Source organism: Esox lucius, chromosome 1 (assembly GCF_011004845.1).
Source record: "Esox lucius isolate fEsoLuc1 chromosome 1, fEsoLuc1.pri, whole genome shotgun sequence".
Lineage (NCBI taxonomy): Eukaryota > Metazoa > Chordata > Actinopteri > Esociformes > Esocidae > Esox > Esox lucius.
In genome coordinates this window covers 39,544,568-39,616,656 of record NC_047569.1, presented here as the reverse complement: position 1 = coordinate 39,616,656, position 72,089 = coordinate 39,544,568, and the positions used below count along the sequence as shown (strand labels likewise).

The 72,089-nt window shown below is 44.6% G+C and overlaps 2 protein-coding genes across 5 annotated transcripts; both read right to left on the bottom strand.

The window, feature by feature from the left end:
• Window positions 1-35,489: 35,489 nt before the first annotated feature.
• treh (trehalase (brush-border membrane glycoprotein)) lies at window positions 35,490-52,131 on the bottom strand. 2 transcript variants are annotated; one of them, XM_013135526.4, is made up of 16 exons: window positions 51,976-52,131; window positions 46,306-46,406; window positions 44,610-44,757; window positions 44,326-44,413; window positions 43,973-44,073; window positions 41,467-41,559; window positions 41,131-41,247; window positions 40,899-41,021; window positions 40,324-40,373; window positions 39,983-40,183; window positions 39,462-39,679; window positions 38,285-38,396; window positions 37,526-37,638; window positions 37,346-37,399; window positions 36,837-37,033; window positions 35,490-36,366 (listed from the first exon to the last, which is right to left on the bottom strand). In XM_013135526.4, exons 1-15 carry the CDS (start codon window positions 52,053-52,055, stop codon window positions 36,878-36,880), a joined length of 1,755 nt encoding a protein of 584 aa, XP_012990980.2. In that variant the 5' UTR covers window positions 52,056-52,131; the 3' UTR covers window positions 35,490-36,366; window positions 36,837-36,877. The 2 variants fall into 2 exon arrangements, with proteins under 2 accessions (XP_012990980.2, XP_012990982.2); XM_013135528.4 differs by having other exon boundaries at window positions 36,941-37,033.
• Window positions 52,132-54,533: 2,402 nt separating this feature from the next.
• On the bottom strand, window positions 54,534-68,222 carry ddx6 (DEAD (Asp-Glu-Ala-Asp) box helicase 6). Of its 3 annotated transcripts, none has more exons than XM_034294319.1 (13): window positions 68,103-68,222; window positions 66,626-67,287; window positions 66,475-66,538; window positions 64,979-65,083; window positions 64,336-64,465; window positions 62,282-62,428; window positions 61,763-61,857; window positions 61,545-61,667; window positions 60,909-61,037; window positions 60,313-60,429; window positions 57,681-57,846; window positions 56,935-57,120; window positions 54,534-56,745 (listed from the first exon to the last, which is right to left on the bottom strand). In XM_034294319.1, exons 2-12 carry the CDS (start codon window positions 66,853-66,855, stop codon window positions 56,945-56,947), a joined length of 1,482 nt encoding a protein of 493 aa, XP_034150210.1. In that variant the 5' UTR covers window positions 66,856-67,287; window positions 68,103-68,222; the 3' UTR covers window positions 54,534-56,745; window positions 56,935-56,944. The 3 variants fall into 3 exon arrangements, with proteins under 3 accessions (XP_034150210.1, XP_034150220.1, XP_034150218.1); XM_034294329.1 differs by having other exon boundaries at window positions 54,534-56,740; XM_034294327.1 differs by lacking the exon at window positions 68,103-68,222 and adding an exon at window positions 68,043-68,063.
• Between the last annotated feature and the right edge of the window lie 3,867 nt (window positions 68,223-72,089).

Sequence of the window (72,089 nt, the reverse complement as noted above, 5' to 3'; positions counted from 1 at the left end):
TGATTGACATCACTGCCGTGGGGTGGGATTAAACGATGGGATGTATTGAAAGGGGTTACACAGAGGAGGCGGATTTCGCGTGAAGTTAATTGGGAACATGCTGAATTTGAGTGACAGGCGATATTGTTCTGCCAGGCGCTAAGGGCCCGCAGTCGCCCTGGATTTTAGGTCGGCTGGAGGTTGGAGAGTGGATGGAACCCAGACACCCATGTTATCTTTTATGGGTCCAGCTCTGTGCTGTATGCGGAGCTGTGAGGGGCGAGGGGGCGAGGGGGCGAGGGACTGGAACACAGCAGGGCTCCGTGATGAAACAGAGAAAGAGAAACAGGGATCTGGAGCCTGCACGTAAAACAAGACAGAAAGAGACAGACACACAAAAAGAGAAAGAGAAACGGGGATCTGGAGCCTGCACGTAAAACAAGACAGAAAGAGACAGACACAAAAAGAGAAAGAGAAACAGGGATCTGGAGCCTGCACGTAAAACAAGACAGAAAGAGACAGACACACAAAAAGAGAAAGAGAAACAGGGATCTGGAGCCTGCACGTAAAACAAGACAGAAAGAGACAGACACACAAAAAGAGAAAGCGAGAGAAAGACTAAAAATTTATGTTTTAGTAGACAGCAGTTCCACTGCAGGCCTGACCATCCCTGTCTCTTCCACTCCACTGCAAAATACATCTATACAATGTTAATCATGCTACAAATTAACACATTATTTAGACTAGACTAATCATGCTACAAATTAACACATTATCTAGACTAGGCTGACCATGCTACAAATTAACACATTATCTAGACTAGGCTGACCATGCTACAAATTAACACATTATTTAGACTAGGCTGACCATGCTACAAATGTACACATTATATAGACTAGGCTGTCCATGCTACAAATTAACACATTATTTAGACTAGACTAATCATACTACAATTGAACACATTATCTAGACTAGACTAACCATCCTAGAAATTAACACATTATCTAGACAAGGTTGACCATGCTACAAACTGACACATTATCTAGACTAGGCTGACCATGTCACAAATTAACACATTATCCAACACCCTCAGTAAACATACTAAACATTAAGAATTCGGCTGTGGTCAAAAGTCCTCGCCCAAGCAACTTTTCCTTGGGGAATATCAGATTTATAGTCATTTGTAGCTATCTTATGTGCTGGTTCAATTCACAAAAGATGCCCCTTCGGCTTAAAGGGATGAGTGAACAATTTGGCTCACTTACAGGGTTGATATTACCTAGAATTCAAACTGTACTCGCTTGTCCAACACCAGTGTCAGATGGAAATACTGCATTTGTTGGAATGTGAAAAAAGTATAGCAGTGACAAACGGCCATTTGACAATCAGAGTTACTTACACTCCTAATGAGGTGCCTGTAAAACAGAGCTCCGAACTAGCCACATAAAAATATGTTTATAGATAATTTTTTATCAATTAATAAAATGCGAAGTGCGTGAACAGAATAAAAATCTAAATCAAACAATATTTGTTGACCACCCTTTGCCTTCAAAACAGTATAAATTCTTCGAGATAGACTTGCACAAAGTCAGGTTGAAACACAATCATTACCTGAAACAAACAGCTGTGTAGGAGGAATACAATTAGGTGAGGAACAGCCAAACTCAGTTAGATGACAGTAGATGCTGCTTTGAAGGGTGGTCATACAAAATATTAAATTGATTTAGATTTTTCTTTTGTTGATATTCAGTGTTGTTAGATTTTCACAGAAATAAAGTAAACTATAATGTTGTTTCATCGGTCACAAGCATCGGTCACACAGGATGTTCTGAACTTTTGTTGTGTTGTCTTGTGCTTATGTAACCAGGTTCTAATTAGCCTTCAACATTACTTGCAAAAAAAAATACCTCAAGGTCTGGGATCACCACTTTAATAATTTTTAGTAATGTCCTGGTTCAAGGTTTAAGATAAGATAAATATCAAATGCACTGACATTAGATAATTTGTCTTTGGCTGTAAATGATTATTATTGACTTCACCAGAGAATGAAAACCCAAACACACAGTTGCTCTCATCAAGAAAATAATATGATTGAAAATGTTCAACAGTGCATATTACACTCCAATTTCAAAAAAATATATATGTTCTGGCCAGAACTACCTTTTAAGTTTTGCTGCAGCAATAGTCCCTTTAATTTAGTTGTGTACAACCCAGTACCTTTTTGAGCTCAGTCCAAAAAAAAAATATGTATCCTACACGATCCTAAAAAAAAAAATAATCCACAGGAGGGAAATACCTTACTGGCGAGGTAGTAGAAATGGAAATCCAAACTCAGGCCTGCAGTTCAGAATCCAGTCCGCCGTCCTTCAACGCTCTTTTCTTTTCCCGCCACGGCTATGTCAACAGAAAAGGTTTTCAGACACCAGCATCAAAAATCTATTTTTTCTTTCACAGCTTTTGGGGTGGGTTACACTTACATCGTTCTTAAAACAGAACCTGAGTGTTTTGAATTGCTACATCTTTTCTTCTGTTATTTTGTAGCAAATCATTTAGATGTAGCTGGGTTTTTTAATGCTCACATAATCTGTTTCCTCTCTGTTCGCCCTTCCCGATCATTAATCTGTAAGCATGTCAATAATGGATTTGATTACTCTATTTTTTTAACAACCTATTTTCTTCTTTGTTTTTGTATTGCCTGCCGCTAATTATTGCTTAGCAAAGTAAACTGTGCAATTACCTTTTTACGGTTTCTGTTAAATACAATGTATCACTTATGTCCGTTACTTATCTTTTAGCTAGATAGTAATCCACAAATGTTTCACTTGTTCAATATGTCTAATTACAGTACTAGTTACAGAACACAGGGTATGGGCTAGTCAACTAGTTACAGAACACAGGGTATGAACTATTCAACTAGTTACAGAACACAGGGTATGGACTTGTCAACTAGTTACAGAACACAGGGTATGAACTATTCAACTAGTTACAGAACACAGGGTATGGACTTGTCAACTAGTTACAGAACACAGGGTATGAACTAGTCAACTAGTTACAGAACACAGGGTATGAACTATTCAACTAGTTACAGAACACAGGGTATGGACTACTGGACTAGCTACAGAACACAGGGTATGGACTAGTCAACTAGCTACAGAACACAGGGTATGGACTAGTGAACTAGCTACAGAACACAGGGTATGGACTAGTGAACTAGCTACAGAACACAGGGTATGGACTAGTGAACTAGCTACAGAACACAGGGTATGGACTAGTCAACTAGCTACAGAACACAGGGTATGGACTAGTCAACTAGCTACAGAACACAAGGTATGGACTAGTCAACTAGCTACAGAACACGGTATGGACTAGTGAACTAGCTACAGAACACAGGGTATGGACTAGTCAACTAGCTACAGAACACAGGGTATGGACTAGTCAACTAGCTACAGAACACAGGGTATGGACTAGTCAACTAGGTACAGAACACAAGGTATGGACTAGTCAATTAGCTACAGAACACAGGGTATGGACTAGTCAACTAGCTACAGAACACAGGGTATGGACTAGTCAACTAGCTACAGAACACAGGGTATGGACTAGTCAATTAGCTACAGAACACAGGGTATGGACTAGTCAACTAGTTACAGAACACAGGGTATGGACTAGTCAACTAGCTACAGAACACAGGGTATGGACTAGTCAACTAGCTATAGAACACAAGGTATGGACTAGTCAACTAGCTACAGAACACAGGGTATGGACTAGTCAACTAGCTACAGAACACAGGGTATGGACTAGTCAACTAGCTACAGAACACAGGGTATGGACTAGTCAACTAGCTACAGAACACAAGGTATGGACTAGTCAACTAGCTACTGTTACCAGATGCCTCACAGCACAAATAATGGTTGTAAATAAATAAAAAATAAAGATAAGGACACAATGCCAATGAAGACAGCTATGTAAATAAAGGTTTACATAACTGGTGATTTACACAGTGGTGATTACAGTATTTTAAATATTTACACTGTATCGGCAGTTGCAATAGTATCAGTCTGAGCAATAATAAAAATGTAAGATGGGTCTGGTAGCAGTGACTGCCCCACAAACATCCTTGCCTTAAATCAGTCTGGATTACAGTATGTCGACACTTCTGGTACACGTTTATCACTCACATGCATTCCAGAATTGTCAAGATTTGGGGGGGTTTTCTGCAACAATGCATCCACCAACGTTTCCAACCAAATCATAGTAAAAAATAACAATCTGCTTTTCCAGTAGAAACCTGTGCCTCTAGTAGATACTGAACAAGTAGATTTCTGTTCTCTGACGCTAATGACTGAACAACTTCCAAAAGAACTTTGGCAAAAGAGTGCATGACACTTTATAACACCTAATTTCTTTCAAAACCATATTCACCTAATATGCATAACTAGCACTAATTAACCCAGGGACAGTATATTTTGTAAACTAGAGAGAACAAACAAACTTTATTGTCCATAATTCTATCCTAACTCATCTGATATGTTTGTTCAAATTTTCAAATGTCCAGTTCAGCTGTGGTTTGTCAATCCAGTTCAGCTGTGGTTTGTCAGTCCAGTCCAGCTGTGATTTGTCAATCTAGTTCAGCTGTGATTTGTCAATCCAGTTCAGCTGTGGTTTGTCAGTCTAGTCCAGCTGTGGTTTGTCAATCCAGTTCAGATGTTGTTTGTCAATTCAGTTCAGCTGTGGTTTGTCAATCCACTTCAGCTGTGGTTTGCCAATCCAGTTCAGCTGTGGTTTGTCAATCCAGTTCAGCTGTGGTTTGTCAATCCGGTTCAGCTGTGGTTTGTCAATCCAATTCAGCTGTGGTTTGTCAGTCCACTTCAGCTGTGGTTTGTCAATCCAGTGCAGTTGTCTAATGGATTGCAAATACAAACTGTCTCTGAGCTGTTATGGAAAATAGACGTGTTGACTTTGTCTGGAAATGAAAATGTTTCAGTCTATAAGTCACAGTTATAAACTTTAAATATTTGCCCTGTTTTATAATTCCTCCAGATCCTATCCTCGACAGACCTATTTGTCCTGACTCCTTACCCTGTATGAATATGTTACCCTTTCAGGGCCATTTATAAGAATTATCATCTTATTATCATATTCAGAAGGAAATAAATCCCCAAAATTATAGATATGTTCTCCTCCTCTCCACCTCTCATCTCTCCCACTCCCCTCTTGTCTCCTCTTGTCTCCTCTTATCTCCTCTTGTCTCCTCCTCTCCATCTATCCTCTCTTTTATCCTCCTCTCTTCTCAATCACTTCCCCTCTCCCCCTTTCCTCTCCTCCTTTCCTCCCTTCTCTCCTATTCCCTTCTCTCCTCTTTACAGTTGTGTTTTCCAGCCACTCTGATGAGGCCAGCGCTTCCCCTCGCCCCTGCTGCATTATTCATCAGCACAGATAGTGTTGGTAAATTATTTTATGTGGTGCGGGTAGATTCATCTTGGGGCGCAGGGCTCTGGCTAATGTGTTTATTATGCAAAAATAATGGCGGGAAATGGAGGCCAGGGGTGGCGAGTTAGGAGGAGTGTTTATACTTTATATTCATTGGAGGGAGCCCGTGTCAACGCTCTGTGGTCACATGGATGGCGGGCGTCTCTCGGAAGCATTAAACTTCCCTTGGGTTTTTATTTATTTTTATGGGATTTGGAAATTTTCACGAATCCCAACCAGCGCCCTCTTCCCTCTGCAGTGCACTTGTAATGGCCACAGCCCCCTGGGAAATAGTCTGCCATTTGGGACAAGAACCAAGTTGGGCCCTGATGTCCAACGTCGCTCCACTTTTATGGCTGTTGTTGAAAATAGCAGTCAACAAACATCACCTAGGAAGCTCCGTCAAGGTGACAGGAAGTGCCATTAGACAGGGCGAGGGGGATCGCGGTTGCCTTTTTAACAGCTATTTCCCTTGCTTAGCAGAGAGAAACCTGGACCTATCCACAGAATATCAGAGCCGTAATGGGCTGACGGTGGCACCAAGACAGGCTTCATTTGACATCAATTCGGGAGTAGTGTCTGGTGGAGGGGGAGGAGGGGGAGGGAAGATAAAAGGCAGAATGGGAGAGAGGAAATGAGGCAGGTAGAGAAGATCAGGAGGCAGAGGCAGACCAGTAGACTGAGAGGGAGGACAGACAGAAAGTGTTTCGACTGGTGAAGCTTTTTTGTATTTGACATGAATCCTTTACATGGTCTCAGGTTTGAGGCCGGGATGGGAAGGAAAGGAATGGAAGAACATTTACACGCCAGTTGTTAATAGTTAACTTTGAGCTTAGTATACTAGAAATACCATCTTACAACTTTACATCCTAAAACATTACAGTCCTACAACATTACAGTCCTACAACATTACAGTCCTACAACCTTACAGTTATACAACACTACCATCCTACAACATTACAGTCCTACAACATTTCTGTCTTATAGCATTACAGTCATACAACATTACAGTCCTACAACATTACTGTCTTATAGCATTACAGTCATACAACACTACCGTCCTACAACATTACTGTCTTATGACATTACAGTCATACAACACTACCGTCCTACAACATTACTGTCTTATAACATTACAGTCATAAAACATTACTGTCTTATAACAGTACAGTCCTATGTCACGGGTTGGATATTAATTGTGCATGTATTTTGATTATGTTTGTGACTTGATCTACTGTGATTTTGATTTGGATATTGTGTGTGGTTTAGTGTTGTGATTGGTGTTTTGGTTGTAGTGCTTTTGTGTTATTTTTCTATTCGTTAATTGGCTAACAACCCGTGAACTTCGACCTGTACAATGAGGCTATTGATTGGACTGTAGAATAAGAACAGGAAATAAAGACCGGACACCGAGAAGGAGAGGAGCAGAAGACTACCGGAGACAGCTTGAAGCGGTGGAAGAAATTACTACGCGAGACACAAGATCTACGAGCCAGAGGATCCACGCAGGATCCCGTATACCCATAAGGCTCGACGTGCGCACCCCGGGGAATGGGCTACTACTGCCTGTGACCCGGACAGAGTGTGAGTACGCTAACGTGGAGAGATTGTTGCGCTTTGTTGTTTGGGTATACGGAGAGCGGTTGTCCTGTATGTAGGGTCCTGGTCGTGGATGACAGACGTGGTATACTCCTCTGGAGTGACCGTTTTGAGCCTAGTTAATAGAACACCAGACTGGCACATTGTCTTCCTCTGTTTTCCGGTTTAGCCCTTTCCTGCCAGTTAGACGAAGGCCGAACTCCGGTGGAAAGAAGCTGATTGCTCGGCTGGTCGCCGGTGTACGCTGCATCTCAGGGACTGGGACATTTGCATAGATATGGTTTTTCATATATATATTTTATTGCTCGATGTTTTAAGTATTGTAATGTAATTTATTGTTAATGTAAATACCTATTGAAGTTGTGGTGAAATAAAATATTGATTAAAGTATAGCTTCGCCTTTGGAATACTTTATATACTGCTCCTCCCTCCAAACGAACCTGAGCATAGTTTGTAGTCTGATGAGAAGTTATTGTAACTTTTGGTTGAGTTCCTAGAGCTCTTGTTAATTCTAAGTGGCGTTGTCCATAGAAAAAATAGATTAGCCCAACCTGGTCACACCTACAACATTACTGTCTTATAACATTACAGTCATACAACACTACTGTCCTACAACATTACAGTCCAACAACATTACAGTTATACAACACTACCGTCCTACAACATTACTGTCTTATAACATTACAGTTATACAACACTACCGTCCTACAACATTACTGTCTTATAACATTACAGTCATACAACACTACTGTCCTACAACATTACAGTCCTACAACATTACAGTTATGCAACACTACCATCCTACAACATTACAGTCCTACAACATTACTGTCTTATAACATTTCAGTCATACAACATTACAGTCCAACAACATTACAGTCATACAACACCACCATACTACAACGTCACATAGAGTGGTCATGCCAGGACGGGGTGCAAAATGTCCACTGCATATTGAACGCTTCTGTTCCTCACTCAAAACTTCCTTCTCAACTTTTTTGGAAAGGAAAGAAAAGGTGCAGCGGTCTCTTAATTTTTTCCAGAGCTGTATATGGTATGTGCGCATGTGAAGCCGATCCTGTCATAGATTTACCTACAGGCTGACGTCTGACTGTGATAAAAGCATAAAAACGCAGCACTACCATCATACAACACTACAGTCCTACAACACTAGATTACAGTCCTATCCGACTACATTTTCCTTACCATGATTGTCGTAAGTTCAAGTTAAAGTCTGTGTGTGTGTGTGTGTCAGTGTGTGTCAGTATTTGTGTGTGTGTCTGTGTGGGTGTGTCAGTGTGTGTCAGTATTTGTGTGTCTGTGTGTGTGTCTGTGTGTGTGTCTGTGTGTGTCAGTATTTGTGTGTCTGTGTGTGTGTCTGTGTGTGTCAATATGTGTGTCTGTGTGTGTCAGTATTTGTGTGTCTGTGTGTGTCAGTATTTGTGTGTCAGTGTGTGTGTGTGTGTGTGTGTGTGTGTGTGTCAGTGTGTGTGTGTCAGTATTTGTGTGTCTATGTGTGTGTGTGGGTGTCAGTGTGTGTGTGTCAGTATTTGTGTGTCTATGTGTGTGTGTGGGTGTGTGTCTGTGTGGGTACAGAATGCACTGAATGGTTACCTCCAGGTCATTAATGCACCAACAAAAATAAATCATTAAAGTTAAATAAATAAAAGTTAAAAAAAAATGTGCTTCTGTTGTCTTTATAAATAATGAATTTATTTAATTTATTCAACATAGCACAACAATACACAAAATGGTGGAATTCTAGTGTCCCAAAAATATGGCTGATATTTTGAATTCAGTCGCAGCTTCTCCGTAGTTCCTTGGACTGCTGATAGTGGGACAGTCTGTGTCCTGATAACACATTCACACCGTTGTTCTGCGCCAAATCGCTTCTCTTCTCCCAGCCTCTCCTCAGCACCTCTCACAAATTGGGGTCAGGGGACTAAAGAGAATGTTCTCAAATGCAGACAAAGTCATGCTAAAATTATCTGAAGAAAGAAGCACAAATAAAAATATATATAAAAAACACCATGCCGTCTCTCTCTCCAAGGCTGCACAACAAGGCACAGAGGAGTCGGAATTAAATTGGATGTCAATAACAGAAAGAGAATAACTCCTCTCCCCAGCAACCAAATAAATAAATGATGTTTTCTTCTCAACTAAACATTGAAAGGAATTGCGTGTCTAACCGAAGTCTCTTGTACTTGATTTCAAAACAATACAAAGGGACTTCAATAAAAATGACATGTATCATTCACAGATAGATGAATACCAGCTGCTAAAGAACAAATTGTTTCAGGGCTACTTTCCCTTTATATGAAGCTTTTTGAAAACATATTTGCTTTTAGGAAACGGAATATCTATGCAGATGGCTGAAGAGACCAGCTTTGAATGCTGCCAGGTTTATGATAATTTCTTGTCCATCCTTTGGATGAATCCTGAATGTTGACAGGAAATTAGGGCAACAGAAAATTGGGCCGACGGAAAATAGTGAATATATTTACACAGTCTAAAAGAGATGGAACAGTGGGCTGTTTGGTTCCTCTGCTAGCCCCCTTTAAGCTGTAGACCAACACACCCTGATCACTGTCCTAAATACGAGACGCGCCTCCGGAGCTTATTTGATTTGTCTTATTTTGAATAAACCAAAATATTTTGTGGAGAAACGGAGTGGGAAGGGGCAGCCGGCGAACAGGCCTGTAGGTTTCTCAAAGACTCTCCCAAACGAAACCCGGTTCCCAAACGGAACCCGGTTCCCAAACGGAACCCTGTTCCCTACACGTCCACATCATGCAGGGAAAGGGGAGGGATTTGGGACATGGTGTTCTGAGCACTGCATTACACAATGTGGAAAGAGTTCATTACCGTGGGGATTTGGAGAAGGGCCTCAGTCAGGTGACTAACCATGGTTGGGGCCCTGGTAGTGGAGACGGGGGGCGCCAGTTTGTGCTGAGTGGTCACTGGGATGCCTGGGAACGCTTGTTAGCAGCTGGCGCGGCTGCTAATGTGACACGCGGCACAGATGGGCTTCACTGTCTCATTTCGTTTACAGCGTGGTTACAGGTGAATGAGGGGACTGCAGAGTGGACAACAGATCTGTGCTTTGCTCATTCGGCCTGAAGATATCGATTCAATAGAACTGATAAATTGACACGTCCTTTGTTTAATGTAATTTTTAATGTCGGAGCAACACAGGCAATTCTCTGTTCTGACCGAACATAATGGACAATCACGTTTTCTAACAGAATTCAATTCTCAGGTCTGACCGAACATAATGGACATCACGTTTTCTAACTGAATTGAATACAGCATTGGGTATTTTTATGTCAATTAGCATGCAACTGATTAAGATGTTATTGTTTTTGTCAAACTTTTTCCTACTTTGCAGTCCCATTGAAGCTGGAGGTGAATAAATTGTCTAGGTGTAGAATGTGAAGGTTATAATTTCAGAGGGTCAGAGTTTACATGAGGCAATGAGGCAACGCAGCCAGCCCCGTACGCAGCCGGAGCGAGACGCATCAGGGCGAGACAAAGCAGGGCGAGGCGCAGCAGGGCGAGGCGCAGCAGGGCGAGGCGCAGCAGGGCGAGACACAGCCGGAGCGAGACGCAGCAGGGCGAGGCGCAGCAGGGCGAGACGCAGCAGGGCGAGACGCAGCAGGGCGAGACAAAGCCGGAGCGAGACGCAGCAGGGCAAGGCGCAGCAGGGCGAGACACAGCAGGGCGAGACGCAGCAGGGCGAGACAAAGCAGGGCGAGACGCAGCAGGGCGAGACGCAGCAGGGCGAGACGCAGCAGGGCGAGGCGCAGCAGGGCGAGGCGCAGCAGGGCGAGACAAAGCAGGGCGAGGCGCAGCAGGACGAGACACAGCAGGGCGAGACGCAGCAGGGCGAGGCGCAGCAGGGCGAGGCGCAGCAGGGCGAGACAAAGCAGGGCGAGGCGCATCAGGGCGAGACAAAGCAGGGCGAGGCGCAGCAGGGCGAGGCGCAGCAGGGCGAGACAAAACAGGGCGAGGTGCAGCAGGGCGAGACAAAGCAGGGCGAGGCGCAGCAGGGCGAGGCGCAGCAGGGCGAGGTGCAGCAGGGCGAGGTGCAGCAGGGCGAGACAAAGCAGGGCGAGGTGCAGCAGGGCGAGGTGCAGCAGGGCGAGGCGCAGCAGGGCGAGGCGCAGCAGCAGGGCGAGATGCACTGTGTGTTGTGACACATTCCTCACGTAAACATCATTAACATTTTCTGTGACCGTCAGTTCTGATGCCCTCGTGCATCAATGAGCCTTGGGCGCACAGCACCCTATCACCAGTTTGTGGTTTGTCCCTCCTCGGAGTCACTGCTGACCAGCAGCCCAAAATGTCTTGCTGTTCCAGAGATGCTCTCAACCAGTCATTGGGCCATAACAATTTGGTCCTTGTCAAAATCCCTCAGGTCTTTACTCCTTTTTTTTCTCCTGCATCCAACACTCTTGACTATGAGAACTGGTTGTTTGCTTGCCATCTAATCTAGCCAGACCTTGACATTTGCCCCTGTTAGGAGATGATCAATGTTCTTCACTTTGCCTGTTAGTGGTCATAATGCTTGTCTCATATGTCTATATTTGTGGCCAAAGCATAAATGACCAAAACAATTAACTTCAAAAATCACCTGAATGTTGTACCTCACACAGACAGTTTAAGAAATGTCAGAGTAGCAGACATTCTGAGAAGGTTGTGTCGGACAGTCAGCAGTCTGGATGACCCTGTATTATGCCCACAACTTTCTGTTGTCAGGGGTATGCTCACAAAAGCAGCTTTTTATCATCCCAAATGAATGGGAATTGAAGGGGAATATCAATTATTATTAATTAATTTGATATTTATTTTAGACAATGGACAGAAGACCAGGAATAAGTCCTGGTGGATTATAGAGTGTTGTAATGGGTTTAGGGAGAAAGGGGTTGTATGACCACAGATCCATGAACTCTTACATGAACACTTACAGAGCTGTGTGTTTGCCAATCATAGTGTGTCTGGAGTAAAGAGTTTAAGGCCGGGTGTCTCTGTAAAGCACTTTGTGACAACTGCTGTTTTAAAAAGGGCTTCATAAATAAATTTGATTGATTGATTGAAGAGGAGGATGGAGTTAAAGAGGTTGGCAGAGGACAAGACCGGAGGCAAAGACAGAAAGTGATGTGACTGGCTTTTGGCCATATTTTAATGAGAGATCCTAATTAATCGACCCCCACCACCATGAAGAGGCCTAGAGAGATAGAAGGGAGAGAATCAAGGAGAATTTTCCCAGAAGGATACAAGCACCTTTTAAGACACGGATGCCTTGGTGGACTCCAATGCCCATCTCTGAGCCAGAAGATCAAACCGAATTCTCCTCCTCTGCTCTCTGCCCAACCTTCCATCAGAGCTCCTCTTCACACCATCGCTGCAGAAAAAACCATCGCTTCGCTAAAAAGCCTCAGTGAAAACCAGCTCAGGCTAACATGGCGCCGAAAAGGCTGTATGTCAAAATGACGCCCTGTGCCCTACATACTGCCCTGTTTCAAGGAATAAGATGCAATTTGGGATGAGGGCAAAGAGACATATGATCAGAGAGCAATGAGTAGATGAAGGAAACTGAAGCAGATTTATTCATATCTGGACATTATTATGAGTAACTGCAGATTCTGTTCCTTGGGAAGGAATTAGGGCCTTATCCATGTGCATTAGTAGCAGCTGGTTACTTTTGTCTTCATCACATTGTATATAATCCAGATTAATGCCTGTTCTAAAGGTCTCATTAATTATGGAAGGGGTAACCAACTAGCGATTTCAGGAGGTTCCAAAAGTGCTGTACTTGTCGGGGTTTGTTCAAGGTAGAACCCTTTCCGCAGAGGGTTCTATCTGGAAAACAGAAGGTCTTCCGGCCATCGTTCCTTCGTTTTTTCCTTCTCTCTCTTTACTTCTCCCTGTCCTCCTCTCTCATCCTCACTCTAATTGAGTTGCTGAAATGGCAAAGTGTAACATAATTTGATATTCATAATACATCACATGTATAAGTCCCACCATAATATGTATGAATTCACCCATGAGAATGCAGTCTGACTGCACTGCAGTTCCCTATAGGTCCTCCCCTCATCACCTGTAATTGGTTAATATCCTGAGGCCTAGCCTGTAGGGGGATGTGACAGAAAACTTGCTGTCAGGGGAGCACCACACCAGTCGTACTGTTATACCATTGTTCTCTTGCGGCAGTGTTATATTGACTGTGATCTCCTTTAGGAATGAGGTAAAAACTGCCACATTGATAATTAAATATTCTAGGGGTATAGAATAAATATCATAATTAAAATGTTTTAGTCTTAAAAGAGAGGAAGAGGAGGGACCATGTGCTGTTCATAAAATCTAATTTAATGCCATCCAAATCATTAAATATTTCTGTTCCCAATAAATGTGATCAACCCCTGGTTTTGTATTTCTCTATGTTTATTCCCTTGCTGCCAAGACTGCTGCGATTGATTCTGTATGTAAGTGTTAGACAACTCTTCAGAGTTACTTCTTTTAAGGGATTTGAATTGTAATAGACTATCCCTGACCTTAGATGAGAGTATACACATTGATTTAAACTGGACTCAATTAATCTCAAAACTCACCCGGCTAAATGTGAAACCTCAGGCCTCCTTATTGAATGACTGATTCTTACTAAGGAGGGACATTAATATGGATATCCATAGCTAATGTCATGTCATACGATGCCATGCAGACGCAAATACAATCAATCTTTAGTTTACAATCATTCATATTTTTTGCAAACTGTAGTCCCTTACTCAGTTTTGTCTTCTCCAACTGTATCTACTGTACAGTTCTGTCTCAATATAACAAATTCCAACAGCCGCACTTCAGCTAGCTGCAGAGTCATGGCTCGAACCAAGATGTGGTGGACAGCTTGGTATTAGAAAAAGAATGCCTTATACCACCACTAAGAGGCCCTTTTTTTATGTTGTGGTTTTAGTAGCGGAGTCACCCAGCATAGGCGTTGACTCAGTGTCCTTTGAAAGAAGCAAACGGTGGCTGACTAGCACCGTTTTCCATGTCCTCCTGATTGGCTAAGAACTAAACTGCCAGAAAGACGGTTGACCCTCTTTGATGTCATGTAGCTTGATACACATTACATGTCATATATTCAGATTTATTTTTATTTTATTAATTTTTTTAATCAGAGATACTTGCAGTTAATACCAAGGCACTCTCACAGATACTTGAAATTCCTTAGGTCTGTCCTGCGTTAGTCAGCTCATTCCCTGCAAGCCACACAATGTTCTCAACTCTGCTGTGTTGGCCTGGGGGTTTCAGGGGTGAAAGCAGTTGCCTCTGGAACCCATATCACTGCAAGCACACACTCTCATCTGTCTTTTACACTTTCTCTCCTCTATCGATAAAAGCATAAAAATGCCCCAGAATGTATTGAAAAATATATCCATCTTAGTGTTTTGATGCCTCCAAGGCAGAGAGACGTGTGTATGTGTTTAATAGGCTTTAGGAGGAGGCACTTGTTTAATTGCAAAGTCTGTTATGAAACGTACTTGCCACCGGTTTAAAGTTGATAGCAATTTAAATATTTTTATTAGAAAAACAATTATGCTGCTGGTTTGAGTCCAATTATCAAAAGGTAAGTGATCTGTGAAAATGTTTTTGATTGATTTTAAGTTGAACATATTTTTCTGACCTACAGTAATTACTCAGTGATATGTGATTGCTCTGAAGTAATTGCATTCGCTAACGATCACTCATTTATTTGTATGTTCCAGACAAAGAAAAAAGAAAACTATATTAAAATGAGCCAAAGAGCTAACAGCCATAGAGCTGCACCGGGCACATAAAGAGCACTATAGAAAGAATAGGGTGCCATTTGGCACACTAATACACATGAAGACTCATAAATACACACAAGGACACCCAAATACACACACACAGACACACTAATAAGACATACTTCAAGCTACCATAGCACTAACATGGGGATGATGTTAGCTACTGCAGCACTAACATGGTGATGACGTTAGCTTCCATATCACTAACATGGTGATATTGGCTGCCAAAGCACTAACAGAGTAACGAAATAACATGGTGATGACGTTAGCAACAGCAGCACTAATATTTTGATGAGGTTAGCTACCACAGCATAACATGGTGATGACGTTAGCTAGTGCAGCACTAACATGGTGATGACGTTAGCTACCATAGCACTAACATGGTGATGATGTTAGCTACCCCAGCATAACATGGTGATGACTTTAGCTACCGCAGCACTAACATGGTGATGACGTTAGCTACCACAGCACTAACATGGTGATGACATTAGCTACCATAGCACTAACATGGTGATGATGTTAGCTACCACAGCACTAACATGGTGATGACGTTAGCTACCATAGCACTAACATGGTGATGATTTTAACTACCGCAGCACTATCATGGTGACAACATTAGCTACCCCAGCATAACATGGTGATGACTTTAGCTACCGCAGCACTAACATGGTGATGACGTTAGCTACCACACCACTAACATGGTGATGATGTTAACTACCGCAGCACTAACATGGTGATGACATTAGCTACCACAGCACTAACATGGTGATGAGGTTAGCTACCATAGCACTAACATGGTGATGATATTAGCTACCATAGCACTAACATGGTGTTGACGTTAGCTACCATAGCACTAACATGTTGATGACGTTAGCTACCGCAGCACTAACATGGTGATGACATTAGCTACCATAGCACTAACATTGTGATTATGTTAGCTACCGCAGATCTAACATGGTGATGCCGTTAGCTACCATAGCACTAACATGGTGTTGACGTTAGCTACCATAGCACTAACATGGTGATGATTTTAACTACCGCAGCACTATCATGGTGACAACATTAGCTACCCCAGCATAACATGGTGATGACTATAGCTACCGCAGCACTAACATGGTGATGACGTTAGCTACCACAGCACTAACATGGTGATGATGTTAACTACCGCAGCACTAACATGGTGATGACATTAGCTACCACAGCACTAACATGGTGATGAGGTTAGCCACCATAGCACTAACATGTTAATGTTTGCTACTGTAGCACCAATAAGCCTAGCTGCAAGGGGTGGCAATTGGTGGCAGCTGTCACCCATTAAAAAGGCCTTGCCACCTCAGTTGCCACCCTGTTTGCAGGCAATTAATATTTCACAGAAATTGGTGTTCATAATATATCTCCATAGTTGGTCAGAACATAGAATTCACCTTGGCCCCCTGAATATAGAATAAAATGGTTGTGCCACTTTTGCGCCAAATTTGTCAGGGGAAAATAATCTCTGCCTGCCCATTGGATCCTCATGCCACCCTTTTGCCAACCCGGTTAAAACGTACTAAAACCACATGGTGATAACGTTAGCTACTGAAGCATTAACAAGAAAAAGGGGTAAGGGGAAAGAAAAGGCATGAGGGGAAAGAAGTGCTAGTAGTGACAACGCGTGGAAAGAAACAATGAACATTCTCTCTCCCTCTCTTCTGTTAAATGTCATTTTCTACTGGACTTAAATGAGAGGAGACTGATTTGCAAGAAGCCTTGTCAGGAAAAGGGTTAAGGGTAAAGAATTGCAAGCAGTGAGAATGCGTGGAAAGAAAAAAATGACCACATCTTGTACTTTTCTTAAATGTCACTTTGTACTGGACTAAAACGAGAGAAGAGAGGAGCGGAGAGGGCCAGGAGGGGTAATCAGTAGCCGCCGTGTGTGAGTGAGGATCAAGGCTGCTTCCAGGGAAGTCTTCCCCCTGTGGCAGTGCCTACGTCCTGGGTGTGATTAACCATGCTGCTCCCTGGGTCGATGGGTGGCGCACGGCTGTGTGATTTATCATGTAGCGCATGTGTAATGGACTGGGGCCAGCCGACTGCGGAGTGGATCTCTCATTAAGACGGATAAACTCAGCCTTCAGTTCAAGGTCTCTGTCTCTCTCTTTCCCCGTCTCTCTCTCTCTCTTTCCCCGTCTCTCTCTCTCTCCTCCCCCCCGTCCTTTCCTCCCGGGCCTGACTCCTCTCCTCTGAAGACCTCCTGAGGTGGTCCATCTGTGTACCTGGGCCCTAATTGTGTCCAGATTCCGTTGTATAATGTGGTCCGGTACCACTTTGTCCGGCTAAGCTTAGCCTCTCCATTCCCACTCCTCTAAATTCTGGATTAGAGCCAGATGATGTAAATATCCAGTGCAATACAAAGTATCCCCTCTACTTCCACCCAAATCTCCAGCAGTGAGCCATTAATAGATAACACAAATAAAGGGGCAACATTTAACATCAAACAACAACATAAAGTCTTGCTGTAGCTCCTGGGCCCAGTCTCAGCTGTAACTTCTAAAACTACCTTATTAAAGTGTGCCGGAGGAAAGAAAGCTAACGAGCATGATGTAATTCTTACATGGAAAGGAGACAGTCAGTTATTCGGCCTATCTCGCCTTATTCTCTCCTCCCCTCCCTCCCCTGCCCCCCAACCCTCCCCCACCCCACAGCTTGCCTGGGGTACAGAGGGAGTCCATTCATAGTTATTCCTAAGACTGTGTGGAAATCTGCAACCCCTCAGTCTGTGATCACATCTCCTCTACTTCTAACTCTTCATCTCCCTCTCTGTATCTCCCTCTACTTGTTCCCCTGGGGGCTGTTTAACTCTTCATCTCCCTCTCTTCATCTTCTCTACTTGTTCCCCTGGGGGCTGTTTAACTCTTCATCTCCCTCTCTGTATCTCCCTCTACTTGTTCCCCTGGGGGCTGTTTAACTCTTCATCTCCCTCTCTGTATCTCCCTCTACTTGTTCCCCTGGGGGCTGTCTAACTCTTTCTCTCCCTCTCTTCATCTGTCTCTTCTTCTCCGTCCCAGACTCTCTCCTTCTTCCTATGCCAACCTCTTTTTCTCTCCCATTCTCTCATCCACTCTCTCTTCCATCCTCTCTCTCATTCACAGTTGACTATTCTTCCTTTACCAGGCAATGGAGAGCTCCGCCCACTCTGCCTATGATAGTCTTGAGTCAGCTATTTTCCAAAGAGTGGCTTTGTGCCCATGACCAACAACCCTACGCCCACTGCTTGGGAAATGTACGCCCCTTTCTTGTGGGCCAGGACATGCCTTCCCGGAAATTGCTTATCCCCCTGCATAGCGAAACAAACTGAAGGAGCCAGCTAAAGAAAAACACTATGTAATTTTGAAAATGGAGGTTGGAAATGTTTTTGACTCTGTTTTATCTGTGTTGGATGCATGAGGTGCATGAAACTAAGGATCTTCTGCAACTATGACCTTGAACCCTGACGGATGTATTGTCTTTTTTACCCGCATGCGGTGGGGAACCATCAGCGGCCTCTACACCCTCAGAAAGGGCCTAAGGATAGATACAAATATGTATTTATTTTTTATATATTACAATCTACAATTTTGTTTTCATTGATTTCATATTTTTTATCTTAATTGCAATGGTCTTCCTATTACATTTCTTAAGTTTGTTTTGGAAAAAGAAGGGTTAATTTCCAAGAACAAAAAATGTCCAATCAGAAGATTTCTTTGGTAGTATCTTGGTAGACCTTATCTAGCTGTGCTCAACACTCATTGGCTAGGCTCTCAGGATTTGAATACCAGGCAACATCATTAACACTGACTTCAGTTAGAGCAGCATTGTGGAATGACAGTAGAATCAACCAATCACAAATCGTCTTGTAATAGGTGGGACAATTGTATGATGCTTCAAAGCCCTCTAGAAGGCCTAAGTATACATCACTAATTCAGAGCCAATAGAGAGCCTTGTCTTATTTTCTCACGCTTGAGCCTAGCTAGCTGGCTTGATTTTTGGATAAGGATGGCAATGGCCAAACTGTCAGCCCTGGCTTTGATCTCAATAAAATAATTACTTATTTCGGATTTAAAATCAAAAGTCAAGCTACATGAACATGCCATTACCCATTTCATGAAGAAGGACAGGAGAATGGACTTTTTGTTTTCATCTACAGCTTGCTTTTTCTTGCTATCTTGTTCATATCATTTTCAATACAATGTGTAAAATGTTATTTCAACTTTATATCACTGGTGGTGTGGTAAAAACAAAGTTAATTACATTGCGATTTGTTTTGTGTTGCATTTTTTATTGGTGCATGCTGAACATCAAATATGTCGCAACTTTTTCATATACTGTCCTTGGTCTTGAAACAATGTGAGTAGTTCTGTGGTTGAATTTATGCCGCTACTATTTGAGTGATTGTTTTGCAAATGTTTCTTTGAAACGACACCATATTTTCATCTAACGTGGTTCCTGCTATTGACATTTGCATATTATTTTATCTAAATAAAAATTTTAAGATTCTGTATTTTTAGTCAATTATGGCTTAAAAAAAACGGTAAAAAGTCAAGCGTGAGCATGTGCACGTCAGAGTGCTCGTTATTGTTTTCTATGGTCGGAGAGGTTAGCCCCATGCTTCTGCTTGGTGGCCATGTGTGGGGGGAAAAGGCCAGAGGGCACTTTCTGTGGCAGACCCTCTGAAAGAAGCTAGGAACTAGGTGCATGCCTAAATGTGACAGTCTCTCTCCTTGTCATTTGTAGTTCGCCAGCAGTTCTGTGGTATGGTAGAGACTTTCCTCAATATCACTATGAACCAGGTGGATTATTTATTCTAGGCGATTTTTAGAACATTAAAACAGGGGATTAAAAGATTGTGCCCACACAGGCCAACAGATTGGATTATAACACAAGAAGCTGTTGGTAAAAATAAAAATAGACAGCCAGTGGTTCCAGAAAAAATTGCTATAACTAGCACATCGAAGAAGTCTCTGTTTTGTTTTCCGTGTCTTTTGTTTGGAGAGGAAACTGTTTGGGCCATATCTGCATTTAAGGATATGAAGCATTGTCAGAAAGACATTCCAAACATGAGAGTTCTGCATCTCGTGTTGACAATGCCATCAATTTAGGAATACTGGGACAAGCACACATTGCCACTCAGCTGGACAGTGCATATCAGCAGTGTTTTGAACAACACAACCTAGAAACCGATGAGAATAGGTATGTTCTTAAGAGGATTATCATTGTGTAAACTTGTGTGGCAAATGTGAAATTGCTTTGCATGGCCATGATGTGATGGTTGACTCGCTAAATCCTGGAATGTTTTTATCCATATGTGATAAAATGTGTGATGGCGATTCAAGACTGTAAAGACACTATGACTCTAAACCATATTTCAAGGGTACTTCTGGCACCATACAAAATGAAATTTTAGATTGTGTCTATGAAGTTTATAGAGGGGAAGTTGCAAAGAAGCTATCAGAAACACATTTCTAAGCGGTCCCTTGCAGACGAAACAACAGACGTGTCGTGTAAGTCACAGATAGTTCTAGTTCTGCCCTTGAAATATGACAGATTGTGCTGTGATGGAGAGATCTTTGGAGGTCATTGAAGTCAAGGAAAATACTGCAGTCAGCCTCACATATCCCATGAAGAAAAGTTCTAGAACACTTAAAGCTAGTAGCAGTGGCACTATTCGTGGCGTGCAAGCACTTGTCAAAGGAGATTATCCAAATGCACATTTTGTGCATTGCAATGCCCACCAGCTGAACTGGACACAGCAGCAACTCTGTTCTGCAAGAATCAGTGAGCTAAACCTTTTTTTTCTGATTTATCAGCCTTTGTGGACTTCTCTTTGTTCCGCGAAAATAATAGCCGCCCTCACGGAGTCCTGCCACCGATGGATCCCAAGGCCTCCCAATACATGGAGGCATTTTAAAAGCAGGACAGTAGATGCTGTATGGGAAACTGTGATGATCCAGGCGTGTTTGAAGAATATACCCATTCAGCCGAAGTCACAATCAGTGAGGCATATGGCCTGGCAATGCAGTTGAAGGACACAGTGTTTCTACAGCTTTTTAAATTATTTTCGAAAAGTAATGCCCGAAGAGGAAATGTTATATAATGTTGTGCAGAAATGTGATATGGATGCTACAAGCATTAGCCAGGCAATCGTCAGGTTTAAGGAGACTGTACAGCAGACAAGGGAGCTAGCTGATTCCCTTGCGACTAAACGTCAAGGCAGTGACTTCAACAGCAAGAAGAAAAACAACGCTGCTGTCATGAAGGAGGCATGTGACACTATCGTTTCACAAGTAGAGGACAGATTTTCCAATAGTGAACATTTTGTGGCAGGAAAACTTACTAAACTCATTTTTCTCTAAGTTCATAACATCATTTCCTGATGTCGAATTATTATGTGCTGTCAAGCAGGCTTGGAATTTTGTCATTTTAGGGGCAGGGCCATTTGGCCTTCGGTGTCACAAATTTTTTTATGGCACAAAGAACATTGAATGAAATAAGAGTATTTGGAGCTTACAAATAAACAACTTTAATTGCTGATTAGAAAAAAATATGTGCTAGGATGTGCTAGGATGTGTTTTGTTGGATGTGCCCCACTAGAATTTTGGAGGTAAGATTGCCACAAGTGGCCGATAAAGCATGGTCGGTATATCTCAGCCAGTATATCTGGCCGGTATATCTCAGAAGGCTAACATATTCAAATGTCTACGACTTGTCAGCAACATCGGGACTAAATTTGATGATGCTGATACACTTGCTTTCTGAAAACGCAGACAAAGCTTCTGAAACACTAGCTCTCTGACAATGTGGAAGAAGCTTCTGAAACACTAGCTCACTGACAATGTGGAAGAAGCTTCTGAAACACTAGCTCTCTGACAATGTGGAAGAAGCTTCTGAAACACTAGCTCTCTGACAATGTGGAAGAAGCTTCTGAAACACTAGCTCTCTGACAATGTGGAAGAAGCTTCTGAAACACTAGCTCTCTGACAATGTGGAAGAAGCTTCTGAAACACTAGCTCTCTGACAATGTGGAAGAAGCTTCTGAAACACTAGCTCTCTGACAATGTGGAAGAAACTTCTGAAACACGTTTCTGAAAACCAGGATGAACCTTCTGAAACACTAGCTCTCTGACAATGTGGAAGAAGCTTCTGAAACACGTTTCTGAAAACCAGGATGAACCTTCTGAAACACTAGCTCCCTGACAATGTGGAAGAAGCTTCTGAAACACTAGCTCTCTGACAATGTGGAAGAAGCTTCTGAAACACGTTTCTGAAAACCAGGATGAACCTTCTGAAACACTAGCTTTCTGAAGATCATGTATAATAACTACACTGCCCTCAGTGAGAACGCCAGTGTTCAGAGGGAGAATGGCTGGCATCACTGCTGATCAAGTACACATTGTAAGGTCAAGGTGAGTTGGACAACACAATTAATGTTTCCTGGCTCGTGTTTTGTTTTGGGCCTCCTCCGGGAGTACAAGCCTAGCTGCCTGTAGTGTAAACAAAACCCATTATGTCGATTATAATCTAGGCTGTTTTGTGTGTGAAAACACCATTGGGACAGATTTTCCAAGCATAATTTCTTTTGCTGCGCCACCATGAAGGTCTGCCGCGAAGACCTTGGATTCATTCTTTACGTTCAGTTATTTTGTGTCTATTCAACTGCCGCAATGAATCCTAGACATTAAATCCCCAGGCTCTTTGAGAAAACTGTGCGACTGGCTGGTCCATCGGCTTGTCTGTCTAGAAGATCACAGTGTTGAGGGGTGGAGTTGTACTGGCTCCTCCCCCATCAGTGTCACACACAACACACACCCATACACACATGCGTACACAAACACAACACACACCCTTACAAACACAACACACATTTTTACACACACACATGTACAAACTCACTCACCCAAGGACACACAACAGAAGGGGCTGTAAATCTCTGCAGTGTTTCACCAGGGGAACAGTTCCCACTACAGGGAAGACAGAAAGAGAGGGAAAGAGAGGACTGACTTTCAGAAGAGAGACAGATAAGAGAGACGAGAGAAAGAGAAGAAGATAGAATACAGTTGTTGTGGTTCTGATTCCTTCAGTTCAAACATGAGCACTTAATCATTTGATTAGAACATGAGCACAAAATCCTTCAATTAGAACATGAGCAGTAAGTCATTTGATTATTATGAGCCCTCATTTTTTTATTACAACATGAGCTGTAAATCCTTTGATTAGAACAAGAGCACAAAATCCTTCCGATTCACCTCGACCCTCTGTGTTGCCATGGTGTCTGAGGAAGTATAATAACAATATATAAACAAACACACACAAAACAGCACATTCAATGTGCCATGGGACAGAGATCCGTAAGATGACTAATAAAATGAATGGCGCAGGGACCATAATTACTGGTATATGAATAGGTGGCTAGTAGACTGGTTTAGCAATGTGCATAATATATTAAACACAAATACATGCAGAAACAGTACATAGTTTATTCTGCTTTTCTACCATAGGTTAGGTTACAGTAGGTTAGGTTACCGTAGGTTAGGTTACCGTAGGTTAGGTTACAGTAGGTTAAGGTTACAGTAGGTTAGGTCACCGTAGGTTAGGTTACCGTAGGTTAGGTTACAGTAGGTTAGGTTACAGTAGGTTAGGTCACCGTAGGTTAGGTTACCGTAGGTTAGGTCACCGTAGGTTAGGTTACAGTAGGTTAGGTTACAGTAGGTTAGGTCACAGTAGGTTAGGTTACAGTAGGTTAGGTTACAGTAGGTTAGGTCACAGTAGGTTAGGTTACATTAGGTTAGGTTACAGTAGGTTAGGTTACCGTAGGTTAGGTTACAGTAGGTTAGGTCACAGTAGGTTAGGTTACAGTAGGTTAGGTTACAGTAGGTTAGGTTGATTGAGCTTTGTGGGTTGCTAGTGGGCAGTCATGGTTCTGGTATTGGCAGAACCATGACTATTCCCATAGAGCCATGGTGTTAACAAAAGCAGTGCACTAAAAAGTATATTAAGGAGTAATTTGGGTCTCCCTAGGGAGGTTAGGAAGTAAAAAAGTATACTTAAATAAGTTGGTCCATTTATACACACTTACACATACTCATTACTATTTCAATAGTACTTAAAGACTATTGTTAAACTACTTAGAATACAACGTTCTGTATGTAAAACGTTCTGTATGTGGTTCCAAAATAAAACATAAAATGTTTTAACTTTAACAGCCTGCAGTGAGTTCTATAGCCATCCTCTTCTCTCCCCCTCCCACTCTAGTAGGGAGGCTGAGGCCACATCCCAAACCTTAACGTGTTTCCTCATCCTTTTTATAAGGGCTAATGCTCTGGTAGGGAGGCTGAGGCCACATCCCAAACCTTACCGTGTTTCCTCATCCTTTTTATAAGGGCTAATGCTCTGGTAGGGAGGCTGAGGCCACATCCCAAACCTTACCGTGTTTCCTCAACCTTTTTATAAGGGCTAATGCTCTGGTAGGGAGGCTGAGGCCACATCCCAAACCTTACCGTGTTTCCTCATCCTTTTTATAAGGGCTAATGCTCTGGTAGGGAGGCTGAGGCCACATCCCAAACCTTACCGTGTTTCCTCATCCTTTTTATAAGGGCTAATGCTCTGGTAGGGAGGCTGAGGCCACATCCCAAACCTTACCGTGTTTCCTCATCCTTTTTATAAGGGCTAATGCTCTGGTAGGGAGGCTGAGGCCACATCCCAAACCTTACCGTGTTTCCTCATCCTTTTTATAAGGGCTAATGCTCTGGTAGGGAGGCTGAGGCCACATCCCAAACCTTACCGTGTTTCCTCATCCTTTTTATAAGGGCTAATGCTCTGGTAGGGAGGCTGAGGCCACATCCCAAACCTTACCGTGTTTCCTCATCCTTTTTATAAGGGCTAATGCTCTGGTAGGGAGGCTGAGGCCTGTGATGGTAATGAACAATCCGTATTTATTACAGTTAAAAGGGGAGTGGTAAGTTGTTGCCCATCTGTCTTGTCAATAAAACACATTCCTTTTGTTCTATCACATGTCCTGGGTTTCAAACAAGTCACATGTTGTCCTCCCCCATCTGGTTAACCTTCTCAACCCTTGAGGGGGACTTAAAGCATCTGGACAACCAACAGATTTACAATTAACCCTATAATCTACTGTTACCAATCAAGAATGCCCCCTAGGACAAACACCAGATCCCTCTCTAACACATTCATCTTCACATCCAAACAATGGAACTCAGTCCTTTAAACAGTAAGAATGCATCAGGTTTCAGAATTTCCACAACAGGCCACATCCCAAACCTTACCGTGTTTCCTCATCCTTTTTATAAGGGCTAATGCTCTGGTAGGGAGGCTGAGGCCACATCCCAAACCTTACCGTGTTTCCTCATCCTTTTTATAAGGGCTAATGCTCTGGTAGGGAGGCAGAGGCCACATCCCAAACCTTACCGTGTTTCCTCATCCTTTTTATAAGGGCTAAAGCTCTGGTAGGGAGGCTGAGGCCACATCCCAAACCTTACCGTGTTTCCTCATCCTTTTTATAAGGGCTAATGCTCTGGTAGGGAGGCTGAGGCCACATCCCAAACCTTACCGTGTTTCCTCATCCTTTTTATAAGGGCTAATGCTCTGGTAGGGAGGCTGAGGCCACATCCCAAACCTTACCGTGTTTCCTCATCCTTTTTATAAGGGCTAATGCTCTGGTAGGGAGGCTGAGGCCACATCCCAAACCTTACCGTGTTTCCTCATCCTTTTTATAAGGGCTAATGCTCTGGTAGGGAGGCTGAGGCCTGTGATGGTAATGAACAATCCGTATTTATTACAGTTAAAAGGGGTGTGGTAAGTTGTTGCCCATCTGTCTTGTCAATAAAACACATTCCTTTTGTTCTATCACATGTCCTGGGTTTCAAACAAGTCACATGTTGTCCTCCCCCATCTGGTTAACCTTCTCAACCCTTGAGGGGGACTTAAAGCATCTGGACAACCAACAGATTTACAATTAACCCTATAATCTACTGTTACCAATCAAGAATGCCCCCTAGGACAAACACCAGATCCCTCTCTAACACATTCATCTTCACATCCAAACAATGGAACTCAGTCCTTTAAACAGTAAGAATGCATCAGGTTTCAGAATTTCCACAACAGGCCACATCCCAAACCTTACCGTGTTTCCTCATCCTTTTTATAAGGGCTAATGCTCTGGTAGGGAGGCTGAGGCCACATCCCAAACCTCACCGTGTTTCCTCATCTGAAGTAAGCCATGAGTTTCGCAAAAGGGTGTTATTTGGGTCTCGCAACCCAGGCACATCTCTAGAGGACATAGATGTCTCCGCAACTCTCCAAATCCCGCCTCTCCCACTCCTCTCTAACAAGATGGTCTGAATGCCCTGAGAGGAAAGTCGAGGAGGGGAGATGAGCGATGAGATCCAGGGAGGTATGGGGGTTGAGAGTGAGTGCGTGTGGAGGGCCTGTGTTCATTCTAGTAGTAATTAACCTGAACACTTTAGATGATCATCGTTGGATCAAGAGGACTAATTCATTTGCTTTGTTACACAATATTCATACACAAAGGACCTGCTGACAAGGTGAGATCTGCGCCTGGCTCTCTTCCTCCACCTCTCCCTCCATCAGCATATTTAGAGATGTGCCTGGATGTCTCAAAGTGTCAAACATGATATTGTACTGCGTCGAATGTGATATGGTACCAAAACAAACATCATACTGTACCATGTCAAACATCATACTGTACCGTGTTAAACATCATACTGTACTGTGTTAAACATCATACTGTACCGTGTCAAACATCATACTGTAACGTGTCAAACATCATACTGTCCCATGTTAAACATCATACTGTACCGTGTTAAACATCATACTGTACCGTGTTAAACATCATACTGTACCGTGTTAAACATCATACTGTACCATGTTAAACATCATACTGTACCGTGTTAAACATCATACTGTACCATGTTAAACATCATACTGTACCGTGTTAAACATCATACTGTACTGTGTCAAACATGATATAGTCAAACATGATCCAGTCAAAAATAAGACTGTATAACATGATCCAGTCAAAAATAAGACTGTATAACATGATACAGTCAAACATGATGTACCAAGTCTGTTCTCAACCACATAGTGGACTATACAGGTAAATGGACCAATGACGTAAAGGATATGCAAACACATTTTTACCTTCTTACCTCATCTTTATTCACTGTACATGTCGATGCTAAAGTGTTTTTTCTGGTTGAGAATGCATTTTGAATAATGATGAACTTTTTCTGTCATTATGTTGCCCTGGCGCAGAGTGAGGAGGAATGAGCCGTGTTTAGAGTCGCAGCAGATGACACTACTGTGCTTCAAAGTTCCATAATTGGCTCTGATAAACTTCACTGAACCATAACAATCTAACTCAGCCTAAACACCAAAAAGCAAGCAATGCAATTATAGAAAAAAAACCCTGAAAGAACCTAGAGAGGAACCAGGCTCTGCAGGGTGGCCAGTCCTCTTTTTGGCTGTGCAGAGAGCCCCCTCCCTCTCCTCCTCCTCCCACCCTCTTTAAATCCCTTCCCTGCGTCTTGTGTCCCCTCTTTGTTGACGTGTGTCTTCCCTAAGGACTTTGTAACATATGCTGCTCTATTCACTTTTTCTACTCCCTGTTCTCCTTTCCTACCTCCTGTGCCTCTCTTTTCTCCTCCTCTACTTCCCTCCTGTACATCCTTCTCCTACTCTCCCTCCATTCCTCACTTTCTTTCCTTAGTCCATCTGCCTTCTTTCCTCCCTCCTTCCCCAGACTCCTCTCCTCCTTTACCACCATCTTGCCCCCTGCTTCATGGTTTATATTTCCCAGCATGCCACAGCACCATTTCTTTTCCTGATAAATCTCTAGAACCTTAAATACTATAGAACTGGCCAAACAGCATCTGTCCCTCTTTGTTCCTCAGTGTCCATCTCATTCCCTCTCTTTCCTAACCTCTCTCCTCCTTATCTTTCTCCTGCTCTCTAAACTAGTGATCCTCTCTCTCTCTTTCCATCTCCCCATTCTATACCTCCCTCCTCTCATCTGTTTCACCATCTGTGCAGTTCTGATAAGCAAATCTTTTACCACCCACCCATCCCTCCCTCTCTCCCTCCATCCCTCCCTCTCTCCCTCCATCCCTCCCTCTCTCCCTCCCTCCCTCCCTCCCTCTCTCCCTCCCCTGTTCTCCGTCCTTCCATACATATCTTCATTCCTTCTTCCATTGTGTCATTATTCTGGGTATCTACTATCTATGTTTGACTGATTAGTGTCCCATGGCAGTTCGGCATAGCAACGTTGGTGCAGGATGTAGTCAGACAGGGTTACATTGGATCCCATGTAATCAGACAGGGTTACATTGGATCCCATATAGTCAGATTAGGTTTCAGTGGATCCCATGTAGTCAGATTAGGTTTCAGTGGATCCCATGTAGTCAGATTAGGTTTCAGTGGATCCCATGTAGTCAGACAGGATTACAGTGGATCCCATGTAGTCAGATTAGGTTACAGTGGATCCCATGTAGTCAGACAGGGTTACAGTGGATCCCATGTAGTCAGATTAGATTTCAGTGGATCCCATGTAGTCAGACATGGTTACAGTGGATCCCATGTAGTCAGATTAGATTACAGTGGATCCCATGTAGTCAGACAAGGTTACAGTGGATCCCATGTAGTCAGATTAGGTTACAGTGGATCCCATGTAGTCTAATTAGGTTACAGTGGATCCCATGAAGTCAGATTAGGTTTCAGTGGATCCCATGTAGTCAGGCAGGATTACAGTGGATCCCATGTAGTCTAATTAGGTTACAGTGGATCCCATGTAGTCAGACTGAGTTACAAAGTCAACTGAACTGTAACAATCACATTTTACCATTGCCACTGACATGATTTTTGAGTCATCTTAAGTCTAAAAATCCCACATGTACTGTTGTGTAGCTGTCTACATGATTCCTGGGTAAACAGAACCTTACAAATCATTATTCTACCGCTGTGATAGTACCGACATGAGCATTCAGTGGACAGCAAAATTACACTGAACAAAGATGGACCTAACATGGGGTTTACAGTCTTGTTTTGATATTTGCATGTTACTGTTTATGCCATCCTCTCCTGGATTTTCTATTTTCTCAGTAATATTGGAATATGCATTTACAGAGGAAGAGCTTGTATGAAAGCATATGGGTGTATTGTTTCACTGGTTGATCCTTGACTACCTTGAGAAAATTAGTGTTTCCAGCGCATAACACCTGGCCTGTCACAAAGAACTGTCGTGAATAGGAGGGCAAATCACTGAGTTGGAATGAACAGTTGTTTCCCCGGTTCTACTTCACCTTTAAATATACAACTGTAAGAACAACAACCAAAACAACAGCATCAACGACAGCAATGTTTTCCGAGACTTGTGAAGAGGCAACTGAGGATTTGCTGGTGTTATTGTCCTCTTCAGAAGTGAGGTACCTCGTAAATGTCAGCCAAAGGTTACCGAGAGGAATGAGCAAACGGCAAGGACGTTTTACCACGTTTTGCAAATGAGAGGGGCGTGTTTTTTGGCTCCACTGCGCTGGCCCCACTGGCTGGCTGGCACCATGCAGTGATCTGGTCACCACCTGAACAAACTCGCATAGCTGTATGGTAATCAAGGCCACTAATACACACACACACACAGATGTCCAACACACACAAATACAGTTGCAAAGACACACAGGTTTACATGTACGTACAAACACACACACACCTAACATAGAGCTCTGCTGCCACACAGTGGTATGGTACGGTAATGGACAAGGCACCAGGGAGAAACAGGCGCTGACCAGAAACATACCTCAGCTTCCAGTAACTTCCCCTGACCGTAGGGTGGGAGCTAGGGAATACTTGCATACTTGTCATGGTTAGTGATGGTGGGGTGAGGTGGTTTTGTGATGAGGTGGTTTTGTGGTGAGGTGGTTCTGGGATGAGGTGGTTTTGTGGTGAGGTGGTTCTGGGATGAGGTGGTTTTGTGATGAGGTGGTTTTGTGGTGAGGTGGTTCTGGGATGAGGTGGTTTTGTGATGAGGTGGTTTTGTGGTGAGGTGGTTTTGTGATGAGGTGGTTTTGTGGTGAGGTGGTTCTGGGATGAGGTGGTTTTGTGGTGAGGTGGTTCTGGGATGAGGTGGTTCTGGGATGAGGTGGTTCTGGGATGTACACCACATCATAATAGACAGTTTGATGTAGTCCTTCTATAGAGGGAAAACTGTACCATTGTGTCCTCTTGCATGTTGTGGTCAGTGCTCTGGAGGAACATTGTATGAGATTGGCTCTGCAGGAACATGGAGAATTACTTGTGATTCAGGAACTTTCAATAACTACCCGGATTTTCCAGAACTCCAGACAGGATGATTTCTGCATCATTTGTGGACTCTTTGAAGTGCCATTAAATATTGATGTGCTTACTATTAGCTGAAATATAGTAATCATATGGTATTGACCTGCTAAAAGTCTTTCTACAGTCCAAAGTTCAAGGGCAGCCATCGATCAATAAGATGTATCAATCAATATTAAATCTACTTTCACCGAGCCTTTAGTTCATAACAAATTGGCTTTTGAAATTTTTTAAAAATGTCTTTTGGACGGCAGATACAGTAGAGGCCTGAATGCCTCAAAGTTATAGATTAGAAACCATCCAGATATCAGGAAGGAGCCCGATCAATAACCCCAAGCCATCTCATATCTCTCTGGATAATGCCCTGTAGTTACTCAATCCTCTCTGCTAAGAGGCCAAGCGATGAAGAAACTTTGACCGGTTTAACTAAAAAGCGATCCAAGCAAGGACACAGCGAGGTCTCCTCCAGTTTTGAAACTCAATCATTAGGGAAATATAGCATGAGCCATGATAAGCCAAAGGCAAATAACAACAACGCTGCGCTATGAACAATTGGTTGGAACAGGATTAAAGGAGACAGGGATGGGGTAAGAGGAGGGACAGAGAGCAAGTGAGGAAGAGGAGTGGGAGAACGAGAAGAGAAGCCCTGAGACATCAGACACTCATAGCCAGGACCTGAGTAATCATTTTGATTCTTCCTTAAACCCATACCTTTGAACATCCCTCCTCAATATCATCACATTAAATGATATGTTTCGACCATGTTCCTTAGCAACGGCTGCCAAAGGATTTTAGGGCAATTGAAGACTGCGGCAAACCTCCCTCCCTCGAGAGAGAGAGTGTGTGGGGGAAGGCACACTTCCGTTGCATTCTTCGCATGGCTTCGCAGGCGTCCAAGATGCCTGTGGCAGTCGCTGGGACCAAGAAACCTTAGTTGGCAATGTCTCTCCCCTTCCCCGTTTGAGGTCAGCTTGTTGTTGAAGACTGCTGCTTTTACCACAGGTCTGATCCATCTACGGACCGGGGCAATTGATTGTTACCATTCTTAATGTCTGTCCTTCTCCCAATATGCCTGCAATGTCTAGATGTTTCCAAAGCACTGAAGATAATGTTGCTTGGTGTCAAACATCTGGTCCCATTTACTGTACGCTTGCTTGTATAGTCCATCCACAGATTATATAATTAATGACCAAAGTGAAGAGGACTGGAGTAAGAGATGTCCCTGGTCAAAATAATTGTAATCATTTGTAGAGAACAAGGAGGCCATTGGGAAACGCAAAAAGTACAGATTTTTAAAAGGTGTGAATAACTGATATTAACAAGATTTAGGACATATCAAATGACATTTTACTGGACTTTTTAGGGAATTGGTTTCCACTGGTGTGCTATATTAGAAAGTGGTTCCCAGTGGTGTGCTATTTTAGGAAGTGGTTCCCAGTGGTGTGTTATATAAGGAAGTGGTTTTCAGTGGTGTGCTATGTAAGGAAGTGGTTTCCAGTGGTGTGATATATAAGGAAGTGGTTTCCAGAGGATGATATATAAGGAAGTGGTTTCCAGTGGTATGCTATATAAGGAAGTGGTTTTCAGTGGTGTGCTATGTAAGGAAGTGGTTTCCAGTGGTGTGATATATAAGGAAGTGGTTTCCAGTGGTGTGATATATAAGGAAGTGGTTTCCACTGGTGTGATATATAAGGAAGTGGTTTCCAGTGGTGTGATATATAAGGAAGTGGTTTCCAGTGGTGTGATATATAAGGAAGTGGTTTCCAGTGGTATGCTATATAAGGAAGTGGTTTCCAGTGGTATGCTATATAAGGAAGTGGTTTTCAGTGGTGTGCTATGTAAGGAAGTGGTTTCCAGTGGTGTGATATATAAGGAAGTGGTTTCCAGTGGTGTGATATATAAGGAAGTGGTTTCCAGTGGTGTGATATATAAGGAAGTGGTTTCCAGTGGTGTGATATATAAGGAAGTGGTTTCCAGTGGTGTGATATATAAGGAAGTGGTTTCCAGTGGTATGCTGTATAAGGAAGTGGGTTCCAGAGGTGTAATATATAAGGAAGTGGTTTCCAGTGGTGTGATATATAAGGAAGTGGTTTTCAGTGGTGTGCTATGTAAGGAAGTGGTTTCCAGTGGTGTGATATATAAGGAAGTGGTTTCCAGTGGTGTGATATATAAGGAAGTGGTTTCCAGTGGTGTGATATATAAGGAAGTGGTTTCCAGTGGTGTGATATATAAGGAAGTGGGTTCCATTCAGCATATAGCCCTGGTTTGTATGCAACAACAGCTTTTCTCTCAATAACCCCTGACCTTTGCATTTACTACTAGATAATGTCTGGGAGACACTTGTCTTGTCAGCGCTGCCCGCTTCTCACATTCATATTCCTCCCACTCCGGCGTACACTGCAGCCTAATAATGTTCGGAGACCCAGGTCCTCACCTCGACACGGTTCAGCAGTCCGTTCACTTCCTCACAGCACCGATTAGCTCTCGGAAACGTGTAACACAACACATTTACAGCTAAAGAGATGCAGCAATGCGCCTGAGCGTGAAACATCGCCCAGATGCAAGCCTCAAATTAGAGAATCGGGTGACATTATGGGAAATAGCACTGTTATGGAACGGCGGCGTTTCAGATGCAGCCCAGAGTTATAAAAGCAGTGGTTTATACTTCAGCCGACAACAGGCACTGAGAATGTAATAAATGCTGGCGCACTCCTAAATGATCTCTGACAGTGTGTTAGATAAAACCCTCAGTGTCGTTTCGCCACCTGGGAGCCAAAGGAAGGGAAGTTTACCAGGTGAAAGCAAGCATGAACAGCCTCAATTGCAGTGCCCCCCTGAATTATTGGACCTCTTGGAAAAGATGACTGAAAAAGGCTAAGGAAAACAATTATACTGGTTTATCGGCATGATATTACACTTGAAATGCAACAGAAATGCAACCTTAAAGGTAAAATTGTTCAGGGGGAAAGTATTCTAATAAATGTGCAATACAATTTTTCATATGCTTTTTGTACATATTTTGCAAAGGCTTCAAAATCCTGGAGTACACTGAATATCCAGACTGGAAAATAAATAAAAGCAAAGAAATGAATGGAAATCAGTGATATCTCCACATAACTTCATGAGGCATGTGGTTGGTGTGTGCTTACCCTCTTAAACTTAAGTGAAGAGGCCAGCAAAATCGCTAAATAAAACCCCATTGAAATCTGTGGATGTCGGTCGCATTTGTGGTGAACCATATTAGTAAATCAAGGTAAATCAAAGTTCTTGCGACCGGACTACACACTTGCATTAGAAGATATACAGTAGGATCAGTAACACTGAATGGATGGTTTTCTAAAGCGTTGTGTGGCTCCTGTCGCAATATTCTGCTATAGTGTAAAAGAGTTGTGGATGAGGTAGAAAGAATTAGTGCTTTTGTGAGGGCAAAAGGCTCATTCTAAACTGAACAAAAAGAGGTAGCGCTGCAGTCTCAACCTCCAGATGTACCAAAAGAGTTTTGCCTAACAAATGTTCTCATCCTTCGTCTCATTTTGACCTGATTCCTTTTGCGTTCTGAACACAAACCTGATCCTCGATTATTGAAATCAGAGGAGTAACCACTACTATCATCTGTTTTCAATTTAAATAAATCGCAGACTGTCGGCCATGCCTGATATGTTTAACTTTTACCATAGCCTGTGGGAAGGCATGCTAAAACATCTCTTTTTTTCAAAACAGTATTTGAGCAGATAAGTTGCTTTATTGACTCGATCTTGTGAATAGAGCACAGTTCTTCCAAAACAGAATTGAGGTTTTTTTTCTTTTCTGATATGTTGCAACCTAGGTAGGAACTAATAACTTTCAGGAAATGTGTTCTATCCAGGTCGAAAACATTTTAATAGGCACATTTCCAGACCTCCAAGGAGGCCAAACGAGATTGGTGTGGCCTTGTGAGACTAGTCTGTGCCTAACACCAAACGAGGTTATTTCCACAACCAAGAAAACAACAAGGTTAAGTGGACTTGACCAAGCATGATTTCTGTATTAAATTAACCACAATACTTTTACAATTCCAATCTAAAATGTTTACCTATGATGATATACTATGACATAAAAAAAAAGTATACCGTTTTTATAACATTCACTGTTCACTGTTTGTTGTTTACGTTCCTCAATCAAAGTGATAGTGGTGTGGTCGGGCCCAGTCAGAATAACGCAATATATACTTCTTAGCCTACTGTTAGCAAGTGGATGAAAGTCAACTAATTCAAGGGAAGATGGAATATATTTACTGAATTAATGTCACCAAAAAAAATGTGGCCACAAAACACTATTTGGCCACAAAAACGCTGAAGATGTAAAGTTCAGCTGTGGAATCGAAAGGCGGTTGAGAGTGCCGAAATCGGTGTGTTAATCAAATAGCATATAGCTGGCTAGCTTAGCTAACTAGGTTCTCCTGACTCTTCCATCCAATAATCTCAATGTTGTGTGTTGATTAATAGTCTTCTAGTTCTGTAGTTTTGCCCTGTCAACCACACGGCTTCCTCCATACACGCAGTCGCTTTTTTGTCACACGAACGGTCATTGAGCCGATGTTGAGAACAACACCCTGTCCTTTGCGCGTTATGTAGTAGCGCTTATTTGGTAAAAACATGTAAGTTGGTTTACCGAATACTATTCGGATTGTAAAGTATGGTCCAATGCACATCCCTAGTATACAGTTGATACCGGACTAGTCTAGCGCAGCCTATTTATTACACTGGATTATAGATTTTACCAAGCTTAAAATCAACAAACACAATACACTTCATACATCGGTGTGCTGTTGTTCATAATGTAATGTCCTCTACAGGCTCAATGGTCTTGACCAGGCTCCCCCACTATCCTGCCCTGGTTGGGATAAGGAGAGGGGCTAGACCTTAACTCTATGGGCTCTTTTGGAATAGCTGTTATTTCAGCCCCAGTCAGGCGTCTACAGCCCCATGACAGTTTGGTCATTACCATGTGGTCCACCCGGATTGGACAGAAGCCCACACGGATAACCCTATTGGCCGGGCTTTCACAGCAAGCCCAGTCATGCTGTGTAATGCACTCATGCTAAGCAGCCTTGGTGCAGCCTCGTGACATTTCCCTCTGAGATGCAGATAACCGGGAACCTCTCACCTGACGACCTTTAAGGTGTCCAGATCAACTTCATTTCATGCCCAACCTCATGTTAATGTGGAGACAAGAAGAATAGGAAGGACTTTATGCACACAGTGAACATGTGAAAAGGATTGCCATTTTATTTGATTCATGTCTTGGTTTTAAACATTGGCATGAAACAATTACTCTAGTAAATAATGAAACCGACTCAAACATCTAATGGATGTGCATTTTACATTGAGCCAGCCCGGGGGAAAAACAGAACAATTTGAAAACTACAGATGTAGTTAATATCCATACTCGCTCAGCTCAAGTTATGAACGACTCTTTGACATTTGATCGACACTGAAAATGCATCATTCATCTGGTCTGATGATCATGTTCCCCCAATATGGCATTGAAAAGGTATAGGATCCAATTTACCTCTAAGTGTCAAAAACCAGGTCCCAGTCTGAAGTGGTGTTTAGAGGTCCAGGTCTGTAGTGGTGTACTGGATGTCCCAGTCTATAGTGGTGTACTGGAGGTCCCAGTCTATAGTGGTGTTCTTGAGGTCCTGGTCCATAGTGGTGTTCTAGAGGTCCCGGTCCATAGTGGTGTTCTAGAGGTCCCGGTCCATAGTGGTGTTCTTGAGGTCCCAGTCCATAGTGGTGTTCTAGAGGTCCAGATCTATAGTGGTGTTCTAGAGGTCCCGGTCCATAGTGGTGTTCTAGAGGTCCCGGTCCATAGTGGTGTTCTAGAGGTCCAGATCTATAGTGGTGTTCTAGAGGTCCAGATCTATAGTGGTGTTCTAGAGGTCCAGATCTATAGTGGTGTTCTAGAGGTCCCGGTCCATAGTGGTGTTCTAGAGGTCCCAGTCCATAGTGGTGTTCTAGAGGTCCAGATCTATAGTGGTGTTCTAGAGGTCCCGGTCCATAGTGGTGTTCTAGAGGTCCCGGGCCATAGTGGTGTTCTAGAGGTCCCGGTCTATAGTGGTGTGCTATACTGTACTATACTGGAGGACAGTTTGTGTCACTGAACTGACCAGCTGAGATAACTGACCAGGAATTTAAATGAACTTCTGGTTAAATCTAAATATTGCATAACCTGCTTACCCTCAAGGAATGAACTAGCTTTCAATGCTGACTAGATACACACACACACACACACACACACACACACACACACACACACACACACAAAGTTTCCCATCTGACTGGCAGTAGTTTGTATGTAAATGATTCCTAACACAGTGGGTGCTAAGCTGTAGAAGACTATTGCAATAAACCTTGTAATTACATTAGGTGAACAACTATGTGAGATGTCAGATCAATATAAGACATAATTTTAACACTGTGTGGGCACCACCATTCTATATCAGCTACAAAGTTCATCCTCTGATCCAAGCAGTGAGAACAGGTTACACACACACACACACTCTTCAGGCGGTAGAGCTGTAGGACCCACTCCCCCCGCCAAACCCACCCCAGTTCAGGTTCTAGAGGCAACCGTTGGTCTGTTGTATTTCACAGGAACAGATACAGGACCACATTGAGCAGAGCCACGGCCATGTTGAGGCTGAAACTCACTAGGCTGCCATCCGGAATGCTGTTGGAGGTCAGCCGGTCACCGTACTGGGCCAGGAGCTGGAGGGCCACGCCATTGGTCCAGCCAAAACCCAACTACAGCACACAAACACACACAGAGCATGAGGCACATGCACAGATGCAGGCACCTGAGGCCATACCCCAGGGGTATTCAAATCTCACCCTGTTCTACCGCAGAACGAATGGCACCCATCTGGTGTCCATGGTCTAAATACGTCCCAGATAAGGGGGTTGCAATGAAAACATGCAGTGGAACTGGTTTCGAGGCGAAAGATCTGAATACCCCTGCTAAACACAGTACACACCTACACACACACACCAACAGATAAAATCATTTGAAAGAGATAAAATACAGAGCTTAGATGAAGATGTGCTTTTGTGTGCTACCTGGACTTCATATTCTCCTCCTCCTCCAGGCTTGCCATCTCCATTCACATCATACTGAGACAGACAGATAGAGGCATTGTGTTGACGTGTCAGTGTGTGTAACCGATGGATACATACCATACAGTTCATTTTAATGTCACACATGACTACATAGGAAAATCTACTGCAAATAGTAATCACCTTTTCAAACATGGCATCATACTTGATATACGCCAGCCAGTTGGTTCTGATCCAACTCTGAGCCAGATCAAACCCCAGCTTCTTAGCTTCATCCGAGGGCAGACTGGACAGGCCTGAAAGAAAAACAACATTCATATGAAGGTATGAGTTTGACAGGAAGACAACATATTCATATGAAGGTATGGGTCTGACAGGAAGACAACATGTTCATATGAAGGTATGGGTCTGACAGGAAGACAACATGTTCATATGAAGGTATGGGTCTGACAGGAAGACAACATGTTCATATGAAGGTATGGGTCTGACAGGAAGACAACATGTTCATATGAAGGTATGGGTCTGACAGGAAGACAACATGTTCATATGAAGGTATGAGTTTGACAGGAAGACAACATATTCATATGAAGGTATGGGTCTGACAGGAAGACAACATGTTCATATGAAGGTATGGGTCTGACAGGAAGACAACATGTTCATATGAAGGCATCAGTCGAAAAAATGTCCTAAAGAGTCACTAGGAGGATTATTTTAACTTTTATTTTAAGAATTCCCCAAAATATGTTAGTGTTAGCTATAAGTTAATCCATTTAGCTATTTTTCTACCAAAATTTTCTCAAAGATACATTCAAATCTTAAAAACCACAAATCACCAGCGAGTGTAAAGCTGAGGCAAGGATGGGCATTTGCAATGTACGTGTTAGCGTGGATTTAACCAGATATCATTTATTTTTCCAGGAAGTGGAGATGTGCACACTATACCTTGGATCAGCATGTGTTGAAGAGGGGGCCATGCGTTGGGGTAGTCCCACTGCTGTCCGCTGCCCACCAGGGAGGTCGGGACACCGTTGGCAAACCCTACACCGCCGCTTGCCTAGAGAGGGGAAACCATCCTTCTGGAGAACCATAATTCTGCTTGATGTGTATGTAGCGCCATCTGCTGGCGGAATGGTGAACTCCACCTACAAATCTTAACCAGTTTGATACTTGCCAAATGGTAGCCTATATAGGGAATAAAGAATTTCTGAACAGAGCCCCAATGGCCCAGGTCCTATAAAGTGAACAGGGCCCACATCCTATTATGTGAACAGGGCCCACATCCTATTAAGTGAACAGGGCCCACATCCTATTAAGTGAACAGGGCCCACATCCTATCTGGTGAACAGGGCCTATATCCTATTAAGTGGACAGGCCCCACATCCTATCAAGTGGACAGGCCCCACATCCTATTTTGTGGACATGGCCTACATCCTATTAAGTGGACAGGTCCCATATCCTATTAAGTAGACAAAGCCCATATTCTATTAAGTGGACAGGGCCCACATCCTATTGAGTGGACATGGCCTACATCCTATTAAGTGAACAGGGCCCCCATTCTAAGAAAAGAACAGGGCCCACATCCTATTATGTGAACAGGGCCCACATCCTATTAAGTGGACAGGCCCCACATCCTATTAAGTGGACAGGGCCCACATCCTATTAAGTGGACAGGGCCCACATCCTATTAAGTGGACAGGGCCCACATCCTATTAAGTGGACAGGGCCCACATCCTATTAAGTGGACAGGGCCCACATCCTATTGAATGAACAGAGCCCACATCCTATTAAGTGAACAGGGCCCATATCTTATTAACTGAACTGGGCCAACATCCTATTAAGGGAACAGGGTGCCGTTTGGGATTCAGCCCTCGAGACTTTAACGCTGTTGTGATTAGACACTGCTAGCATAACCCAATTGACTTGCCTAGAGTCTTAGAATCCCCCTGGGGAAATTAATTTTGATACACACAGAGAAAATAAAAGAACTACACTGAATATGTTAATAAAAACTGAGGAAATGAAAAACCGCTATTAGTTCCCAGTCATAGCCACTCCACAGAGCAATGAGCCCAGTCTCAGAGATACGTCTAGGGACCAGCCAACTGGCTAAATGACTAACCTGCAGATAGTGTAGTGCTTTCTGTCCCATGGAGTCCTGGGAGTAGCAGACAGCCCAGAGAGGGGCCAGGTTAGAAGGGTAGAAGGCAGGGCGGGAGGTGTTGGTTACCAGGCTGTAGTCCAACCAGACCCCCCGCTCCTCGTTCCACAGGACAGCCTCTACTGCCTCCAGCCTGGCTGAGAGAGCCTTGTCAAACCGGGCTGCCGCCGTCTCATCACCTGGAAACAACATAACAACATGGTAAGAGGCTATAGTAGGGCCAGTGAATAGCAAGGACTTAGCTTTTTGACATTTTAGTAATTTAGCAGATGCTTTTATGCAGAGTGACTTATAACCAAAGCCCCAAATGTTCAACCAAGGCCCAGACGATTTAACCAAGGCCCCAGAGTTTATTAGACAGCATTTATAACTAGGGTCAAGTATTTACTGCTAAATTGGCTGTTTTGCTTTCATAGTCAGATCAGCTGGTAAGGAAAAACCCTGCCCCAAGTATTATAAGAGGTAGTATCATCTCTGCTTACCCAGTGTCCGGTAGAAGTGGGCCAGTGTCCTCTCATTGCGACAGAGCAGAGCATTGAGGTCTGTCGGGAGGAGCTGACTGGTTCTGGTGTCTCTGAGAGAACCACTGTTCTGACCCTGGCCGTCCACAAACCAGCGAGACGAAAAGTCCCATCCAGACTCTGCCCCGGCCTTCAGCTCAGTCCAAAGCCTCTCTGCAGCATCTAGTACAGGGAGAAGGTTGCAGTTACAAGCCATGTCTCAAAGGACTAGACCCTATTCTATAAAGTAGACCTCTTTGGGCAGATGTAGTGCTTTCACAATCAGGATGCATATTTTTATAATGTGGGAATTAGACATTTACCCTCTGTCAGACCTTCAGCCAGTTCAAGATCATCTGTGAAGGACTCCGGTCTGAAAAGAGAACACAGACAAAAACACATGCCAAAAACAAATACACAAATCAGCATTACTGCTATCAGGTTGTGTTGGTTGTGAGAATACAGTGGTAGATCAGGTTGTATTGGATGTGACCATACAGTGGTAGATCAGGTTGTATTGGATGTGACCATACTGTGGTAGATCAGGTAGTATTGGATTTGACAATACAGTGGTAGATCAGGTTGTATTGGATGTGACAATACAGTGGTAGATCAGGTTGTATTGGATGTGACCATACAGTGGTAGATCAGGTTGTATTGGATGTGACCATAGAGTGGTAGATCAGGTTGTATTGGAGGTGACAATACAGTGGCAGATCAGGTTGTATTGGTTGTCAGAATACAGTGGTAGCTCAGGTTGTATTGGATGTGACCATACAGTGGTAGATCAGGTTGTATTGGATGTGACAATACAGTGGAAGATCAGGTTGTATTGGATGTGACCATACAGTGGTAGATCAGGTTGTATTGGATGGGTTTCTGCTGATGTGTTCCCTACCTGGGCTGGCCCACCTGTACATCATAGTGGTTCAGAACATGTTTCCTACCATCCACCTCAACCATCACAGATCGGTTCTGCATCCAGAACAGGTACTCCTTCTCTAGGGCTGGCAGAGCAGTCCTAAATGATAGAGACAGTTGGGGTCATAATCTAAAGCTGATGTCCTTGTGGTGGTCTGATACTAACTACCTTACAAACTCTTTGCCCTTGGTGGTCTGATACTAAGTACCTTACAAACTCTCTGTCTTTGGTGGTCTGATAGTAGCTCTCCACCATCAGGGACAAGAAGGGGGGCTGGCTGCGACGCTCATAGTAAACTCTGCCCCCGTTTGGGATGAAACCATATCTGGAGAGGGAAGAGTAGAAAAAGAATCAAACAAATTTGAACATTACAAAAAGCCTAACAGCCTATTACACCTGTGAATATATTGCTACAGGCGGTCCCTGAGCAGCCAGCAAGTGATTCATTAGTCTGATAGTGCTTAAGTCCCATCTGATGTAAACACACAAGACATCAAGGGTCATAAAGGGAGGAATGCTAATAGATGGGGTAGATGCAGCTCACCTGTTGACCAGGTAGAGGAAGTTCTGTATCATCCCACGGGCGGTGTCTGTCATCTCCGATAGCAGGAGGCCATTGATCACCCAGTAGGAGTCCCTGGGAGGAAAAGAAACATACCTTACCAATACTCTGCACTCTGTCAGGTGGCTAGATCTATTCAATACTCTGCACTCTGTGTCATGTGACTGGATCTATTCAATACTCTGCACTCTGTGTCAGGTGACTAGATCTATTCAATAGTCTGCACTCTGTGTCAGGTGACTGGATCTATTCAATACTCTGCACTCTGTGTCAGGTGACTGAATCTATTCAATACTCTGCACTCTGTGTCAGGTGACTGGATCTATTCAATACTCTGCACTCTGTGTCAGGTGGCTAGATCTATTCAATACTCTGCACTCTGTGTCAGGTGGCTAGATCTATTCAATAATCTGCACTCTGTGTCAGGTGACTAGATCTATTCAATAATCTGCACTCTGTATCAGGTGACTGGATCTATTAATTTGCAACATTGTTTCCATGGCATCGTGCACACTTAGTACTTTATTTAAACCAAAAAGGTCACTCGGATGTATCATAAAAACACAGCATAAGACAATGCTACATTAAAATGATGCAAAGCGCATAGGAGATAATAAAGGAGTCGGTTTACAAAGCATTAAAAGAAAAACCATTCAGTCAGTCCTGTGATGTGCACTGGGTCCACACACACAGAACCCGTCTCGACATGAACCTCTGGGTCCACACACACAGAACCCGTCTCGACATGAACCTCTGGGTCCACACACACAGAACCCGTCTCGACATGAACCTCTGGGTCCACACACACAGAACCCGACTCGACATGAACCTCTGGGTCCTAGATTTGTCTGGATTAAATCCTACAACTAATGGTGTCTGATCATCCAATAACCTGCCCTCTGAAAGCCACACCATCCTCCCTGCTCCAGACCTTCTCTGGATGTCTTCTCCCATTTGTCATCCCTGACAGAGACGCTTCCCTCCTCAAGAAACCAACACATGACCCATTTGATGTCAAAAGCGACAGGCCAGGAACTTACTTGTCTCTCTTTTGTAAAACACTCTCCTGCTATCTTGTCACTCTCCTGCTATCTCTCTTAGAATGATCTCCTCGACCATAAGCAGTCAGGCTACAAGACGGGTCTATCACAGGAGACAGAGGTTGTGTAGTACAGGCTTTTCTCACTGCTGAAGCGCTCTCCTTTGTTCTCATACTCCTAGATCTGCTGTATCTACACCATTCAACACTGAACCACCAGATCTTCCACTCTCTCTGACCCATAGCAGAACGCAGGGCAGAGAGTATAAGCATCTATTATATTGATAAGAAACTCCAGTGACCGCTCAAACAATGTAGATATATATATATATACATGTTTGTTTAAAGGACAGCGGACATTCAACTTTACACAGCTATGTTTAGTGACAGTTGGAATCAGAGAGAGACAGGTGAAGTGGAGACATGGTGGAGCAGGGTGGAGACAGGTGAAGAGACATGGTGGAGCAGTGTGGAGACAGGTGAAGAGACATGGTGGAGCAGTGTGGAGACAGGTGAAGAGGAGACATGGTGGAGCAGGGTGGAGACAGGTGAAGAACCATGGTGGAGCAGGGTGGAGACAGGTGAAGAGCCATGGTGGAGCAGGGTGGAGACAGGTGAAGAGCCATGGTGGAGCAGGGTGGAGACAGGTGAAGAGCCATGGTGGAGCAGGGTGGAGACAGGTGAAGAGACATGGTGGAGCAGGGTGGAGACAGGTGAAGAGACATGGTGGAGCAGGGGGGAGAAAGGTGAAGAGGTGACATGGTGGAGCAGGGTGGAGACAGGTGAAGAGCCATGGTGGAGCAGGGTGGAGACAGGTGAAGAGGAGCCATGGTGGAGCAGGGTGGAGACAGGTGAAGAGACATGGTGGAGCAGGGTGGAGACAGGTGAAGAGACATGGTGGAGCAGGGTGGAGACAGGTGAAGTGGAGACATGGTGGAGCAGGGTGGAGACAGGTGAAGAGGAGCCATGGTGGAGCAGGGTGGAGACAGGTGAAGAGGAGCCATGGTGGAGCAGGGTGGAGACAGGTGAAGAGCCATGGTGGAGCAGGGTGGAGACAGGTGAAGAGCCATGGTGGAGGTGGAGCAGGGCATTGAACCTCGGTCTCTGGCAGAGAAAGGCATGATCATGCCGGGAGAGTCACCATGGGACTGGCAGACGGCTCTGCATAATAAAACCACATACTTCCTCAAAGATGAAAAGCAGGCAGAAGAAGAGATCTGGCGACATTCCAGCGAATGAGAGGGCAGCCACGAGTGTGAATAACAGTCATAACCAAACCTCTTGTTTTTATTCTCAAAAGACCACATGCTCATACAAATGTCTGTACATTGTAAACAAACAACATTATGAAAGTTAGTACACATAGTTCAACACACCCACCCCACCCAGCTGACAAATTCTGGGCTAGCAGAAGCCTCTTGCTGCACACTTCCATCCTGCTTCACCTACCAGTAGTAGAGTTCCCTGAAGCGTCCTCCAGGCACAATGACTGGGTGGGGGGTGAAGATCAGGGAGTACTGCTCTGGATGGGCCGAAACATCCTCACTGATCTGAAAAACACACACACTTCTGCTTTCTTAACCAGACTTCAACTGATCCTATTTTACCAGACATGTTCAAAGTACAGAACTATCAAAACATGAAGCACCTGTGAGTGTGTGTGTGCGTGTGTGTGTGTGCGTGTGTGCGTGCGTGTGCTTGTGTGCGCGTAAACAGGTTGTACTAATGTGTCAACCTCGTGATGACCAATCAGACTATGACCATGCAATTGACTGAACCAAACCGTGGTAATATGAGACCACCTTTCGGCCCAGAGACTTCCAGAGATGATGCAGCTTCTCAGCCCAGCTGCGCAGGTCAGCGTCCGCTATTCCATCCAAGAACTGGGGCCTGCCGTTGAAAACAAGACTCGTTTTTGAGGGAATACACTCAATCACTTAAATCTCAAATGGCAACCTATTTCCAAACTTAATGCACTATTCGCATATCAAAAGTAGTGAACTATTTAGGGAACAGAGCCACTGGGAACACACACATTCATTTGCCCCCTCCATCTCGTTGCTAAGCTGGACAGACTGGCTCTTACTTATCGTGCCAGTCGGGGGGGGACCACGAAAGAAACTCCTTTCCGGGTTCTTCGAAGTGCGCAGAGAGAAACTCTCTCAGTCTGGATGGCGGGACGGTCATGTTTGGAGCCCCATGTGTCAGGTTGTTAAAGGATGACAGGACAATGTCTGTCGGCGGGAAGCAGCAGAGTTGGGGTGGCAGTTACCAAATATTATCACATACAGAAACGGGAAGACATTTTCATGGCTTTGACGCAGGTCTGAGGTTTACTTTGGGCCTACCAAACTAGGCCTCAGGAGACAGATGTTTCACAGCCTATTACCACATCCTGCCGGATGGTCTCTGCTGGCGTCACGCCCGAACGGCTCATCAAGAAACCAGACACGCCTAGTTCAGCCGTTTTGAGAGGGCAACAAGTGTTGCCCTCTCAAAATTCAAATCTGGGAGGCCCAGCGTCGTTAAGCACCACGGAACTACACATTGGGTGGGTGTCAGTACAGCGTCTTGTCTTCATCTTGAACAAATCCTCAGTTTTAACAGTTAATTGGCCATTTATGAATGACATTGATACAGTTAAACTGACTAACGTTTCTTACTAAGTTAACCACCGCCGTTTTAACAGCGTATTAGCCAGTTATAGGCTTTACTGGTATTTACTAACTTACTGGAATAGTCATAAGAATTGAGCAATTGCTAGCGAGTCTGCCAACGCTAGTTTATTTCATGGCATAAGAACATATTTTTTTCTTTCATTCATGAATGACATTAATACAATAACGATCAATAAAGGTGACGATAACTAACTTTTTCATCAAGGGAAAAGACGAGAGAATCGTGGAATCTACCAGAAATAATTAATAAATGTTTTTGCTCTCAATAGATTCAAACTTAGGTCTTCCACATGAGAGGCACTGTCTTTAACCACTACGCCACGGCATTACATGTTTCAGTAGTCGCTAGACTCCTTTGAGGATTGTGTTAAACTGACTAACATTTCTTATTAAGTTTACCTCCACCATAGCTTCTATGAACTATATTGCTTTTGCTACTGGCTGTTTTAACAGCTTATTAGCCAGTAATAGGATTACTGGTATCTACTAACTTCTTAGAAATAATCATAAGAATTCAGCAATTGCTAGCGAGACTGAAGATGAAGTTTTCCATGCCAGAAACAGTCACAATATAACCGTATAGTTTCAGTTAAGGCTTACCATAACGTAACTACTGTCTGTTGTAGGCAGCAAATATGTTTGTCTATCCTGACCCAAAACACATGCATGGATGCGTACTTCAAAAATCCACCCAAAACAGTCGTAATATAACCGCAAACTGCCAGCGACGTTTGCGTCTATACGGAACAATTCATAATGCGTACTTGGCTTCGCCTGCGAAGAGATATGAACGCGGGACCAATAGTTCGCAGGTCCGCTTCTCTAACCACTACGCTATTCAACAAAGGGTAGTCAGTCAGTCAGTCAGTCACTCACATTTGCTCTTCTTGGCCGGCTCCGCTTACGCAGTCCGGCAAAAACTGACTGTTTTAAAGTGAGAAATCCTCAACGGTGGACAGGTAAGACCTTTTACCATCTCTAATAAGCCCTGGTCGTCTAGTGGACTTACCAGGGTCTATTGGACTTACCAGGGTCTAGTGGACTTACCAGGGTCTATTGGACTTACCAGGGTCTATTGGACTTACCAGGGTCTAGTGGACTTACCAGGGTTTGACTTCAGTTTCATATCCACAAAGTGCTTGTCATCATCAAACAACTTGGCAGTCTGTATGGTTCTCAGGAGATCGCCGTGACAGAAGATCTCACTGAGGATGAACATTTAACAAGGTTCAACATACTCTGAAAATAGCCTGCATCAAGTAAACCTCAATTACAGCAACACAGTGACATAAAAACAACACCGTACATCAAATTAAAATAATTTAAACGCGTCGAACTGTTAGTTTAAAAGCCTCCGTGCTTTTAACTAATTTATTACTACAATGAAATCATATTGCGTGAGTATATAGGCCTGAGCTTAGTGGGCTGTACTGAGTGTATATAGGCCTAAGCTCAAACTTGGACAAGGAGCTCTTGACCTAACTCTGCTAAGTGTTATTAACTGCTCCAAAAGCTTTAGATGTTTTAAGAATCTACAGTCTCTCTGTTTTTTTTTCATTAGAATTTCCACAACAATTATCAGACTTCACTTATAGCCTACATTTAGCTCTATCGTATCAGGTATGAAAAGTCATACGGAGTCATAAAGCACCTAATCAGGAAGCAAAGTTCAGCCTTGAAAGTGTCTCTTCAACTCCGGTCCTGGCAGGTTAAAATATTCTGGCGTTTACTCAGTGTGAATTATACAGTGAACCAATCAAAAAACAGTATTCGTTAGAGCCCACCCTTCCAACTTTGATGGGTGAAAGTGACAGATTCAATTACATGTCACAATGGCTGCAACCATGAAATAAATATATTGTGAAATAGGAAAACGTTGAATGTAGAAATACACCATTAAGTATGTTACATGTTTATTCATCCTTTTATTTATCATTTTAATTAAATATTTCCCTGTATATATATATATATATTTATTTAATAAAGTCCCTAAAATTCCTCCATAGATTACAATTGTGTTTATTGTTACAATCGACAATCAAATACTAGATTACAATGCTACTTTCTTGATCAACTTTTCTTTGAGAACAACAGAGTTTCTAAAACAGTCGTATGATCGTTGGAGAAATCCCACTTCTATGCAGGTGCACATTCTTACATACTAAGACAGGAGAGTGTCTGTTTTCCATGTGTTTTCCAGAAAAAGTGGCTAACGGTTAGCATACAAAAGAATGCACTCTTCTGTTTTCCATGTCTGCGATTTGGTGGAGATGGTACTTGGTTGAGGACGGGTTACATCAAGCGTGCCGCACAAGCCCTGAAAAGTGAAGCCAAAACGTCTCGATCGCCCCCTGGTGAGTGGTCCCAGTATAGGTCATAAACCCCGCCCTCCCCATGTTATTCAATGGGACGCAAGACCAACTAAACAATTAAATTACCCTTCAATTATCTTTTTTCCGAAGCTGGTTTCTGTCATTTACTGTAGTTTGTATCACGCTAATGTAAATTCAAGAGTTTGTTTTTAAAATAAGTTGGTTTTTAGTTAGTTATTTAATGCTCTAAAAACGGTGGTGTGACGTCGTGATTCACAGCTTTGATTGACAGCTATCTGAGCCAAGGAGCCACTGAAGCGCCATCCTCCTTCGGAGGACTGAGGAGATTGGAGCTTTACATTTAATCTCTAAATTTCTATAATTGATATAATTTCACACGGACATAATGGGTTGTTCTGCAGTACATTGTGCTAACCGATCTGGCATTTCCAATCGATCTTTGATTTTTTTCCGGTAAGTTAAATTTATAGTAAATAAATGTAATGGGCTAGCTAACGTTAGCTAAAAGACAACAAGCCTCGTTAATAGCTAGCAGGTGATCGTTAGCTAGAAGTTACCAATTATTTTTGTATTAGGCCTATTCTAAATTAAGGTTAAACATGATGTAAGTTAGGCTATAACATATCGTCTAGGTTTAACAAGCAAAGGTTGTACTGTACTTGGACTTGCGATTGATTACGGTATGCGCATTCTGCGAGGGAGAGTGAGGGCGGGGCACAGGGGAGGGGCCGTTGATTTCGCGGCTTTACGGCTTTACTTCCTGCTCGCTACTGCGCATAACTACTGCGCAGAACTGGTCCCAAGATCGCTATCTGCGCAGACGCAAGTCCAAGATGTCAGCGCCGTATCGGGACACTGGCGGCTTCATTTTTCACCAATAGAAAAGAGCGAAAGGGCGTCGTCCATTTTATATACAGTCTATGGGTTACATAGATTTGAAGATCTTTCTGAGAGGATTGCAAAACATGAGAGCAGCGGGAGTCATCTGGACAATGCTGTGAAATTGGGCTTACTTGGAAGGGTAAATGTCACAGCCCAAGTTGACAGTGCATACAGGTGCTCCATTGAGCAGCATAACAAACAGGTGGAGGAAAACAGGTACGTTCTCAGTCGGATCATAACGTATTAAACTGTGTGGAAAATGTTAAACCGCACTGCGGAGTCACAAAGAGTCGGTGGACTCCCTGAATCCTGGAATATTCAGATTTATTTTCAAGACTGTGTGTGAGGGTGATTCGAGATTTCACAGGCACTATGACGCTCAGCTCATCTTCAAAGGGACATCCAGCACTGTACAAAATGAACTGTTAGACTGTATGTATGAAGTGTACAGGGAGGAGATAGCCAAGCACGTGGATGAGATATCATTTGTTGCCATACAGGCAGATGAGACAACTGATGTCTCCTGTAAATCACAAATGGTGGTTGTGTTGAGATACATGTTGCCTGACAATACAGTGACAGAGAGGTTTTTGGAGTTTCTGGAAGTCAAAGATAAAACTGGACTCTGCCTCTCTAATAGCATCAAGGGTGTGCTGGAACCACGGAAGCTGGGAGAAAAGCTGATCGCTCAGACTTATGATGGTGCGGCTGTAATGATTGGAAACGTCCGAGCGGTACAGACGCTAATGAAAGAGACATACCCACGTGCCCAGTTTGTTCACTGCTATGCTCACCAGCTGAACCTGACCTTGCAGCAACTTTGTTCAGCAAGGATGAGCATCCTGAAGGTGTTTTTTGCAGATGTAACTGGTTTTGACACCCTTTTCTCTGGCGCTCCAAAACGTGTTGCGGAACTTGCTGAGGCAACACAGAGACACATTCCAAGGCCACCCGCTGTACGATGGAACTATAAAAGTAGAACTGTCAATTCAGTTTGGGAAAACCGCGCTGCGCTGCTCCTGTGTATGGAGGACATACACACACAACCAGGATGGGATGAGGCCACCATAAGTGAGGCATTCGGCCTGTCAAAAAAACTCTGGGACCAAGTGTGATGGTAATTCTATCGATCGACACTCTTAAAGGAGTAAGAAACAGAGACAAAATTCTCTTGGCACAATTAACAGTTTATTAATTATTTGCAAATAAGAGAGACGCGTCAAACGCTGACCAACAAAATCGTCTGAGGAGTCTCTGCCGTAAGACATGAACAATCCGTATTTATTTCAAATGTTAGAAGGGGAGTGGTAAGTTGTTGCCCATCTGTCTTTTGTTTGGGGGCTGTCCCCCCACCTTATCCTTCTCAACTCCTGAGGAGACACAATGTCTGGATAGTCAACAGATACACTAAAGGGTTATACAGATTTACAAGTAACCCTCTAATCCACGGATGTCAAGGATGTCTCCTATTCAAACACCAGATCCCTCTCGGCATCTTTAACTAGTAACTCACTCATACATGTATAGGACGACCAAGAATACACCAGTTCAAGAATTTCCACAACACCAAGCCTTTCTCCAGCTGCTGGAATAACTTTTCTTCCATATGCCAGAAGTTGATGTTTTATAAAACACTCTGCAAAAACAGAGCATCAATGCATCTGGGATTAGCAGTGCGCTCACCCGTTTCAAGGAGAATGTCCAGAATATGCGGAAGCAAACTGATGAATGGGCTGCCACCGTTCACGATGGAACAGACGAGCCAGGCCGATGAGCAACCAACACAGCGCCGGTGATGGAGGCATGCGACACAGTCATCTCCCAGGTGGAGCAGATGTTTTGACAAAGTGACCACCTGATCGCTGCTAAGCTGGTTGACCGCTCGCTCTTCCCACAATTTGTCCTGTCATTCCCTACATCTGAGCTTGACTGTGCGGTGACACTATGGCCTCTAGGAAACAAGGAAAAGTTGAAGTCTGAGCCTGACCACTCTGTACCGCCAAACTGAGCTTCACAGTGGTAAGACGGCCCTGTCTCTGTTAAGATCCATCCATGAGAACAACCTAGAGGAGGCTTTTGCTGAGACCGTCACTCTGCTGAATTTGATCATAACACCTATGACGATATCCAAGTCAGAGAGGAACTTTTCCACCTTGAAGAGGGTAAAAACCTTCACTCGCAATACCACACAACACATTGGCCATGTTGTCCATCGAAAGTCAGCTGATTCAGCAGCTGCATGACTTAATTCACAAAGTAATCAAAAACTTTGCCCAGAGGAAGAACCGCCGTGCCAACTTTCTCCCTCAGCCTTGGTGAGTGAAAACATATTTTATCATTCTGCCTTTGTGGTGCTGGTCAATGCATTGGTCATATTATTTTTGTGCTGGATCGATTGATATAGATGGTGACGAGTGTCAGTGTGTCCATGCTTATCTATTAAGGATGTTGTCATAGAATGGATCTGTATCCCTAAAAAGTTGTCTTTCCGCTTTGTTGTGGCCTTCAGTAGTGTTGAGCGCATTGCTGTTCGCGTATGGCCCTGTAGGCACATTGGTTCTGAGCTTGGTTGAAGTTTGTAAATGTGACAGTAGTAATTTTACATGTGTGAGAGAGGAGAGCAATAACACAAGGTCTCTCTCTCCAGTATATGTACTAGAAACCCTGGTCGTTAAGTGTTTTGCGCAGCCACGATGTTTATTGATGTGTTCAGGACCAGTAGCAAGAGGGAGATTTGTAGCTTTGCTGGCATCTTATATTTAGAAATGGTTTGTGCCCCACCAATTTTTTACATATAAAAACGCCACGGGTATTACACCTGGTAAGGCAAGCCGCTCTGTCATTAAGTGTTTTGTGGAGCCAAGCTGTTTGTGTTAAATAAACGTCAGTAGCAAGAGGGAGTTTTGTGGCTTTACTGGTATTGTTGAAGTGATACCTACACTTCCCCGAGGTGGTTGATGAGAAGAGACAAAGACCATTTAGTACAAACAACCTACCTTTATATGCCCTTCACAATCAGATACATGTACCTGGAGACACAGCGACACTCAGTCCAACAGAGTCTGAACACTGTACTTTAGCAAGCAGTATGTGTACCTGTTCATACACTGATTAGCACGCTTTACTCTCCTAGTTCAACCTGGTTCTGCTTAACGTCACACAGCCCCTTGTGGGCAGTGTGCGGTCAGCCTAGCTTAGCTCGTTGCCTCCTACACACTTCCCCTACAGCTATTATTACCCCACTAACCAGCCTGTGTCGTTTTGCCCTACTCAGTTTACCTTGCTGCAGAGCGTCTTTTTCACACATTAATCTCACAGGATATTTTGCATAGTGCATGCCCCGCTCACAGCCCATCGCATATCTGATGTATCCCATGTACCCCTTTCACAGCATGTATCCTATATTTTGAAATGGTTTGTGCCCCACCAATTTTTTACACATAAAAACGCCACTGTGCGAGCAAAGTTTAGCACAGCGATCGAAGCTCGGACTTGAAACCTTTCGGTAGCTCAATATCTATCCATTTCGCCAAGTCTGTGAAGCAAAACAGCCTCTTACCTGTCACACGGAGGCGGCAAGACCACGCCACACCCGAAGGGACATAAGACCATCACAAATGTCAAGAGAAACACAAACATCACAGCTACTTTGAGGCGCTCCCACACTCCCCAGGACACTAATTGCAAAAATCCAGGAAAAACCAGATAGTTATCTCGAATAAAATGCAGGTCAAAGGGCAGTTATGGCGGACTAGGAGGGCGGGACTGGAGTTTTGATCCGTATGGTTAGTACTGATCTTAAGAGGAACAGTCACCACCAGCCCGTTGAAAGCAGTGCAATAACATTTATAATAACGTCACTAATGTTTAGGTTACGAGTCAGAAAAGGTATTAAAACAAAACAGGAAACACTTCCAAGAATTTCAGTGAGCTTTATTTCAAACAAAAACTTTCTTTCAATCCCTCATATGGACCATCAAGACTTGTCAGCAACAGAACCTCTCTTAAAATAAGCTCTACTGAGAAATCGCTGATTCAATAAAGGCCAGATTTTTTTCCAACAAAGTAAACAATTGTTCTCATTTTCACTTAAATTTGGTTTGCAAATTAACATGGTCTACTTCAACAGACATCACATTGATAAAATAAAAGTTCTTCCAAATTTAAGGGCACAGTTTCATGAAAGTTTCTCCCACCCCAGAACATTAGAGTGGATATTGTGATGGTATTAATATCCCAAAAAAAAACCCACCCCCAGGGTCCCTACCCCACGCTGAAGAAAACTGATACATCCATCCAGAGGAGAATCCCCACTGCTTTCCAAAATGGCACCAGACTCCCGGTATAATGCACTTTGTGCTGCCATGTTGAAATAAAGTGAGCAATATGGGGAATGAACAAAGTGCCACTTCAGATGCAGTTAGGGGGTCCTCTCCTACTCTCCTGGACTTTGTGCTGTCACAGACCCATTAACAAAAACAGCGTAAAGCCCTGTCCAGAAACAAGCCAAAGCTTACACCCCCATCCCTATTTAAGGGGCTGTATTCTGTGCCTGCTGGGCGGAGTTTCAGCAACATTGGGCCACACCCCTCCTGCCACATTAGCTCTACACGGGGGTGCTTAGGTAGCCGGGGAACTGATGTGCTTTCAGCTCCTGACAATGCATCGTCAGTGACAGGTGGTGATACAAGTTGGCAACCAGATTAGTGCAGAAGGGGTTTTAAGCTTAGGGAGAATAGGTTTTGGTTCTGGACAGGACAACAAGTCTATACACCAGCAGGTAGGAACAGATGCATCAGGGCAGCTAGTAAAATGCCCCCCCCCTCCCCCCCACCAAAAAAAAAGAAATAACTTGACGAATGAGACAATTTCTAGGTGTGTTATGACATATCCAATTTAAAGACAACCAATGGGGTGTCTAACAGTCAGGATGCTCCTTGTCTCATTCGTCAAAAAAACAAACAAAACAAATCACTGGGAGGGTCAGCCACAACCAATCACTGCAGAGCACTGATGAAAAGGAATCACCCGCATCCCAAAAGGCATTTTAGTCCCCACCATGGGACCCTACTCAGTCACAAGTAGCGCCACATGGATGGAATAAAAGCTGTTTGGAAACAGACAGGTGGCACCAGTCTGGGGATGGCAGAGGCTGACGGTGCCAGTAAACAAAAACAAATAGGCAGCTGCCTGACCCAGTGTTCTCATCTAGTCACATCAAGACATTTTAGCCCAAATACCACCCACCCACTACCCACCCATATTTAATTAACCCTTAAAAAGCATCCCATAGCTCAATGTGTCCTATTCTGGGGCCACTGTAGACTTGAGAACAAAGGGTCACAGTACCAACCAATGAGAAAACAGATTCAGTGGTATTATCACAGCCCATCGCCCCACAATGCGGATGTCAAACTTGGTACACAAGGTATCTTCAGCATTTAGGGGCAATTCTGTTAACTACTCTGAAATCCCTTCTCATGTAAAGTGAACCAAAGCAGAAGGAGCATCCAAGTATATTTTTCAGGGGTCCCAGAACAACCTTGACCAGCTGACCTCAAACAAGGCCAGAATGTTCAGAAGTTGTTCTGGGTAAACAGTTTTTACCACTTACAATACAAGAGCAACGACAACTCAGCCCCCCCCCCCGCCCACCAGAACACTGCCACCTAACCAGCCCCTCCCCAGAACAATCCCACCCAACCCCCCTCACAACCCTCCCACCTAAACCCCACCCATACCCAGCCTCCCCCCAACACTCCCACCCATACCCAGCCCCCCCCAACACTCCCACCCATACCCAGCCTCCCCCCAACACTCCCACCCATACCCAGCCTCCCCCCAACACTCCCACCCATACCCAGCCTCCCCCCAACACTCCCACCCATACCCAGCCTCCCCCCAACACTCCCACCCATACCCAGCCTCCCCCCAACACTCCCACCCATACCCAGCCTCCCCCCAACACTCCCACCCATACCCAGCCTCCCCACCCCCCCCCCCATTTAAAGGTTCCCACCCTAAACCAACTTCCAGACCACCCCACCCAAAAAAACACTTCCCCTCCAGCAGAACAGCCCCGCCCCTCAACTCCCTCCCTGAAGCCCCCCCCCCCCCCGCCACAAAGTTTAAAACAGTTAAGCACTTGTCAGTCAGGCTGGTGCAAGTGCAGATAGCCTAGCAATGCAGTCAAGTGTATTGCCTGACCACGACCCTAAACCCAAAAGCAAGACCTCCCTTCAGTGCAGCACGCCCGCACAAAGCCTGTTGCATTGTGCTGAGTATAGTATGACCTGGTTTTCATTTACAACCAGCTGGATTTGCATACAATGCACCAGAATATTTCCTCCTCCCCTGCTACATTTGGGGTCTAATGGTTTGTTTGGATACACCAAACCAACCAAGTTGCTTTGTAAGGAAATAAGAAAAGCCTTGTTGCTTTCTCTCCCAAATACTTGCAGCTATAATGTGCCAATGGTAGACAGGCTGACGTAACAGCTAGAGATCAGATCCCCCCCCCCCATTCATATACACTTTTCTTCATAGTAGCTATAATCTACATGATGCAATATTAATTTACCTTTTTAATTACTACAACTCACTCCTTGAGCAGGGATCATGGCGAGTGCCTTGTTAAGTCAGTATCACAAGAAAAGGCTGGTGACAAACAAAAAAATCATCGTCTCGTATCGTTCGGGGACGTTTAGGCCTTCGTCCCGGCCACTACAGTGGGATGTCTCGTCAACACTGGAAGGAAATTGATAAACCAGTGGGGATCCGTTAAATCGATCTAAACAAAAAGTACAGGTTTGAACAATCGCACTGACAATCATATAGAAGAGCTCAAAGTAAATGTGTGCTTGGTTACTGAATCACATTGCATCACACACAGGGAATTTAAATGTGATCGCCTGGATCCAAACTGGACAAGCTCTTTTTTTTTTAAGTCATAAATAAACACTAACAGGCCTTCATTTCAGATCATCCAGTTGAGGGTGTTTTTTGTGGGTAAAGAAAAACCAGAAGGAACAGCTCTTCCAGTGCTGACCAGATCCTAAACTTAAAGATGCCTCGCCTCGTCAAAGTATCAACCAGCCTTTCAACATTGTTTTAAAACAATCTTTTTAAAAATGAAATAAAGTATTTACAGAGTGTACAGAGTGACAGACGTGGTTCAGGAGCACATCCCGGGGAAAAAAGTGCAGCAACCAACTACCGTCCAGAGGAACGCGAAACTGCAACGGGACCAAAATCCTCACATTTTCTCTTCGTCCGCATCATAGCGGGCAGGCGGGCAGTCCTCCCAAACAGGAAGTAATCTCGCACCTCTGCGTACAATACGATAGGCCGCCCAAAGTTCCGGACTGTCAGTACTTAGTGTTCCGATTGTGAAGACCGAGGAGGAGGAATGAAGACAGAGGAGGAGGAATGAGTTCATTCAGAGAACAGTTTTACTGCCTCCTGATGGGAGCCTCGGAACATGCTGCTTCTCCAGCCTCCGACACCAGCCTCAGGGGAAACACCCAAGGCCTTGCTTCCGCGTTTCTCTGTCTTCATACAGTAGTCAATACTCAAATGTGCACTGTAGCCAAGCCAGCGGCAGAACACCCACCCAAACCCAGTCAGGTTCTGTGGTCAACTATGGAACACCAGACAGAACTGCAACGCAATGTCTCACAGAACGTCAAAAATGATGGGGCGGTCGTTGATTGAAACGTGGGAGAGCGAACAAAAGAAACATCCTGATTTAAAGTGATGGGCTATGGGCACGGTCGAATGCGTTGCCACGGTGACTAGGTGGAACTGGTTATTACTTGGGAACAAGTTCAGCTGCTTGTTAAGGCACTTGATACAAAAGAGCTAAAAGAAAAACATCAAAGTAACACGCGGAGGAAGGAAACGGATGACAAAGGTGACCAATAGGAGACAGCCGGGGGAAGGGGGGCGGCGGCGGCGCTGGCTTGCCGGCAAGTGCAGGCGGTTGATTGGAGCAGGGCAAGATATAAATGGTCACGTGACCCTGGTAAGACCACGGTCAGCCTGTCTCCCCCGCCTCCCCTGCCTCCCTCCTCCAGGGGCTGTGGTGATAACTAGTAGTCTTCACTGTGTCCCGTGCAGCAGAGGGGAAGATCAGCCCGGAGCTCTTCCACTGGTTTCGTTGTCCGTCACTGATTTCACGTGGTGGCACCAAAAAAAAAACAAAAAAAAAAACAGGAAGACCGACAGACAGGAAGCTATATATCCAGACAAGTCCGTGAAACAGAAGGTGGGGAGGCAGAACGTAAGGGGGAGGGGGGTTGGTGAAACGGGGAAGGGGTTCTCATCTGATCTGTGGAGAGGGGGAGAAAGGAGTGATTAATTAGGGTTACTAATTGGCCACTGGTACTCTGTGTCCAACCAAAGACAGACTTGGGATTTTAGCTCCACACAGATGCCAGGGGGATCACCCAGGTCACGTTTCTCACTCTATACCGCTCTTGTTTGGTTTCAAGCTCAGTGACGTTTTGGAGGGTCTGACCTGTCTCTCCTCACGGCTTCCCCTCCTCACCACTCTCGCTGTGGTACTCCGCAACATACAGGCTCTTGTCGATGCTGCCTGGGATGGGTTTGATCTCTGTGCCCAGCTGCTCCTCGATGCCCTTCAGGTTGAAGCGGTCGTCATACGTGATCAGGTTGATGGCCAGGCCCAGGTGGCCAAAACGTCCTGGGGGGGGGGACAAAGTTAACACCTGATGTAATAAACAAAATGAGGGGCACGCTAGTGTTTCCCTTGGCGCTCCAATGGCAGACATGAACATGGAACAGGTATTTCACTTCTGGTAAGAGCAACGGAGCAGCTTGGTTGAACCTTTTAAAAGGACACCCCAATCCAAAATGATTGAAAAATACTGAGAGACCACCTAAAGAAACAGGACCTGAACTTTGTGCACAAATGTAACCCGATCCACAAAAGCACAACAATTCTAACAAGTGTTGGCTGAGTGTTGAGTGATTTTAATGCCGGGTATATTACAATCAAGGTTTACAATCATGGATTCCCAGCTGTTTAATTTACAGATCACAGTCTACATGTTTGGGTTGCATGCAGTGTATTTACAGATCACAGTCTACATGTTTGGGTTGCATGCAGTGTATTTACAGATCACAGTCTACATGTTTGGGTTGTATGCTGTGTATACACAAGTCATGGCTCACATTTGTGAGTTGTATGCTGTGAATACAAACATTTTGGCAGTATTCTATCTCCACAGTGGTTGTCCTTACCAGACCTGCCGATGCGGTGCAGGTAGGTCTCTCCCAGCTTGGGAAAGTCAAAGTTGATCACCACATTCACCGCCTGGATGTCGATACCTCGCGTGAAGAGGTCAGTGCAGACCAGGTTACGGCAGAGTCCGTTTCTGAAGTCGTGAAACACTCTGTTACGATGTTCCTGTCAAGACAAACCAACCAGCATTTAGAATGTCTCAGAACACCTCTGACGTTCTGAAATACGACTGACCGACGAGGAACACCAACATAAACAGCCCTCCATGTGTTCATTACTGGTCATCACCCGACCTGTGACCATCAAGAGCCTTTCTGAATAGTTCCCATCACAGCATCTGATCAAACTGTCAGCACCATCGAGCATGAACGTTTTGTAGGCAACTCTGCCAGCAAGACAATAGCAGATGAAAACGGAAAACATCTTCTTAGAGGTTTAAAGCAGAGTTCTTGGTTGGGCACAGCTTCCCCCAGATGAACCACAAACCCCACGGTGGTGAAAAACATGATTTCAAACCACATCAGCTCGTGGATCAGAACTATTACTTTGCGGGTCGGAAATGTTATATCTATATAAAGACAAAACTATTTCCGAGAGAGGTGAGGATTAGTCAGCCACGACGCTGTGAGAAAGTGGAGCACAAATGCCCATCCCACCATGAGATACACATGCGTTGGCAGGTGGCAGAACTAACGATTTTTCTAGGAAACTTTTTTTACACCACGCAAACATCTCCAGCAAACGAGCCTAGAACCAGTGTTGAATGAATGACTCACGAGCGAATAAACCACTGCGGATCGGGGCTGAGTTATCAAAAATCTCTGCTTTGGAATTATTTATCATGAACGCACAACCTACAGGAAGTGCTAGAGGGTATTTCTTGACTAGTAGGAAGTGACACTTATTGCAGGAGCAAACTGTACATCATGTTGGAAGGAACCAGTTCAGAGAGGTACAGTATTCCCCCAACCAAACGCGGTTCCACATTCCAAACTCAAGAACCGGCAGAAATCTTTCAAGAAGCCCAAAATTCTTAAAACGAGCTAATTTCAGCCATTAAAGCATCGATCGGGTAACCGGGGCAACGGGGCATGGTGTGTAGGGTAACGGGGCATGGTGTGTAGGGTAACCGGGGTAACGGGGCATGTTGGGTAGGGTAACGGGGCATGGTGGGTAGGGTAACCGGGGTAACGGGGCATGGTGGGTAGGGTAACCGGGGTAACGGGGCATGTTGGGTAGGGTAACCGGGGTAACGGGGCATGTTGGGTAGGGTAACCGGGGTAACGGGGCATGTTGGGTAGGGTAACCGGGGTAACGGGGCATGGTGGGTAGGGTAACCGGGGTAACGGGGCATGGTGGGTAGGGTAACCGGGGTAACGGGGCATGGTGGGTAGGGTAACCGGGGTAACGGGGCATGGTGGGTAGGGTAACCGGGGTAACGGGGCATGGTGGGTAGGGTAACCGGGGTAACGGGGCATGGTGGGTAGGGTAACCGGGGTAACGGGGCATGGTGGGTAGGGTAACCGGGGTAACGGGGCATGGTGGGTAGGGTAACCGGGGTAACGGGGCATGGTGGGTAGGGTAACCGGGGTAACGGGGCATGGTGGGTAGGGTAACCGGGGTAACGGGGCATGGTGGGTAGGGTAACCGGGGTAACGGGGCATGGTGGGTAGGGTAACCGGGGTAACGGGGCATGGTGGGTAGGGTAACCGGGGTAACGGGGCATGGTGGGTAGGGTAACCGGGGTAACGGGGCATGGTGTGTAGGGTAACCGGGGTAACGGGGCATGGTGTGTAGGGTAACCGGGGTAACGGGGCATGGTGTGTAGGGTAACTGGGGTAACGGGGCATGGTGTGTAGGGTAACTGGGGTAACGGGGCATGGTGTGTAGGGTAACTGGGGTAACGGGGCATGGTGTGTAGGGTAACTGGGGTAATGGGGCATGGTGTGTAGGGTAACTGGGGTAATGGGGCATGGTGTGTAGGGTAACTGGGGTAATGGGGCATGGTGTGTAGGGTAACTGGGGTAATGGGGCATGGTGTGTAGGGTAACTGGGGTAATGGGGCATTGTGTGTAGGGTAACTGGGTGTTAGGGAGGGATTTTTAAGGGAGCGTCACTTATCCAGGATTTTCCATGTCCGTGGGGGTTGGCAGAACCCCTGGTGGATCTGGGGGATGTACTGTAGTCCTGATCAGAGGGGGAGATTATATGCTCAAGACAGAACACATTCTGTTATCCTCCAGCGGACTTGATGCACAATATAAAAATTGGACCGAAATGGAAGGTAGACCAAGTAGTCAGAAAGTTCACTCTGAACTTCAACAGAATGAAGACATTAGAATGACGCCTGTACTGCAAGAGAAGGGGAGAAATCTGTCCTGGCTGACTTTATTTGGCTGGCCACGCAATGTGCTTACAGAAGATATGAACCCTGGTCATAAACCCCGGTCAGCTCAAGGCAGCTTGGGGCGTGACATGCTTTGACTGGTCTAATCTCTCAGCACAACGTGTTCATCGTTGCACAATGTGGTCAAAGGTTTGGCTCCAGTGTCCAAACGGCCACGTGAAGCAGGTCAGAAACAGGGGCCCCATTTAGGGAGCCATTGGAGAAGCACTGGGACCTGGCCCCACCTGTCTCATCTTGGCGTGGATGTAGAAACACGAGTAGCCCAGCTGGGAGATCTTCTTAGCAAGCAGCTCCACCCTCTGAGACGAGTTACAGAAGATTATGGACTGGTTGATCTGGAGCTGGTGAGAGAGAACAACACAGTGAAATACTAATAAAGAAGTCATTCCTGACCAGCGCCAACTTGAAAAACATGATTAATATTAACTGCTGTTAAATAAAGTCTAATTAATCAGGGCTCTACAGAAAAGTCTTTCACCTTCATTGGCCAGTTTGAGCTAGTTGGCTAAAAGCCACCGGGACAGTGGCCTTTCTAGAGGGCCTTTCTAAAGAGCCTTTCTAGCTGCGCGAAAACTCATTTGTGTCATCAAGGGTATATAAAGGCCAGTGTTAGAAACTCAAATGAAGGAAAGTGACGTCTGTAAGGTATCAATGCCGATAAAAGTGGTTTTACTAGCTCTGACGCTAACTGAGGTCTACCAAGCATTAACACATCATACGCTGTCATACTGAAACTGTTTGTTTTTAATCGCAATAAGTGACAACAGATATGCTGATTGTCCCTGCAGTGGGATTTTGCGGGTGACGAAAGTCAACCTACCCGAGAGAAAAGCGTGTTGAGACAGTGAACCTTCTGCCTCTCCGTAACGTACGCATAATACTGGGTGACCCCCTTCAGGGTCAGCTCTTCCATCAGGTTGATCTCATATGGCTTCGACAGGTGGGAGTTCTGCACGGGGAAAGGGAGGAGAGGTCAGGGGTCATTCAGGCAGAGGGGTAAGGGAGGAGAGGTCAGGGGGCAATTAGGCAGTGGAAGGGTTCAGAGGTTAGAAGATAGACGTTGTAGAACTCCGAACCTGACGATAGTCACATGCTTCAGGTAAAAAAATGGCAGCCTAAAATGTTGATATTTAGATACAACTATGACGTCTGGGAGATATCATAATTATACTTTCAACATAGCAGCTACTAGTGCCCAGGAAGTCTTAAGACTCGTACGGTAAATTCTGAGAATATATTTTCTTCAAGCCGCCCTTTTGGGCAGGACACTTACAACTAGTGGCCAGAAATGCAGGTTTAATATAACCAGGGGGAACAACCACACCAGCTGTAGTATTAAGTTTCTTCAAGGTCATCAAAAAAATAAATACAAGTAGAGAATGGCCCTGCCAGACGGCCACTTGCTTTTATTTTTAATTAGTAAAAAAAATAAAAAACCTGGGTCTCCAGAACATACCATGAACTTCTGCACGCTCAGAGGGAAGGTGGCTGAGTAAAGCAGAATTTGTCTCTGTTTGGGCAGATAGCTCAAAATCTCTTCCATCATCACCACAAAGTCCTGAGACAGTAGCTTGTCGGCCTGGTGAAAGTCAGAGACAGTATTTACGTAACTTGCATGCAACGTGCATAATTTCCTACACTATCAAGAGTTTTAAGTTAAAGGTCTCCACTCACCTCATCCAAGACAATCATCTGAACGTGATTAACTTTGGCCACGCCCTTTTTAATCAGATCCAGGATCCTCCCAGGCGTGGCGATCACCACATGCACTAGATCAAAATCACAAACAGGATCAACTAGATCAAAATCACAAACAGGATCAACTAGATCAAAATCACAAACAGGAACAACTAGATCAAAATCACAAACAGGAACAACTAGATCAAAATCACAAACAGGAACAACTAGATCAAAATCACAAACAGGAACAACTAGATCAAAATCACAAACAGGAACAACTAGATCAAAATCACAAACAGGAACAACTAGATCAAAATCACAAACAGGAACAACTAGATCAAAATCACAAACAGGAACAACTAGATCACAATCACAAACAGGAACAACTACTTGAAAACAAAACTTACAACAAGCATCGCAACACATCTTGAGACTTGGGCCAAGACGACTTAAGTCCAACAGACACCAAAGTGACGTTTAATGCAAAGTGCTTCCTGGTCGGCCGGGGCGTACCTGTCTCGTCCAGCCTCATGATGTCATCACGGAGGTTGGTGCCTCCGGTGGTTGCCATGACTTTGACTCCTCCCATGTGTTTGCTGACCTGGATACAGATCTGGCTCACCTGCAAGGCCAGCTCTCTGGTGGGGACGATGCCCACAGCTAGGGAGACAAGGAGAGAAATATGAATGATGCCCACAGCAGGACCTAAGCCCCTGGAAGGAAACACAGCAGCTAGCCTGAAGAGCCAGCCTCCACAGATCAATAGACAATGATAACACGACCATTAACACGGGTCGGAAAAACTATGGACCATAAAGGAAAGGACGTTGGGAATACCACAAAGGACAGAGGTCATTAAGGTCACCGTGGCCAGTGGACTCCAACCTTTTCAGGCCTTAACAGAGGTCATTAAGGTCATACTGACCAGCATGTTCTAGAACCTTCAGTCAGAACATAACGGGGTCAGCTCTCAGCAGGGCCGACCCCTTTTAGTTGACCAGTCGATTGTTTGGTCAATAGGCGCCTGGTCGTTGGAGATTTCTCAGTCCAGCAGTCACCAAACAACATTGTCAGAGTGAACAAGATGTGTGTCTAATTCAGCCTGGCCTCAGAACAAATCTATTGTGTAAACAAAGAAAAAAAAAAGGTTGCGTTCTGAAAATGCAGGCGCATAGTGGGCTGCTCCAACAAGCCAAAACCCCTCATCAGTTCCCCGAACTGCACACATTCATCCCTGCAGCAGCGGAAAGACTGTGCGGTGCAGGTTTGCCGAAAAAGAGCCAGAAAACATACATGACCCAATGTATCCACAGGTGAATGGGTGCATATTGTTTGTTTTCAACACAAACACCCCCCGAGCGCGCCTAGAGACAAACACCCCCCGAGCGCGCCTAGAGACAAACACCCCCCGAGCGCGCCTAGAGACAAACACCCCCCGAGCGCGCCTAGAGACAAACACCCCCCGAGCGCGCCTAGAGACAAACACCCCCCGAGCGCGCCTAGAGACAAACACCCCCCGAGCGCGCCTAGAGACAAACACCCCCCGAGCGCGCCTAGAGACAAACACCCCCCGAGCGCGCCTAGAGACAAACACCCCCCGAGCGCGCCTAGAGACAAACACCCCCCGAGCGCGCCTAGAGACAAACACCCCCCGAGCGCGCCTAGAGACAAACACCCCCCGAGCGCGCCTAGAGACAAACACCCCCCGAGCGCGCCTAGAGACAAACACCCCCCGAGCGCGCCTAGAGACAAACACCCCCCGAGCGCGCCTAGAGACAAACACCCCCCGAGCGCGCCTAGAGACAAACACCCCCCGAGCGCGCCTAGAGACAAACACCCCCCGAGCGCGCCTAGAGACAAACACCCCCCGAGCGCGCCTAGAGACAAACACCCCCGAGCGCGCCTAGAGACAAACACCCCCGAGCGCGCCTAGAGACAAACACCCCCGAGCGCGCCTAGAGACAAACACCCCCGAGCGCGCCTAGAGACAAACACCCCCGAGCGCGCCTAGAGACAAACACCCCCGAGCGTGCCTAGAGACAAGACAGTTGAGACAAGAAACAATGTATTGGGGTGAGAAAATTACCCTGCAAAAAATATAATACTCAAGTGGTAGACTGCACACAGAAAGATTCTTATTAACGTAGGAACAGCTTCTCCACCCAGCTCATGTTGCATGACTTTTCCTTTCACCATCAGTCCTCAGACACACACGAACACATTTCTATCCACACTCCCCAACCTTAACCTCAACAGCGAAGACTTAAGCCTAAACTTAACCTAGCCTTAATCCGTAATGAGAACTGGCACAAGTTCAGAGTAAGGGCAGACTTAATCTTGTGGTGACTTCCGGTCCAAATACAACCCGTTAAACCGAAACAAGTGCAAACACTCACAGAAAAAAATACAGTTACAACAGTCAAATATTTTCAAATCCTACTGGAAATAAATGTGTCAACAGACACGCGATGCAATACGATGACTGGCATATGTCTGTCTCACATGGGCCTGCCAGATCAGATTGAATAGCCAAGCCAGTTACCACAGGGTTAGATGTCGTGCCTCACCTTGTATGCAGTCCTTCTTCAGGTCGATGCGTTCCAGTAGGGGGATGAGGTAGGCTCCGCTCTTCCCTGTCCCATTCTTTGCCCTGGCCAGTATGTCCCTCCCGGATAACGCTATGGGAATGCTCTCCTCCTGGGAAGAAAGCCTGCACATTAGCATGCAATTATCCAACGAAGAGCACAGGGACAGTAGGTCCGACTCTGAAGAATACAGTGCCCTGGTCAAAGGTCTTGCCCGTTTTAATAGTTTTTCACGTGTGTCTTTAGCAGGCACTATCCCAGCACAACTTGCGGAAACTACATACATTTTGGTAGGCGAATCAAACCCCCAGTTGAGCAGTAGGGGAATTTTAATCAATGAGACAGTTATCCGCGCAAGTGAGAAGTGTAAAAAAGATCATACCAAAAGAACTTGTAAAATGTACAGAATATGGATAAATTAACCTGTCAGATCGTCTGACTGATTAGACTACCTCAACAATAACAACATTCTAATCAGACAGTAAATTGCATTCTAAGACAAAACAACTGGGAAAAATAATGTCCTGGTAGCAACAGCAACATTGTGTTTTTTTTCCCTCTCCTCAGAGATCAAATACACTCTGAACTGCAGAGCTGCACAGTAGGACATTGACCATGCACATACCTGGATTGGAGACGGTTTCTCCCAGCCCATCTCAAAGATCCCCATCAGAAGCTCTCTCTTGAGGCAGTAGTCTTCAAACTCGTTGCCTTTAGTTGCAGTTACATCCTGCAGTACATCAGACGAACATTTGAATACATGCCATGTCCCAGGCACATTACAGGAAAGGCATTATAGGAGCTCAGAAAGGTTGCACGGCAGTCATTTAGCAGAGACTTATCAAAAGCAACGTAGTCGGACATGCAGCCCATGGCTAGCTTAACGTCTATTGAACGAGACCCTTTTTTTTAAAGATTTGATTGGGTTCAACTTTATAGTCATTGAGCAGTACAAGTACAATACAACGAAATGCAGTTTGCATCTAACCAGAAGTGCAAAACTGGGTAGACGCTGGGCCTGGCGATGTAAACGCGCCGCCAACTTGGTCACAACTTATTCTACAGCTCAACAGGTTTCCGTGGTCAAGCAAGCTGTAACATGTTGACCAGGGGCAATACCCTGGTTCAAGCTTGTTTCTTGCAGTGTTGATATTACACACACATTGCTAATAATTAGCTTGCCCAGACATTACTTTCTCCACTTCAAGACAGATGTCAGACGTTTAAATCAATCAAATCTTTACAGCAGATGGCCCAGATTTGTTCTGACTCAGAAACCATGGGAACATTAATCGAAACAAGGCTTCAAGTGTGCATCTGATGTGGAACCAATACTGCTCTGGTCAGCTCAGAAGTTCTGCACATGCACCACACTAGCAACAAAGCAAGAACTTGTGTGGGATTTCTACTCTGACATTCGGTGAGCAGATAAACAGCATACATCTACAACAGAGCCACAAAGGAACTGTTGATGATCCAGTAGAAGTTTCTCCAGAAATTCCCCATTGAAACCTACCCGGCAGAAAATCAGAGCACATTTTATTTTACATCACTTCCTGCTTCTGGTGAATCATTCAATTTGACCAATTAGGTGCAAAGTTACCTTGCAATAACAGTGATGTTGGAATAAGCTGGTAGAAGTCAATTTAGAGGCAAGTTCCAGTGAAAGTGCGACATGCTAAGACAGCAGACTAGTGGCCGTTACATTACACCAGGGCTGCCCAACTGTTGTCTTGGAGGGCTCAAGCGTTTCTGGTTTTCCTCTCCCCCATTAACCAGGGACATTAATTCCTGGGACACAAAGTGAGTCCAGTTTACTACCAGGTAGAAACAAAAACAGGAAGGGTTTTAGCCTTTACTGGGTTTGGGTAGCCATGTTCCCAACTAGAGTATTAGGACACCCCGGGGTCCTTGGCTACCCATAGAGGGTACCTCAGAAGACTCAAGACCATAGGCTCACTGCTAAAATGAACATGAGGGCTACTTAAGTGGCAGTCCAGGCTGAAACAAAAATATGGGAGGTACAGTAACCAATTTTTTTTTTTAACTGCAATAAACAGAGTCAGAAACTACAACACAAAGCTGACACTACATTTGATTCAGGAGTGAACACAGCCATACCGAAGTTCTCATCCTCATGTCTTTTGGCGGGAGTGTCAAATTCTTCTTCCAGTCATCTCCAGGCCTGTTAAAGGAGAAATTGGATCAGTTAAGAGTACAAAGGACAACTGTTGCCCATAAGACCGCTGCGAACGAACAAATTAGGGCTCACTTGATGACCGTGCTGGCTGGCGGGGCAGCTTTAGCCAGCTGGGCACTGCCACGCCCAGTTCCGTTGTTGATTGTGCTTGGGGCCTGCTTCATCTGACTGGGCTTCTGTGCCTGAGGACCCCCTCCTCCACCTCCTGGACTGCCTGCAGGCTTCCCCACCTGGCCTCTGTGCTGGCCATTCTGCTTGGACAGGCCCAGTATCACTGGGTTCTGGGTACTGGCGGTACTCATGGCCAGGGGCTAGGGAATTATCCTCTCTTTCCAATAGGTTTGTGATTAAGTTCTTGATGTGTGGTGAGGAAAATAGTATTTCCACCAAACGAAAACACACTTGGCTTGCTACAGTTCTTGAGGGGAGTGAGACTTCTCAGGTTTACGGTTAACCAAAGCAAATGTATTTAGCTATTAAGCAAGTGTCTCCTCTCGACTCCTGTTCCTCAATAGTATCTTCCTTTTTCTCATCAAAACGTCTCATCAAAAAAAAGAAAAGAAATATGAGTCGTTGATACTGCAAGCAATAAAACTATTAACGGTGCTAATACCGTGTCACACTGAAGCTTGGTGTAGCATAGGTAGAACACCTTACACTAGGAGCTGCATGGCCGAAATGTTCGCCATTCTCAATCGTCTTCAAAAATCCTCCTGTCTTCTGAACTCCTTACCCTAAGGCCGAGAAGAAATGCGTCAGTGTTTATGTTATCGTTGAAGTATCATAGCTAGCTAGCAAGTACTGTATTCATGAACGTGAGCTAACTATCCGTAACTACCCAGCATAACACACACTGGTGTACAGTACTTACATGCATTTTAACGTTAACTACAGTATACACATTGGTGTCTAATCAGACCAGGTAAAGAAATGACAGTATGTACAGGTCTTGTTAACTTGTAGCCATGTTAATCAGCCGGTTTAGCCGGACACATTAACTTGGTAGTTGGTAAACATGTAATTATACTGTCAGTGACAAACAAGGTATCAACATAATTACCACATACATTTACTTAAAATGTTAATATACAGACCCCAATATTATCTATTCATATTATCTATTAATCGAAACGCGACTAATCATTACTTAGCATGCACTGTATCAAATAGGCTACTAAGGTAACTAGCTAGATAAGTAGACAGCCGTTCGCCAACTAGCTATTTACAGTAACGGTTCAAAGGATTTGGGTAGCTAACTAACATTTTCGATGTCATAACCCAGGCGAATACGTAGAGAAACCGCCAATTTGTGTATATCTCACGGAAAAGTTTCAAACAAACATTGCTTTTCCGGCGAGCTACCATGCTAATGCTAGCTGGTGGCTCTTTATCTTGGTGTAGAACCAACAAGAACGCAGGTTCAAATAGCTAGCTAGCGTCACGAGCAGAAAACAAGGAAAATTATACGCCTGGCTGAACACAAACCCACCGAATGTATATCAGGTTTTACATAGCTAGTTTACAAAGAAAGTAATATGCAAACCGTTACCGCGGATGGTTGATATAATTTTTTTCGCTTTTTATGACTTCTCTGCTGCCAGCTATTATTTAGCTACCTAGCTACGTATTTGGTCTAAACAGAAAGACCAAGATGGCTTCCTCTCCTATTTAAGCCCTCCCACAGACCGACATCACCACCAGAATAACATCTTTATTGATTACATCTGCGAACATAGGCATACTCTGCACAATAACTTTTCTTCACAAGTGAAGAGAAATATTACTCAAGCTTACACTAATATTTTTTATTCTTCACGGTGTAGTGACTGGTAGTGATTAATCATTTTGTTCTCATCCGCAGGTGCTGCATGCATGTCACTGGTTGTCAATTACTCATTCCTCAAGTGCACCTCACAAGTAAAATGCATTTCTGCTTTCCCCCAATTTAAAATCAAAATGTGAATTAAATACCACTAATGAAAACAAAAACCCAATGCCTAATATAATCTTAACCGTGGCCAAAAAATGCATTTAATATACGTACATGTTAAAGTTTATTTTGAATTGGGTGGTATTCTTCTGGATCTAGGGCATCCCTCAACTTTCTCTGGTGTCCTTATAGATCTTTGGGGGACTGGAGTCCTTGGAACAAACCTCAGGAATACCAAACCTGAAAACTCCTAGCTGTGTCTATTTTGTTGGGGATCTAGATTCTGCGTGAAGATTCTGGCAAAAGTCCACCTTTATTTATTGACATGCTGGTGATCTGAAAGTGTGGCTTTAAAGGTCATGTACACTTATAATCTTCAAGTTAAGTATCTGTATGAGGCTTTTGTGACTGCTGATGTAAAAAAAAAAGAATTTGATTGATGGATTGATGGATAAATGTATTTTATAACTGAGCTCAGTGTTTGAGATCAGTTGACACACTTTACCATGGATCATTGAGATACATTTTAAACTGCAGACTTTACCTGCTGGGGTTGGCTAGCCTTCTTAGGTCACTTAATATGCTGGGATTGGCTGGACTTCCCTAATCACTTTACATGCTGGGGTTGGCAGGCCTTCCCTAGTCACTTTATATGCTGGTGATGGCTGGCCTTCTTAAGTCACTTTACAAGCTGGGGTTGGCAGGCCTTCCCTATTCACTTTATATGCTGGGGATGGCTGGCCTTCTTAAGTCACTTTACCTGCTGGGGTTGTCAGGCCTTCCCTAGTCTTTTGCCTGCCGGGGTTGGCAGGCCTTCCCTAATCACTTTATATGCTGGGGTTGGCTGGCCTTTCCTAATATATTTCCATGTTCAGGTTGACTGGCCTTCCCTAGTCACTTTACATGCTGGGATTGGCTGGCCTTCCCTAGTCACTTTACCTGCTGGGATTGGCAGGCCTTCCCTAGTCACTTTACCTGCTGGGGTTGGCTGGCCTTCCCTAGTCACTTTACATGCTGGGATTGGCAGGCCTTCCCTAGTCACTTTACATGCTGGGATTAGCTGGCCTTCCCTAGTCACTTTACATGCTGGGATTGGCTGGCCTTCCCTAGTCACTTTACCTGCTGGGATTGGCAGGCCTTCCCTAGTCACTTTACCTGCTGGGGTTGGCTGGCCTTCCCTAGTCACTTTATATGCTCGGGTTGGCTGGCCTTCCCTAATATATTTCTAGGTTCAGGTTGACTGGCCTTCCCTAGTCACTTTACATGCTGGGATTGGCTGGCCTTCCCTAGTCACTTTACCTGCTGGGATTGGCAGGCCTTCCCTAGTCACTTTACCTGCTGGGATTGGCTGGCCTTCCCTAGTCACTTTACCTGCTGGGATTGGCAGGCCTTCCCTAGTCACTTTATATGCTCGGGTTGGCTGGCCTTCCCTAATATATTTCTATGTTCAGGTTGACTGGCCTTCCCTAGTCACTTTACCTGCTGGGATTGGCAGGCCTTCCCTAGTCACTTTACCTGCTGGGGTTGGCTGGCCTTCCCTAGTCACTTTACATGCTGGGATTGGCAGGCCTTCCCTAGTCACTTTACATGCTGGGATTAGCTGGCCTTCCCTAGTCACTTTACATGCTGGGATTGGCTGGCCTTCCCTAGTCACTTTACCTGCTGGGATTGGCAGGCCTTCCCTAGTCACTTTACCTGCTGGGGTTGGCTGGCCTTCCCTAGTCACTTTATATGCTCGGGTTGGCTGGCCTTCCCTAATATATTTCTAGGTTCAGGTTGACTGGCCTTCCCTAGTCACTTTACATGCTGGGATTGGCTGGCCTTCCCTAGTCACTTTACCTGCTGGGATTGGCAGGCCTTCCCTAGTCACTTTACCTGCTGGGATTGGCTGGCCTTCCCTAGTCACTTTACCTGCTGGGATTGGCAGGCCTTCCCTAGTCACTTTATATGCTCGGGTTGGCTGGCCTTCCCTAATATATTTCTATGTTCAGGTTGACTGGCCTTCCCTAGTCACTTTACATACTGGGATTGGCTGGCCTTCCCTAGTCACTTTACCTGCTGGGATTGGCAGGCCTTCCCTAGTCACTTTACCTGCTGGGGTTGGCTGGCCTTCCCTAGTCACTTTACATGCTGGGATTGGCTGGCCTTCCCTAGTCACTTTACCTGCTGGGATTGGCAGGCCTTCCTTAGTCACTTTATATGCTGGTGTTGGCAGGCCTTCCCTATTCTTTTACCTGCTGAGGTTGACTGGCCTTCCCTAATCGCTTTTTATTTGAGTACACACCTCACATTTTAGCAAATATTTGATTATATCTTTTCATGTGACAACACTGAAGAAATGACACTTTGCTACAAAGTAAAGTAGTGAGTACAGCTTGTATAACAGTGTACATTTGCTGTCCCCTCAAATTAACTCAACACACAGCCACTAATGTCTAAACCGCTGGAAACAAAAGTGGCACAATTGGTCATTTTCCCTCCCCGGTGTCATGTGACTCATTAGTGTTACAAGGTCTCAGGTGTGAATGGGCAGCAGGTGTGTTAAATTTGGTGTTATCGCTCTCACGCTCCCTCTTACTGGTCACATTGGAAGTTCAACATGGCAAAGAACTCTCTGAGGATCTGAAAAAAATAATTATTGTGGCGTAAGCTATAAGAAGATTGCCAAGACCCTGAAACTGAGCTGCAGCATGGTGGACAAAAACATAAAGTGATTTAACAGGACAGGTTCCACTCAGAACAGGCCTCGCCATTGGTCGACCAAAGAAGTTGAGTGCACATGCTCAGCGTCATATCCAGAGGTTGTCTTTGGGAAATAGACGTATGAGTGCTGCCAGCATTGCTGCAGAGGTTGAAGGGGTGGGGGGGTCAGCCTGTCAGTGCTCAGACCATACGCCACTCACTGCATTAAATTGGTTTGCATGGCTGTCGTCTCAGACTGAAGCCTCTTCTAAAGGCGATGCACAAGAAAGCCCGCAAACAGTTTGCTGAAGACAAGCAGACTAAAGATATGGATTACAGGAACCATGTCCTGTGGTCGGATGAGATCAAGATAAACTTATTTGGTTTAGATGGAGTCAAGCGTGTGTGGCGGCAACCAGGTGAGGAGTACAAAGACAAGTGTGTCTTGCCTACAGTCAAGCATGGTGGTGGGAGTGTCATGGTCTGGGGCTGCATGAGTGCTGCCGGCGCTGGGGAGCTACAGTTCATTGAGGGAACCATGAATGCCAACATGTACTGTGACATACTGAAGCAGAGCATGATCCCCTCCCTTCAGAGACTGAGCCGCAGGGCAGTATTCCAACATGATAACGACTCCAAACACACCTCCAAGATGACCACGGCCATGCTAAAGAAGCTGAGGGTATAGGTGATGGACTGGCCAAGCATGTCTCCAGACCTAAACCCTATTGAGCATCTGTGGGGCATCCTCAAACGGAAGGTGGAGGAGGGCTCTGTGATGTCATCATGGAGGAGTGGAAGAGGACTCCAGTGGCAACCTGTGAAGCTCTGGTGAACTCCATGCCTAGGAGGGTTAAGGCAGTGTTGGAAAATAATGGTGGCCACAGAAAATATTGACACTTTGGACAAAATTTAGACATTTTC

Coding starts and splice junctions, on each gene's coding strand:
- treh (XM_013135526.4), bottom strand. CDS start 52,055: ATGTTTGTGTTTCTCTTGACATTTGTGATGGTCTTATGTCCCTTCGGG. Junction 44,414..44,609: donor CCCCCCGACTGGCACGATAA/GTAAGAGCCAGT, acceptor TTTCAACGGCAG/GCCCCAGTTCTTGGATGGAA. Junction 44,074..44,325: donor GGAAGTCTCTGGGCCGAAAG/GTGGTCTCATAT, acceptor TGTGTTTTTCAG/ATCAGTGAGGATGTTTCGGC.
- ddx6 (XM_034294319.1), bottom strand. CDS start 66,855: ATGAGTACCGCCAGTACCCAGAACCCAGTGATACTGGGCCTGTCCAAG. Junction 61,038..61,544: donor TGAGCGTGCAGAAGTTCATG/GTATGTTCTGGA, acceptor TTCCCCGTGCAG/AACTCCCACCTGTCGAAGCC. Junction 60,430..60,908: donor TCAACACGCTTTTCTCTCGG/GTAGGTTGACTT, acceptor CTCTCTCACCAG/CTCCAGATCAACCAGTCCAT.